The sequence below is a fragment of the Enhydra lutris genome, unplaced genomic scaffold, assembly GCF_002288905.1.
Source record: "Enhydra lutris kenyoni isolate GAN:26980312 unplaced genomic scaffold, ASM228890v2 scaffoldscaffold9, whole genome shotgun sequence".
Taxonomy (NCBI): domain Eukaryota; kingdom Metazoa; phylum Chordata; class Mammalia; order Carnivora; family Mustelidae; genus Enhydra; species Enhydra lutris.
This window is the reverse complement of record NW_019154093.1, coordinates 77,662,784-77,732,880: the sequence shown is the minus strand read 5'-3', so window position 1 is coordinate 77,732,880 and position 70,097 is coordinate 77,662,784. Positions and strand designations below refer to the sequence as shown.

The following is a 70,097-nucleotide window of genomic DNA, read 5'->3' as shown; positions in this document are numbered from 1 at the left end:
CCTGAGACAAGGGTAGCACAAAGTCTCTGGCAAACAAAGCCCCAGGCCCAGTTTTGGAGTCTTCATGGGAGGCCCATCCCAGAGAATGGCAATAACACTTCACCCAAGGCATATCTCTGTCCCCAAGGCTCCATTCCCCCAAGAGCCCAAGCTTGAAATGACTTTCTTGTGTTTAGGCCTTGTCTTTAGAAAATGTAGGCTTTTCCCATGTCCCCCTCCCCACCTTATATTTATACTGCCTATGCCTGGCTGCTTGCTAGGCCACTGCATTGGGTCACTAACTTCGGATAGAGAAAGCCAGATGCTTCTCTTAAAAACCAGCCAATGTGGATCCTAACTGAGATAGGCCAAATGTAAAGACATGCTTTTCAGACAACTGAGTCATTTGAACATGGACTGAATAGTGATAGAGGATTTTGTGAGTTTTACTGGGTGATAAATATTTGTATAGGTATTTGAAGTTTTTATCAGAAGGGAGTGTGGAAGAACTAACAAATAAAATAGAATTTGCCTCAGAATACTTTAGGAAAGTAAAAGGGAGAGATGAAACAGGGTTGGGAGAATGTTAATAATTTTTGAAGCCAGGTGATGGGTACATGGCATTTCATTTTACTGTCTCTAATTTTGTATATGTTTGAAAATTTCAATTAAAAAAGAAAGCCGGGGCGCCTGGGTGGCTCAGTGGGTTGAGCCCCTGCCTTCCTCTCTGCCTACTTGTGATTTTTCTGTCAAATAAATAAGTAAAATCTTAAAAAAAAAAAAAAAAAAAAAGCCAACCTTTTGATTTCTCCTCTTTCAAAGCTGCAAGCTAACAGATTCCCCTTGGGGACCTTGACCGTCACCCCTTCATGGCATGCCCTATGCACTTTTTGTCTGAACATATTTCTTTCTACTTCCCAGTTTAAGAACCCGCAGATCTGTTATGACGGCTTTGTTAATAATCCTTAGGTTTAAAACTTTTTAAATGAATTGGCAAGGATATCAAGTGGAAGAGAAGGATAAGGTGATTCTGCAAAGGTCAAAGGGATTAGGAGAGCCCAAAGGGGTCCAGCCCCTGGTCTAGGGCAAGACCTTCATCACACTGAGCGAACTTTCTTGCCTCAGAAATAACCACACGAACCAGGGTGGATAAAAGCAGAAGCTCCAGGCCCCGGGCTTTGCTGACTGTGAGCAGAATTTGCCCCCCCGGGGCCTAGCTCCAGAGCCAGACCACCCAGCAGTGGGAGTAATTAAGCCAGGAAAGGTCACCGATTCATAATTTATGTGTAAACGTCTCAGTTTAACCAGCGGCCCCCTCCTCCACTAGTGCCCACCTCAGTGGAGAGGGAAAAGGGGCCATCGGAAGTGTTCCAGGCCAGCAAAGACACCTGCCTGCCTTATCGGAGGGCAGATTCCTCCTGCTAGAGTTGAGGACACTTAAGGCTGTGGGGACGTGACCGCTGTCCCGTAGGGAAGGTGTTCACTTGGAGCCTGTGACAGGGGTCCTTAGCAGGGCCATCCCCTTGTATTTGAGGCCACTCAATAATCACTTACTAAGTCTAAATAATAATCATAGAGCCACCATTTTTTTATTACTGTAAGCTAGGTCTTTTTCAGGTATTACCACATTTAAACTTCCTGGCTCCTCTAACAGTTGGTCGAATGAGCCTCCTTGGTAGATGAAAAAAAAATGGAAGCTGGGGAGGAGGGCGGGTGTTATATTCATTGAATTAGTCAAACTCCCAGGATTAAGATCGATCTCTGCCATAACTCCCAGGCCCAAACCTTTAACTTCCCCTGGGTCTTGCCCATTGCCGGTTGTCTTGGCCTGAAACAGAGAGCTGTTCAACTCTGGGTGACAGTTTACTAGGGTCTGACTTCATGTTTTTATCACAGAGGTTGGTGTGGTTAGACCAGCTTATTTGAGAATGGGCAGAAACAAGGGAAAAAAAGGGGGAAGTTTTCTGTTCTACCCTGAGTTCTCTAATCTCACCCAAGCTGCCCAACCACATAGCACACCAACAACACTTCCGAATGTGTTTGACACATTCGGAAGTGTAGGTGGCACTTGCCCCCGGGGTCTGGCCTGCTTTGGGTTGACCCTATCCCTCCTGGCCTCTGAAATTCTGGGTCTGCAGCTGGGACCTCAGTGCCTGGTGGCCTTTGGCTTTGGCTACTTGGCGGCCAATGCTGAGGTTAAGGTGAAGGTCAGGACCCCCTCGTTCCTGCCATTTAGTTGGTGACCTCTGGGAATCCAGCTCCAGGCCTGCCCCACTGGCACCGCCTTCCCCGGCACCTGCCCCTTCTGGCTAGAGGCTGGCGTACGGTGTCTCTACAACCAGAAGGTGACCTTGGGGATCTGACCCCCACCCAAACTCATTCACATGATCTAGAATTTCTTCCTCAGTAGTTCCTGAACTTTTTTCTTTTTATTTCTTTATTATTTTATTTTAAAGATTTTATTTCTTTATTTGAGAGAGAAAGAGAGAGAACACAAGCAGGGGCAAGAAGGAGAAGCAGGCTCCCTGCTGAGCAAGGAGCCCGATTTGGGACTCAATCCCAGGACCCTGGGATCATGACCTGAGTTGAAGGCAGACGCTTAACCGACTGTGCCGAGGTGCCCCCTGAGGTTGTTTTTAAAAATTGCTGGTCTGTCATTGCACACTGAGGAGAACCAAAGAAGAAGGTTTTGTTTTCACTTGGGCAGGAGCAGTGAGGGGTGGACCAACTCGCCTGAAAGCAGAACATGGAGGTAGCAGCAGCAGCTCCTGGGGAAACTGAGGCAAAGAAGTGAGGCCCCTGGTTCCAGGAAGAGGATTCCCAGGGGTATGGAGCCAATCAGGCAGCGCCTGCCCTGAGCTTCTCTAGAGGCACCTAGTATCAGTGCCAGGGAGATCAGAGAAGGAACACTGTGGCTTCCATGGAAGGTTGTCCTGTGGCCCCTGTCCAGGTGACCCAGGCCTCTGGCAAGATGTCAGGGCTTTCCCTGGAAGACCTTCAAAGCAGATGTTCTGACCACATGGCCATTCTTAGGAATTTCAGTCTGCAGACAGGCCCATCTCCCTTTCTGTGGCCCTCCAACTTTCCGTTTGCCTTTAGACACTTCGTGGTTAGTCATTCCCTCCCTAGCAAGGGGGAATTGATCAAGTTAAAAACTGCCTTCTTCCCCACCCCAACACCAAATTTTGAAACTCTCATCTCAGTTAATTCATCTGATTAGAATTGATTGAGCACCTATTATGTAACGGGCACGAGAGCAGGGGCTGAGAATACCAGAGTGAACAGAACAGATATGGTTCCTGCCCTCACACTGCTGACGGCCTAGCCCCTATCTGGTCTGGGAGACAGACTGTCTGATAAGTAATTACCACGAGCCAGAGGGCAGTGAAGACAGCAGAATTAGAGGGCTCTAGGAGGGTCTGAGGGAAGGGTCCATGTCTGCATCCTGATCCTTGTGGGGGGAATGAGAGGGTAGACTTTGAGGCAGACATATGCAGGTGCTTTCTTGGACAGCAAATGGCCTTAGCAGGGTTGAGGGTAGCCAGAGGGGGCCGAGGAAAACATTGCCTAAGTTCCACTTACAACCCTGAAGGCAGCACAAAGCCACGGAAGCCACCAGAATGACCTCTTACTAGCTCAGATGACAATCAGAATGGCTTTCAGAGGAAGCACAATTTCCCTTTGTTGTTGTGTGGTTTGGCTCTACCAAGTTAATCCAATGAATAATGAAAGCCCCCTCCCCATCTGCCACCCTCCCCACCAGCCCCCACCCCAGGTGAGCACAGCTGTGTGGAAAGTGATTGGTTTTCAGCAATTTTCATGCACAAGAATCATAAAGAATTGGCTATGAGGCAAGCCAGGCTACCCAATCTACCCAATGCACCTCCTGCTAGGGTTAGAGGCACTCATTCCTCTGTGAGACTTCTTGCAAGCTGTGGAGCTGTGGCCTCGTTGCATCCCCAACGCCCCCCATGTCTGCTCTATCTAGAAGTTTCGTCTGCATCCAGGCCCCTTCACTTCAGCAACCACCTGCCCCTGATTCCTCTTCCTTAAGTCACAGGCTTTACCACCTTCCTCCTTCTTCCCTGTTCTCTTTTCCTCTTCTGCCCACCCTCTTTCCCTGGGTAGTGGGTGAAGCTGGGCTCCCCCCGCAGTGGGCTCTGGGCATCTCCCCGCCAGGATTTCCTCAGTAGTTTGAAAACTTGCTCTCTGTCCTACAGAGATTGCTGAGAGTTCCTAACATCTCAATGGCCCCCAGAGGGAGAGCATGGCAGAGAATCTGCCAGGTGCTTTTAGGAGTATGCCTGAAAAATCCCCCTGGGGGTTTGTGTCTGAATGTGGTCTATGCATGTGTCTAACTGCTTGAGTGTGTGCATGTGCACACAGTGTGTGCGTGTATGTCTGTGCATAGGGGAAATAATTACCCAGGATGAAACAAAGTATGTTTCCATTGAGTTTAGCTGCAGTTCCTACCAGCGGTCTCAACAAACACAATATCACCCGCCCACAGCCCCATTATCTGGTTTGGCACTGGGAGAGCGCCCCACAGCTGGGGCAAATCAAATCCCCCTATTCCCAGGGTATTAGACAGAGTCCCTGGGGGGCAGACAACTTTTACCTACCCCAGAGGACAAGCTGCTCCAAGGGCTACCGGGTGCCTACATTTTTAACCTTAGTGATGTTCTCCTCTGAGGCCAAGCTCTCCTTCTCGTTCATCCTCGAGCTTTTGTTCTCTGCCCCCTCCCCAGCCCCATGGGCACCTAGCTAATTTGGGAGGCCTGGGGGTCCAAATCCAATCTCTGACAGAGCCACGCTAGGCCCTCTTCTCCCACAGCCAGCTGGGAGGCTGGGAGGGAGAGGTCAGGGAAGAATGTGCGTGCAGGGGCGAGACAGAGCAGAGAGAGGCAAAAAGGGAGGGAGGGAGTGGGAAGGAAACTCTGCATTCCCCATTAGCGGTGCTAATTGCACAGTAATGACTTTGTGTTATTATCAGAAATTTATCCTGGAAAACAGTCAGCTGCCCCAGCAGACACACACTTCCTCCACAGCGATGACTCGACACTTGAGAAAAATGAACAGTTTCTTCGCGTAAAGATACTTTTCACGACCCCAACTCTGGTGTGTTCACAGAGGCAAAGGAGCTGGTTCCTCCCAGCTTCCTGTAGTGACACCACGATCTCCTTGAGGGCAGAGACAGTATCTTCTTCTGCTTCCCTTCCAACTGACTGGAACTACAGGGCTCGCCTGTAGGAATCCAGCCCAGACCCAACAATGCAGTGGTGAATATTGGGGACATATGTGGGCTAAGGCTCCTCTCTCTCTCCTTGGTCCTCATCTGTGTTCCAGCCAAGAAAAATCTGCTCACTCTCTTTTTATATAAATTGCAGATTTTTGCCCCAAAGCCTTGTCACAGGCTGTTCCTGTGTTCTCCAATTCCTTCCAGTCTCACCTGACTAAAATCTCAAAACTCTCCTCCCCCAGGAAGCCTTCCCTGATTTGACCCATTTAACTCAGCTCCAATTCTTCCAGCACTCACATACTGACTTTGCACTGTTACATTCAAGCATTCACCCTTCTTTGAAGCCATGGATACTCGCTGAATGTGCATGAGATGGCAAGCGCTGAGGATATAAAGGTGGATAAGACACAGATCCCAGCTAGAAGAGCTCACAGTCCAGTTACAGTCAACAATGTGGTGTTGCAAAACTCTACAACAAAGGTAGGCATTGTGCACAATGAGCTAATAAGAAAGGGGACATCTGAGACAGCTTTGAAGTCCGGGAAGGAACTGTCCTGAGTGCTTGTATACTCAACTCGTTTAAACCTCTCGGGAACCTGGTGAGAGCGGTATTTCTATTCTCATCTCTGTGGACAAGAAGACTGAGGCACAGAGAGGTCTAGTAGCTTGCCCACCATCACACAGCTGCTACATGGCAGATTTAAGACTTGAACCCAGGCAACCTGGCTCCAAAGTCCACACTCTGAATCTCTGTGCTTGATTGCATCCTGTAGAAACCAGCTGGGTGAGGAGAAAAAGAGGAAAGGTGCTCAGGGTGCAGAGACAAGCAGTTGCAAATTTCCATAATCTAGAGAGGGCCCTTGTGGAGAAGAAGAGGAATTGCAGGAACAAAGAGCAAAAGCATGGAAGTTTGGGTGGGATGTGAGGATGAGAGACAGGAATTATCACTCTGAGAGCACAGCACAGGCAACCTAAGGGATTCCAGGAGTGTGTGGAGAGAGGAGGCTAGATAGATGGACAGAGGCCAGGTCTGGAAGGGCCTTGAATGCCATGTGTGAGACCTCAATCTGAAAGCCTCAACCTCAGTCTGAAAGCCCCTACAAGGGATTTTAAATGAGAGGGTGACATAATCACGTTACCCCGTTAGGAAACTGTCATGATCCAGAAAAGGAATGCTGAGTGCCTGAGCTAGGTCAGTGACAGGAATGGGAAGGACAGGGGTTCAAACATTCTATTTTAGTTTTTAAAAGATTTTATTTATTTAATTGACAGACAGAGAGAGAGAGAGTAAAAGCAGGGGGAGCAGCAGGCAAAGAGATGGAGAAGCAGGCTCCCTGCTGAGCAAGGATCCTGATGTCGGGCTTGATCCCAGGACTCTGGGATCATAACCCAAGCTGAAGGCAGCCACTGAACTGGCTGAGCCACCCAGGAGTCCACAAACATTTTAGAGATAAAAATCAGGAGGATTCAGTGCCAGGCTGAATGAGGTGGATAATGGAGAGGGAAGAATCAAGGAGGGCTCTGAGATTTTTAGTTTCGTTTGGTTTAGTTTTGTCCTCCTTTAAGGAAGTGGAGCAGATTCATGAGGGAAAATATAAATTCTGTGTTGGCTATAGGGGATTCGGGAGGTCTGGGGTAAATGTGTTCGTATGGGAATTTGGAAATGCACGCGTAGAACCACAGACAGAATCGGGAGTGCTGAGGGTCTGGGCTCTGGACTGTTTGGGTTCACATTCTGTATCTGGCACAGGTCCCTGTAACCTGCAGATAATTACAGGCTCACTGTGAGGATTTAATGCTATTGTCCCCATGAAGCAAGCAGAGGAAGTCCTGGAAGAGAGTGTGTGCTTGGTAAAGGTGCAGCGGTACTGCTAGTAACATTAGTATTATTCAGGCTTTGAAGCCTCCGGGGTGGATGAGGTCACTCAGAGAGAATATGCAGAGACAGAAGAAAGAAGGGACAAGAGCTGAGCCTGGGAGAAGATGGAAAGGCGGGGAGGAGACGGGGGAAGAGGGAAAGCATCAGGAAGGGAGGGAAATCCAGAGAGAATCATGTCACAGGAGAGAATTTCACAGTCAGATGTGGGCGATAGCAGCAAAGAGGTCAAAGAACTCCTTGGAAACCAATTTCAAGTGTGGCCTCTCTCCGTTATGCGCCCTCCCTCAGGACAGGGTCTGTGTCCTCAGGGTTCCGCTCCCACATGTGACTGAAGGCGGGGGCGGAAGGGCCATCACACAGGGCCGCCTCTCCTGGGACTGGTGCGGCACTGGGTCTGTCCAGGACCTCTGTAAATGCTCAGAGAGTGAATGAATGATGTGGAAGGACAGGCTTGGATTCTGGCTCTGCTGCTTGCCAGCTGTAACCCCAAGTCCGTACTGCGACTTCACCACCAAAGTTTGGATAATATAAGAAGTGTCTGTCCACTGTCCAGGGGTATCGTCTGAAGCGAGGTAACAAACGGGAGAGTGTTGTGTCAACTGTATCACACTTCACAAATGTGCGGGAGTCTTAAAACCACTTCCTGTACCTCTAACAAACAGCAGAGATGTGGATAAATCTTGGGGGCTGGGATGGAGAAGGGTTTTTGTTCTGTAGACGGGATAGGGGTTAACACTGGAGAAACCGATTTATTCTTTCTAGGGCCTTCAGTCCCTGAATTCCACAGAGGGCAGCAGGCCACCGACCCAAACATCTTCTGCTGATTCTTCTTGCTTGCACTCCAGTGAAATCACGGATTAAGACTTCCTCGTTTAGACAGAGGCCTTTTGGATTTGTCATTTTAATTAGTTTTGGCATTTTATCTGGTTTCTTTTCATTAGTGCAGCACTCAGAGCTTTGAGATGGCAAACTATCTCCAGGCTCCTTGGGGAGAATTCTGGTCTTTGGGGTCCTGGTCTTATTGGAATCTTGGCTTGGCCCTTTCCTGGAAGCTGGGCTCTGGACCATGGAATGCAACCCAGATGCTGCAGAGACTCCCTGAGCTGCCCGCTGAGGAGTCCTGTCTCTGTCAAGAGACAAGCATGTCCCAAACCATGAAGCTGCCTGGCCCCAGCCCTGGGTTTTATCAATGACACTATCTATTCCCTAGAGCAGTGACTGGGCCCAAGATGCAACTGGTCAGAGGACCAAGAGCTTTGCAAAGAGACACAGGAGTAAATCTTTCACTGATCTGTAATTTATTTCCAAATATTTTTTATTATAAAGTCAATTTAAAAGGATTATAAATGTTTTTGTAAAAGAAGAAAAATTATTCATACCCTCATCATCCTTCCCAGTATAAGGAAGGGGTACTAACCAGGTACTAGAAGGTCTAGATCCTATCCCTCTGCTGCCTCCTAGATTGGGTGGCCGGGACCACTCACTTCATTTCCCCATTTGCCAAATGGACTTTTACCATCCACCCATTCTCTCTCTCAGGGCTGTAATAAGATTAAATGAGATAAATTCCTGGGATGCCTGGGTGGCTCAGTTGGTTAGGCACCTGACTCTTGATTTTGGCTCAGATCATGATCTCAGGGTTGTGAGATGGAGCCTGCATTAGGCTTTGCACTGGGAGTGGTCTGCTTGAGATTATCTCTTTCCCTCTCCCTCCCCCCTCCCACCACCCTAAAAGGAAAAAAGAGAGATAAATTCCCTCTTGGCAATGTTCAGGGACTTGCCTAATGGAAGAATATGGATTGAGCTCTGGACAGTGTTCCTCATGGATGTCCCTCTAGGATCTGAGAGACAGAGAGAGAGGACAAGAACCATCATTTGTTGTAACACCTACTATGAATAAGTCACAATATATTAGATGCTTAACCTTACTCATATAACCTTGTACACTATAAAATAGGCCTTATATGTCCCATTTTACAGATGAGGAAGTTGAGGTTCAGATTGCTAAAGTATGCCACCTAAAGTGATAGAGCTGGTAAGTGATAGAGCCAGGATTTGAACACAGGTCTGTCTGACTCCAAAACGTGTGCTTTTTATTCTTCATGAGGTCAGTGTGAAGAGGAACACACTTGGCTTCCTTCCTAGCTCTTCTCCTCCAATCATTCTCTTTCTCAAGTAGTACAGAGAAAGCCCTCACACACCACAGGTACTCAGGTACAGCTCTAAAACTTTCACGGATGATGTTGCCTTCTGACCTTGAACTCGTCTCTGTTTCCCCAGTCCCCGACCTGCTGGATGCAAAAAAGCCGGTCCAGTCTTCCCAAGTCTGATCTGGAACACTGTGCCTGAGCAGCAAACACAGCTCAGAGATACGACCTCTGAAATGAGGAAGGAATAAGACAGAGGCAAATGTTCCCTGGCTCAGGAAGTTTGAACTGTTAAAGACCTTTCTTAGAATAAAAGCAAGACTGGACTCTCAGAAATACCTGGGCATTGATGCAGGGCTTTGCAATGTCCTTTGCATCTTTTCAAGCAAAAAGGAATTCCTGGAAACTCTTCTGATGGCTTGAATGGCATGGTTTGCAGAAGTCACCCAGCTTTGGCCAGAGTTGCTATGTTGGCAAGGGGATGGGAGTCAGGGGGTGACTGCTGGAAATGCTGATAAAGCTGTTCTGGCAGAAACCTCATAGGGATTCCATAGCAGTGTTTGTTTTAAATAATGATGTAAAATATTCCCAATCCCCAATATAGAACATCAACTTAATTCTCCACCAGCAGTGGAATAGGATCAACTGATATCTGCTTTCCTAGAGTAAATTTAAAACCCAGCCCAAAGCGTCCACATGCCTCACTAAGCAGGAGATGGGGGAGGTGGGGACAGGAGATTGGGGCCCTCAAGGTTGGGTCAGAGTCCTCTTGGCTCCAATCCACCTGACAAAGCCATGAGCACGCTTGTATCTTTTTCTCTCTGTCTCTCCATGTACGTCAGACAATCTGGCTGTGAACGTCAGACTGCTCCCTTTACATCTCTGCTGGGGGCTTGGAGGGGAGGAGGGAATGGGGAAAGGGCTCCCTATTTAGAAATTGCATTGAGATGGAAAGACAATATGACACATCGACTCATGTCAAAGGAGCTCATTCTTCTCGCCTACAGCATTAGCAATTTCCTACCGAGGTTTAATTTTTTTTTTTTTTTAGAAATTATTATTTTGTTTTAATTTATTTTATTTGTAGCATAACTCAACAGGCCATTGCTTCTCAGAGCAGAGTAGAGGACCTGTCCAAGGGCAGTCGAGCCACTGGCTAGAAGACTTGGGGTGGGGGCCCGGGATGTGCTCTTTGGCTGTTTCCGAGGAAAGGAGGGCAGAGAAGTGGGGTGCTCTGGTTTCTGCTTCAAATCTCCTCTTCTTCTGCATCCCACCCCACCTCCAGTTCCCTTCCCTGCTTCTGAGCAGTCTGGCCTGGGGACTAGGGGCCCAGACTCAGGAAGCTCTAGCCACCATTGAAGATGAGAGGAGAGCAATGGGGGAGGGGAAGCCTAAAGTGAGTCTGGACACCCTCTTCTCTGGAGCTAGGAAAACTGTTCTTCTGCCCCTCTCTCCTTTCCCCACTCAGCCCCCTCCGTTTTTTTCATGTAAAATCCTAAAATGTTATTGCTGGAAGGAGCCTTGAACAACCCCCCCTCTGGCTTCATCATCTTACAAATAAGGACACTGACACCCTGATAAGGGACGAGGCTGCCCCATGGCTGGTTTGATGCACCAGTCCTGGAACCCAGCCTCCTGGGGCCCAGCCTAGCACCCTTGTTTGCCACTCTGCAGTGCTGTTTCTGCTCCTCCTTCTCTCCACTCCATCCCTCAATCGAACTCAGATGGTCTTTCTCTGGAAGATAGCCTTCAGGGACAGTAATTCTACTTCTTTCTACCTCCTTCCCTCTTCAGGTCTGGGTGGGACCTTGGGAGTCTGAATTTGGTCTCTTCATATGGGAGTGGGCTTGTCAGGGAAAGGGGTTTTAGAGAGGAATAGTTCCCACCTTCATATGTTTGCTTTGTTTGGTTGGTTGTTTGGTTTGTGGCTAGTTACATGAGCACAAGTATCAGCAGGTATCAGCATTAACCTGGGGGACAGGGAGAGAAGACAAAGAAGACAACTAAGGTGGGGTTTTTTTCCCTCTATAAGGAAAAAAATATTTCTCTTTAATCTCTCTGAATGAGTGCCCCTTTATACTTGTATGGGTCCCTCTGCCCCTCTTTCCCTGTCCTCTGTATCTCTTGTCTATCTCCTATATTTGTCTCTATATGTCTCAATCCTCTGCCTCTTTCTCTTGTCTCTGTTTAGCTCTGTCTCTTTCATTTCTGTCTCTTTCATACACACTCATTCACACACTCAAAATTCAACAGTTATTGACTGACCTGGGAGCCCCAGCCCCTTCCGCAGCCCTGTCAGAGCAGAAACTCCTCCCTGTTCTGTTGAGAAATGCCAGGTCCAGAGCTGCTGGGGCGCCAGAGAAGCCGCAGAACCATTCACCTACTGTGGAGGCTGAACCCGGGAACAATGAGAAATTATCTGTTAATTCTCAGCTCCTGCCACCTGCTCTGCTCAAAACAGGCTCCTTTGCCTTCAGTTTAGATGCAAATGCCCCCACTCGTTGTAAAGCAAAATATTGATTTCCCTGCATCACAGGCCTGGGCCCTTGGAAGGTCCTGTGCTTTTTCATTCTCTGCAAAGGCAAAACAAGGCTCTTTGTTCTGCGAATTTCCCCAGGAACTTGGGAGGGGGAGGGAGAAATCGCCGCGGAGTGACAGAGTTGCCATAAACATAGGCAGAGAGCAGTTCTTCTCCATTTGTATTTTACATAAACACAAACCTGCTCCCTCGGAAACTGCTAATGAGCATGTAACAAGGGGGCCTCCCCGGTGCTGAGTTCTGTATTGGGTGGGGGAGCAGGAGGTGACAGGGCTTCTGGGCTCCTCAGGTGGGCTCTTGAAGCACTGGGGGGGGGCGAATGGGGACTCCACAGCCTCCCCCGTTCTTAGAACAGCAACTGAGCACCTCTCTCAGGAAGGCGTCCTGGATTGCATAGTGTCCCCGGGACCACGCTTGCTCGGTCCCTCCCGCCTGAGTTTCTAGCCTTCTCCCATCGCAGGCTCCGGAGGTCAGGGTGGAAGGTGTGAGCCCGCCACAACTCCCCATCCCCCCACCTTCCCTACCCTCCGCCCACGCTACGATTGTACTAACTGGGCTTTCAGCACCGTGGACAGAGCCATGGAGCCCTTCCCCAGAGCAAAAACCTGGTTAAGCCTGGGTCCTCTGAGGCCTCAGCTTGACCCTCTGTACTCCGGGCACTAGCTGCCGGGGGCTTTCCAGTCCAAGGGCCAGCTAGCGCGGCTGGCGCAGATGGCGCATGTGGAGACCGCCAGGAGCTGGGGCTCCGAATCTCCTCCCTCTGGAACGTGAGTCACCGCCCGAGCCACTTCCAATTAGCGTGATAATTAGGAGGAAAGACCCTCCTCCCCCACCCGCCACCCGGGTACACACCAGCCCCGCGGCTTCCGGAGGCTCCTGCTAAAGTTTCCTTCCCAGCTCGGGGGAGGCAAAGGGACCTGAGCCTGGACCTTCGGGTGAGCCGCACACGGGAAGGGGCCCCCACCGGCCGACAAGCCGAGGACGCGCGACTTCCGTGACAGGGCCCCCTGCAGGGCCGCGCCGGTGGCGGCCCATAGACCACCAGGGCTGAGTGAGGTGCCTTCGAGCCCCTCCGCCAACCTGTTCCTAGACCGCACGCCCCAGTTCCTGAAGGGGAAGTCTGCCTTAAGTCTAGCGTCAACCCTCCCGTTTAGTTTTCAGGCTTTCTGGCCCTGGCTATGCTTAATAGAAAGACGCATTATCTCCGGTGGCGTTGCACCGCTGTGGGGAGATGGGTCTGGCGGGAACAGAGCTCCCTCTTGAAATGCCCCCCATTCCTATTTGCGAGAAACTTTCCCCTCCCGTTGCCATGGAGAGAGACGGCCGCTGCCTCCCGTTGCCATGGCAACGTGCGGGTACCGTGGACCGCAGGATTGCGGGGCTCAGAAAGTCTTTCTGCAGTTCAAATAGCCCCGCAGTTTTAGGGTCTTCTGCCTCCGAAGCTGGAACTTGGGGCTAGTCTGACTAACTTCTCCCGTTAGGAACCTTGGCCAAGGTTCTCCTACTCCCAGCCGGGTCATTCTTCTTTCTATTTCGTTGCCACTTGTGTGGAATGTGGCAATTTACCCAGTGTTTTCACGAACACTATCTTTATATTCCCAGGCAGTCCGTGAAGCCCTCCTTATCATTATACCTCTTTTACAGAGTGGGGAATTGAGGCTCAGAGAGGCGAAGGTCACACCAGGCAGTGGATGTGAAGTCAGATGCCAGGCCCTTTCCTGGGCCTTGCACCCGCCGGGGTGCTGGACAACCGGGCTCTCCTGCCTCGAACCCCGCCGGGACTCAGACCTGTCCCTGGGTGTAGAGGGGGCGGCGGTGAGGCGCCAGACTTGCCAGCTGCCGCGGGATGCCACGTGAGGGGCGGAGACCCTGCGGGGAAGCGATTAAAAGCTGAACGGAGCCGCAGGGGGCCGCTGCGGGGAGGGTCTTCTTGGGGCTGCCTCGCCCCGCCCCAGCCCGGCGGCGGCACCGGTTCGGGCGGCTGCTTGAAGCGCCGGGGCGTCCCGGGCATGAGTGGGGTTTGGGGGACCGGGGGGCCTCGGTGCCAGGCGGCGCTCGCGCTCCTGGCCTCGCTGTGCCGGGCCCGGCCGCCCCCTCTCGGGCTGGACGTGGAGACTTGTCGGAGCTTCGAGCTACAGCCCCCAGAGAGGAGTCCGAGCGCGGCCGACTCAGGTAACGGGAAATCCGAGGACCCCTCTCTTCCTGGATTCTCACCCTGGCGGTCCTGCCTCCCAGAGCCCCGGCCCCGGGAGCCCCGGAACCTAGGCAGAGAACTCCAGCTCAGGATCCTGGATTCGAAACCAGCCCTAGCCAGTGCCCTGTTCCATCGCCCGCAGGGCAAGCGGAGAGATTTGAAAGGGGACCTGGGAGGCAGAGACTCCCCGAGCCCCCTCCCGTGTGACTCTTTGGGGGTGTCGCGCAAAGCAGCGCTCCCGGGTTGCGGCGCCCCACGGGGGCCTCAGTTTCCCTAGCGTCTCTCCGTTCACCCAGCGGGCAATCTGCCAGGGAAGAGGTCTTTGGAGCGACTAGGAGACCAGGGACACCCCGGCGGACGAAGTAACTCGTTTCTTGGGGGTGTCGAGGTCCCAAGGTCCGTCTGTCGGTCTGCGCGTCCCTTTGTTCTCTCAGCAAAGGCGCTCTGAGCCCCCTGGTGTCAGGGAGAAACTTGGGTCTGCGGACGGCACGAGGTCTTGGTGTCCGTACCTCTCTCCGGCTGCGAGTGGCTGTCTGCGTCTCCGCCGGGGGGCGGGGGGCGGCGCGGGGGAGGGTGTCTCGGCATCCTCCCCCCGCGCCCGCCCCTATAACTCGCTCCCTCGGTCCCTCTCTGACTCACTCGGACTCGGGGCCGGTGCGCGACTGAGCCGGTGCCTCTCGCCGACTTTGCCAAGCCGGCGCCTTCTGCCCGAACCGCGCGGACTGCGCGCTGGCAGCTCCGGCGGCCGCCGAGCCCAGGCGGGAGCCCGAGCCGAGGCGAGCTCGCCGGAGCCGGTGAGTCCGGAGCCCGAGCCCCACAGGGCCCGGGCCGGCGCGCAGCGTCGGCGTCTCTCGGGAGTCGCGACAGCGGCAATGGCGTGTCGCGCCCTGGCGGCAGGAGCCGCGGGAGGGTAGGCGGCCCGCCGGCCCGCGTATTTACTTGCCGCACCAGCGCCGTTCGGCCACGCTCGCCCGCTGCGGCCGGGCTTCTTTGTCGGAATGCCGACGTCTGGAGGGTCCTGGGCGAGAGGGAGCGTCGGGTCGCCTTCCCTCCAGGGGGAGGGGCGGGAGGGCAGTGTGAAGCCTCGAGAGGGTGAGGAGTGGGGGTGGGGAGATCCTGCAGGGACCATGGCGCCGGGCTTCCTTTGGCTCCGCAGACACCGCCCCTCCTCGTCCCCCGACCCTGACCCCGGTGGCGCTGGGCCTCGGGGTAGGCGAGGGTCGCCCCTGTGGTTCCGCACCAACCGCGCGGGAAAGGGAGGAAGGGGCAGCGAGAGGCGGGAATTTCGTCTCCACGCGCGTCTCCTGGGACCAGAAGCCAGAGACTGGAGCTGCGATTCCTGGAGCAGGTACAGGTGGGGTAAGCTCTCCAGAGACCGCAGGTTCCAGGGCTCTGTTTTCACTTGAGGTTAAAGGTCGGAACTGTTGGCAAGCTCCTGGGTTAGAAACCCCGCCGCTGGTCGCGGGAGGCGGGGGTTGGGGGGTAGAGGAATAGAAGGGAGGTAGTGAGTGGGCCGAGGGGAGCATTGTGTGTGTGAGGGGATTGTGTGCAGCCTTGGAGGAGTGGAGCGCACCTCAGCCCTGCGAGGCTTGTAGGGGGCGCTGCTCTCTCGCGTGCACTCTCCCTGGCCCTGGCAATGTTGGATCAATGGGTTGATTACTGCAGCAAAAGGGACCGAGGTTAGACCTAAAGAAGAACTTTCAGAGGATGGTACAGTGATGGGTGTTGGAGACGTTGATTCTCCCTCTCGAAAAATCTCGGAATAGAGGAGGCGCATCAAGTGTTATTAGATTTTGGTTCTCAGGTGCTGATCATCTGCTATCCCATCCCTCTTCCCGTATCTCCCAGACACACAATTTCCCCTAAGTTAGAGAGTCTCTTCCTGTCTGCCTACCCAGCTCCCTTCCATCCTTTCCTCCAACAATTCATCGCCAGTGGGGGGCCTTAATGCCGGTCCTGACTCTCAAACCCTAAAGGGGGTAATTCAGGGTGAGAACACACCTGTCCAGTTCTTCCTGGGATGGAGGCTGCTGCCCTCCTCCCCTGTCTGTCCAGAGCAGAAATGCTGCATACTGGGAAGGGTGTATGTGTGTGTCTGTGTGTGTAACTTTCAGATATAGGGAGGCCCTGGTGTTCTGACTCCAGAGAGACATCCTGCAGTCTGGAACGACAGGAACCTGGTGACCAGGCTGAGAGTAAGAGAAGGTTGAGGAGTGAGAGCAAGCAGCCTCTGATGAATCAGCTTGCCTTCCCTGTAGGCTGCTTGAGCTTGACTTGTCAGCCCTGGGGGACTTGAACTTTGACTGCCGAGTCACAAGCCTCAAGAAGCACCCCCGCCCCCTGGGGTCAAGCGAGGGGGCTGAAAGGGAGGAGTAGGAGGCAGAAAGAGACCCTTGATCATAGCAAAAGAAAGTGGTTGAGAGTGGCTTTGCGATCTTGGGGTTTAAGTGAGCCCAAGTCTGGGGAGATATATAGTTCGGGACCTGCATCCCAGAGCCACTGCCAGATTCTCCAGTCAGAGAAATGTTGGATCTCTTCATTTGTATTTTTATGAAAAATGCAAGTGACTAGAGCATGCCCAGTTCTTTTTAGCTCTCTGTATGTTTCCCCCTACCTTCCTCCTACTGAAAGTCTCTAGCTTATGGGATTTGTAGTAACACCCTGAGATTCAACAACTGAGATTCAGACTCCACTATCATTTCCTGGGACCCTCCTCTATGTCATGGTCTGTGCTAGGAATTGCACAGGAAATCTTAACCTTAATCAGATCTCCTTTGCTTTCCTGACTTGAAACACCTCAAACAAACTGTCCCAGATAGAAGCAAGTTCTATTTTACTTTAAACATTCTGAAGGTGAAGGGTCTACTATCCTCTTTAATATACAAACCCCCTCACCCCCCGCCCACCCCTGCAAGTGGACACTGGTAAGCAGTTCTCTTTCTTCTTCATGCTGTTTGCCTTGTGGAGATTAATGAATTTGCTCCTAGGCCAAAGTGAAGACTGTTGGGTGTGGGTAGGAAGGTTCTGGATTTGAGGTAGCAAGCAAAGGTTCAGAGGTGTTTCAAAAAAATTCCAGAACTGTTGGGAGACCCTGAGCTGCCCTGTCCCCACCAAGCTGAAGGCCAGGAATGGTTATTCTTGGCCTTACCTGTGGCCATGAGACGTACGTACTGTTGGTTCACTTCTCTACTGACTCTGGAGATGTTCTGTGATTCATTCAGCTGGTTTGAAGTTGGCCTTCCACAGCACAGATGAGATTTTTCCTGCCTGTGATGGCAAGTTAAACGCATAGCATTTCATCAAAAGACAAATGTCCTATTTCTTTTTTTTTTTTAATGTTTATTTACTTATTTGACAGACAGAGATCACAAGGAGGCAGAGAGGCAGGCAGAGAGAGAGGAGGAAGCAGGCTCCCCGCCGAGCAGAGAGCCTGATGCGGGGCTCGATCCCAGGACCCTGGGATCATGACCCGAGCTGAAGGCAGAGGCTCTAACCCACTGAGCCACCCAGGTGCCCCCAAATGTCCTATTTCTATAACTAATCGTTACTCCCTCATTCCTTGCTGGCAGGAAGACATTCCACAGATGTTGCCATCTTTGAGGAAAGGTGCAGTGTAGGATCCTTTAGAACGTACATCCCTTAGACGATGTTCTGACTTTATGGTGTGTCTTCAGCTTTAAGATTCTAGAACTAGGGTAAAGTATCTAGGAGCTATAGAGCACTTAGATTTACAGTTCTAGAAGTTTTCTTCTACTTCTGTCTGTGGGAACCTTAAGAGTGGAATGGTAAATCCATCCCCTCCATGTTCCAATATGGAAGATGTGTTCTAACCATTCTGTTCCTCTGTCCACAGAGTTGAGGGTATAACACAGGGCTGCAGAAAACTAGGACTAAGACTGGGGCATCTGCACCTGGCAAGGTTTCTTTAGGGTCTGGGTAAGGCTGTCTGGCATGGGAAAAAAGTAGGGTAAGGGAAAGTCTTGCCCAAGCTCCATGGCACCCCTGCTGGTCCTGCTTAGGAAAAGAGGTCTCTGAGCACCAGAGGACTGAGTCACATTTAGGAATTTTCATGCAAGGGGATGTTGAAAGTGGAGGTGAATAGGATATCCAGCTGTGGATGCTCTAGGTACACAACACTGTCTCATCTCCCTTCTTACTCTTGCTGATCTGTTTTTCTTGCTCCATGTGAGGGCCGGAACAGACCAAACAGACCGCTCCTCTCAGTGCTTGCATGTGTAAACAGGAAGGGGGGTGTAGAGGGAAAGAACATTTCTGGGTCTCTGTCTGCCCCTCCCTCATCACCCCAGCCTTGATGTCCACAACTCAGAGAGGCCCCAAGCCCTGACTAATCAGGCAGAAAGTTACAGTTACCATCTGCCAAAATAGTAATACTAATAAATGCTAAATTAATTCCAATGCTCTTTAGCTACAGCACTCCACATTAGTCTCCAGTTTATCTCTGAATCCCCTAATGATGGTGGAAGCCGGTGCCCAGTCATAAAGCCCAGTCATAAAGCTGGTGCGGCCATAATTAGCCCGGCATTGTCTCTCCTCATCACAGCTTTTCAGGGGCATTAATTCCTTCTCTGTTTGGACTCTGCTAATTATCCCCATCGGTAGTTCAGTTCAGTCTGGATCTCTGAAAGAAGAAATGGAAGCAAAGGCTCCCTGAAACCCCCCGCCCAACCCTGAATTTTAATCACACCAGCTTCTAATAAATTTACAAGCCATGGCAGAGTTTATTATTAATGGACCACGTCTGTAAGGCTGGGAACAGAATAGCCTCTGTTCCCCCAACACACGCACATGCACGCGCATGCACACACGCACACGCACGCACGCACATGCACGCACGCACACATGCGTGCACTCTTGGGTATTTCTCAGGGACATCTATCTCTGGACAAGGCCTTTCCAGGGGCCGCTGGTTATGGGCCCAGCACCTGGTGGGTAACCTGCAGTATCTATACTTTTTAGGGAAGAAGAAAGAGGTGGGGGATGAGGTTGGTCAGAATCCTAGTCTCCAGATTTCTACCCGCAGGCACAGAGGATCAGGCCAAATAGTAGATGACATGTCCCACACTCTCCTGATTATAACCAAAAATGCCTCCCCAGCTTCCTCCAGCTTTCACCTCAGCCCCCAGTCCCCTCAGGGGCCCGGCTCAGAAGCTCCCACTTTGGCATCAGAAGTCCCAGGTTTAAATCCCAGCTCCTCCGTGTAATGCAATGTATCCTTGAAGAAGTTACTTAGTTAATAAAGCCTTTAAGCTGAGTTAATTTATCTTTGAGAGGTGCATACTAATTTCTTAGAGAGGTGGTAGGTAAAGATTAAAGGAGATAATATAAGGGGCACAGTGCTGACCATGTAGAAAGAAATAACAAATAATATTACTGGTATTAATATGAATGATTCTGCCCAGAATCTTTTCCCTTCCTAGACTTGGTGCTGTTCTCTCCAGGCTCTCAGTCCTCTGCATTTCTTGCCATGTGATCTCTGGGTTGTGCTTGTCTGTGTCTTATTCTGTGTCTGAATGCGGGCTCCTGGGTCAGGTTGGCCCCTGCCCCACAAAGGGCGGCCGGTAACCCATTTCTCAGGGTCTACCAGAAGCCCCGAAGCCAGCTTTCTCCAGCTTTGGGGGAAGCAGAGAAAATGGTCCTTTTCTTTTCACTTCCTCTCCCCAGTTTATCTTTTCAGGTACAATCTGTTAGCAAAAATGCCTGTTACTGCTATAAAATGGATTTTCCTGACATGGAAACCTATTGGAAAAATGGGAACAATAGCAGGTGATAAGAGCTGCTGATGAATCCTAACATTCTGGGTGGGGAGAAGGGGAGGGGGCACCAGGCCTCCATCTTTGGAGAAAGGAGAGATAAGAAAGCCCCGGGTTACTAATTAATAACCCAGCATTTTCCAGGGAAGAAAGGAGGCCATGAGCCATTACCCCTGGCAAACAGTCTCACTGAAGGTGACAAACAAATTCCTGCCCTCATGGGCTTCAGGGAGCTCTTCACTTCCCTGAGAAGAAGGGCCTGAGGTCTCTTGGATGCCTTGCCCTGTGGTCTGGTGTCCCCGTTCTCCGTCTTAGAGGGCCCAGCTTTGGGTCCGTTCTGTATTATTTGCCACCAGAAAAACAAACACATGAAGAAAAATAGCAGCTGGCCTTTGGGGAGCCCTTCTCATGGACCAGCAACAAAGCCCAAAGTCTTAGTTCATTTAATATTCATAATGACTCTATAAAGTAGAAATCTTTAGAATCCCCATTAAATTGAAGAGGAAAACCAAAGTTGGAAGAATGTTAAGTAACTTGCTCAGGTTCACACAATTAGAAATGTGGACAGATGCGCTCTGTGGTCATTCTGGGGCTGGTGCTCACCTAAGCTACCTGCCCAGGGTCTGAGCACTCAGCCAAGTCTACATCCTCTGCCAGGGCTAGAAGCCACCTGCCCCTTCACAATGCCAGGTCACTGGGGGTGTTTCCAAAGCCTAGCTGTGCAGCTCTTTGCTCTCTCGGAGGCTGCTGGGTAATTGGCTAATATGATTTCCCAAATTGGGTGCCCATGGAATACTGGATTCTTCTGACACCTGAATAAAGATGTTTCACACCTAATATTGAGTAATGGACTGGACTTGCTTTTTCCAAATTTCCAAGAGAACTTTGCAAAACCATAGTATGTCCTCTCAATTGTTGATTTTTCTTCCATGATTTTCTTTTTACTCCTTTGGCGCTCCCTCCTGCTCACCAGATGGCTGGTGATGGTCCCAACGAAACTAGACAAGTAGCAAGAAAATGAGTACTGACAGTAAAACTTGGAGATGTGAGATCTTTAGTGTAGTACATATTATGTCTTGGCATGTAGCTATATATGAAATACTTGTATACTTTCTGCTACTAAGGTAGTTCCTTGTTTGCAATGACAAAAATTAAAGCTCTGTCTGTTAGTGTTCATGGCTTGCAGGTGTTCTGCCAATGAAACTTTTCCAGATGAGGGGATATTCAAGACTAGACTGGGCAGAGCTAAGTGATTCTAATAGGAACAGCTAGTATTTATTTTATTTTTTACTACATTCCAGGCACTGTCCTGGAACTTTTGATCTCACGGAAACCTCACAATGACCCTAGAAGGTAGATGCTCTTATTATACCCATATCACAGATGAGGAAACTGAGGCTTGAGAGATTAAGTACTTACTAAAGTCACACAGTTTAAAGCCAGTGGAGATGTACATTGAAGGGCCCCAGTATGACCCTAGGGCAGTGATTCTTACTCTCCAGGCTGAAGAGGAAATAAAGAAGGAAGAAGAAAGGGAGGAAAGGGAGGAAGAATATAGAGATTTGGCAGGGGGTGGTGGGGGGGCTTTCTCCCTTACTGGAGGGTTGCCTCTCTCTCTCTTGTCATGAAGCTAGTGCACGATAGCTGTATGGAATATGAAGAGAACTGGATCAGGACTCAAAAGGCAGCTGAGTTGCCCATCAAAATTCTGTCTGCCACGCAGTGTTGAGGTTCAAACAAGATGAATGGGAAAAGGCTTTGAAGGTGACTTGTGCACCTGTGATTTGCTAGAGGGCAACATGTCCTGGTGGGTTGGTCCCAGCAGGCCTGGGGTAGGAAGGCACACATAGGAGCTGATCTGGCCCTTGGCAGAGCCCTTAGCCCATACAGGAACCTGTCCTTCCCAACCTCAGGCTATGTGGGTTGGCTGAGTTCAAGTCCGCAGGTAGTGATTTTACAAGGGCAAATCCTGTACAGTCACCTTTGCCCTGGCCTAATTCTGCTCTTTACCAGCCTTGCTCACTGCCTTCCATCTCTGGCAGGGGAGAATCCAGGCAGGAACAGGACCCCAATCTCCATTGTAATGCCTGTGGGCGAGGTGTCCTGGAAAGAGATTGTCCAGGCAGAGGAAGGGCCTCTTAGTCTTATATAACCAGTATTGAATGCTGGGTGCTGATTCCCAATAATCCATACCTCTGCCTGCTTAATCACAGCTCCCAGGGAACAACAGCAGGGGAGGCGGTGGGGGGGGCACATGCACAAGCATTCACAATAGCAGCCACACCGAGGAAAACTGATTCCCTCCGCCCGTCCCCTTCCCCCACCTCTCTCTTCATTTATGAATTCAGTTTTTTGTCAGGCTGAACATTCAAATGCACTCAATGCTCTGGATTCCCCCCATTTCTCCCCCTTTCTCATTAAAATTCTAATTATTACCAGAGCAAGTAAGATGTATGATCAAAGGAAAGCAAAGTCTAGAAATACCTTTTTGTTTTAAGGTGACTCACACTGTAGATAATGCCTGTAGAAGAACTGTAAGTGAGAGCAGATGTGAGGGGCCTCAAGATGCCCGGATACTTAGAATAAGGACCCGTATATCTGTGGAAGCTTTCCTCGTGAGCCCCAGGGGCATAACGGCCTACAGAAACAGTCTCCAAACCATTTAGATAATGAACTCGTAACAGCACAAATTATTCGATTTAATGCCTCTGATATATATCTGTTGCCGTGTTACATACCCAGGTGGGTCGTATTGCCATTCCACGGCTTACCAGCCATAGGACCCCGGGACAATCTCATCCTCTGTGCCTCACCTTCCTCATCTGCGAAATGCAAATAACAATCACGCCTCTTTCACTGGAGAGTATTAAACGAGCGAATGCATAAAAAGCACTTTACCTCGGACCTCATAATGTTCAAAACTTAACTAAGTCCAAAAATAAAATGTTCTCATTTCTATTGCTACCAACTGGTATATTACAATTCTCATTTATTGTTTTTAAGATAATAGATAAATACGAAAGCAATCTGATATTTTTCCTCTTGTGCCCCCAGGATGCATGGACACCATACCAGAGACCTTTAGTTTAGAAGTGAGCTTAGGGTCAGCTTTCCAGATCCCTGGCAGTCTCTGGGTCAGGTGCTAATCCCACCCAGCTCCTTTGGCCAGGGAGAGGCTCTGATGTCTCTGTGCAGGGGCCTGGAGTTGCGGTGGGTGGCTGTGATAGTTCATCCAGGCCACATCCTACAGTCAGGGAGTCAGAAGGCGGTGCTAGCTCCCCAGAGAGGGTAACTGACATTCTCACTGCCTTCCCAGGTTCCTCTGGATGGGGGACCGCTTTCCCTGGTGACTGGATGCTATGAGAGTACTTTGGATTCCCCCCGGGGGAGCTTGGCATCTCTGTACTGCAAGCCTAGCTTAGCACCTGGTACCCGCAGGTTCTCAGTAAATGCGATTAAGAGATAATTATAGCTCTTTTATGTGCCATTCATTCATTCATTCAGTCACTCATTCGTTCTCATGGGCCAGTTTCTGTGCTAGGCCCTAAGTCAGACAAATATAAAAACACAGGGTTACAATAGCCTACAGTTGAATCAGGAACAAACAGGGTTGAATAGTGGAAGGACCCCCAGCCTGGGCGGTGGACATCGGACCCTGGTCCAGGCTCTTAGTCTGACCTGTGACCCCAAACAAGTCCCTTCTCTGGACCACTTCTCCCATCTGCAAAAGCACAGCCTGACCTCAGTACTTGTAGGGTCATTTCTCACCTTAAATCCTAAGATTCCTGGGGGCTCTGGGCCAGGATAATCCAGACCCTGCAAACCCACAGGCCTGCAGGGGCCACGCAGGTCACAGGGAGACTGGTGAGGACACACCCCTCCAAAGGGAGCCCAGGAGCCCAGGTCCAGTGACCAAGGCATCTAGCCTCTTCCAGAGTTTCCAGAAATTTTGTGTGATGGTGATGATGGTGGTGGAATTTCTCAAATTTTCCATTGTCACCCTAGCCATGCAAGACTCCTCCTTGGGCTTGACCTTGTGCAAACCCTGGCATGTGTGCCATTGGTTTGGAGCCTTCTGACCTCTCAGAGGGAGAAGCAGCTTTGGGCTCTAAGGATCATTCCAGAAGAGGGATGGGGGGGTTCTTTGCTTAATGACTTAATCATTAAGCAGACCTCTGCTTAATCATTTCTTCCAGAGGGAGGCATCCCCCAGGGCTCTCCTGGGATCCCGGGAATCCTGCTGGGGGGCAGGGGTGGGCTGGGGGCAAGGCAGTGAGCACCCACCTCTGCACCAACCACAACATTCAAAAATATCAGCTTTATAGCAAAGCTCTCAACTGGCCATGGGAATGGGAAAAGCCGGCTACAGGAATCACTTGTATGTAGCTTGGAAATAAGCTGTGTGGCTCCAGTTCCAACTTCATCCAAGTATTTACTGAGCCTACTATGTGCAGAGTTGAGAATCCCAAAGAAGCCTGAGACCTAACACCTGCCTCTCATCGACTTCAAGTCAGCCCGTGTTCCTTGAGCTCTGCCTCTGGGCCCCACGGTGGGGTGGGGGTGGGGGTACTGTTAGAGATGGAGTTGGCAGAGCCTCTGATCCCCAAGGCCACACAGCCTGTTGAGGAAGAGAGCTGTATACAAAAAATGACTCTGCTCTCACTCCGGCCTTAGTAACAGCTCTAATAGAAATTCAAACAGCATCCGCGTGTGAACGCTTCACGAATTTGGACATTTGCTTAGGCTGCTATTTAAATTACTTTCCCTTCCCAGTGCACATGCCACATGCCACGACAGGCAGTAGGGGCGGCAAGGGAGGCGGCCCAGGTGCTCCCGGGGCTGGCAGCGGGGGAGGGGGGAAGGGGGGAAGGAAGAGGGTCAGGGGAAGGGGGAAGAAGAGGGAGGGTGCGGGTGGCGGGGATCAGCGGAGGCCCGTGCCAGGCTGCAGACATCTCACAAAGCGGATGGCAGAGCACCACCCCGAAAACCACCTCTCCTCTGGCGGGCAGCCTTCTCATGAGCGTTCTTTTCTCTTCTCCCGTCTTTGTCCCTTCTGTGTGCCCCCCTCTGCCGACACCCTCTCTTGCTTCTGCCCACCTCTGTCTGTCTCCGTCCCTCCCTGCCTGGCTCACGCCGAGGGCAGGCACCTCTGTCAGCCTCCTCGCAGTGGTAGTGATTGTGTGTGGCGTGGCCCTGGTGGCAGTTTTTCTCTTTCTCTTTTGGAAGCTGTGCTGGACGCGCTGGAGGGGCAAGGAGGCCTCCAGTCCCACTTCTGCTAACCCTCCCCCGGAGGCCCTCCAGGGCCCCAGCTCCAGAGGCAACATGGCAGACAAGCTGAAGGACAGCAGCACCCTGGGCTTCCTGGAGGCGGCTGTGAAGATCAGCCACACGTCCCCGGATATCCCAGCCGAGGTGCAGATGTCAGTCAAGGAGCACATCATGCGTCATGCACGGCTGCAGCGACAGACCACGGAGCCAGCGTCATCTACCAGGTGAGTGCGGACCTCTCCCCTCCCTCACCCCACGCCTCCACATTCTCTGACTCGAGACGTTAATGAGATTCCAGCCCATGAGGAGCAGAGGCCAGAAATAGTAACACATGTACTCTGATTGGAGACTCTAACAGGTGATGGACAATGTGGTGGGTAACCACCTGGGAGGTGGGTACCAGGAAAGACTGCAGGAGAGGGGAACCTTGAGGTGGGGCACTGTGCTCCGGGGCATGCGCGGGGATGTGCATGGGTGGGAGGTGGGGTGGGGGGGTTGGAGGTAAGGAGAGATTGCAGGCAGAGGACAGAGAATATGCAAAGGCCCAGGGGCATAAAAGTTCATGGTGTGTCTAGGGATATTCCAGTAAAGCCTTGTCGATGGATTATAAGACAAGAGGTTCCTAACATTTTGAGAATGAGGATTCCTTTATAACCTTTGACACAGTCCCCTGCCGGACCGCAGCTGTATCCATGGCATTCTTTAACCTAGAAAACCAAAAACAACTCCCACCGCATAGTAACAAACAACCTACTCTAAATTCAGAAACAGAAGTGGTGGCGTATTTTTTCAAACCTAGGGCTCTGGCTGGCTCCTGGGTCCCTGTAATGTCTCCCCAGGCTCCGGGGGGACCAGCCAAAGGGAAGGAGACCAGGTCTTCAGCTGTGAGTTCAGGAACGAATGTGCTGGGGGTCACATTTTCAGAATTTATCATATGACCTCGGGCAAGTTGCTCACTTTTCCTAGGCCTCACTTTTCCCAAGTATAAAATAGGGCTAATGACTTGTAAGGTTGCCATGAGGAGCCAAGGAAGGAATCCATCAGAGCTGGATTCTTTGACAATCTGGAGCCAACGTGGTTTCACTTACTATACACCTGTTCTAAGTGCTTTTTATGTGTATGAATCTGGTTCCTCTTCACAGCAATCCTGTGCGATTGTTACTTTTACTAACCTCATTTTGTCGTGCAGGGAAGTTAAATAACTTGACCAATTTCCCGTAGCCAGACAGTGGCAGAGCCAATATTAACCTACACAGTCTGACTCCCAAGCCCAATCACTGTTAACTACGGTGTCCGTGGTAGAGCTGGTGAGGATGACGAAGGGACAGACACAGCCAGGGTAAGAAAGGATGGTCCTTCCCCTAAGGAATCTCATGGTTTCATGGGGGGAACCAGAGTCACATCTACTAGGAAGAAACCCAGAAAGTAAGAACAAAAAATGGCAGCAAAGGCTACCATTGAATTGAACTTAATATGTACCAGGCCTCATTCCAACTCCCTTCCGTGGACTTGAAATGCTCACAACCACCTGCGCACAAAGTGTGTGCAGACAGACAGAGGGTCGGCGAGCAGGAGGAAAGGGGCCCACAAAGGGTAGGATGAGCCAGGGTGGCCGGCAGGTGTCGGCCTGCACACCCCTCCCCCAGAGCCCTGACCACCCTCTCCCTGCCCTCTCCTCCCAACCCCCTGCCAGGCACACGTCCTTCAAGCGCCACCTGCCACGGCAGATGCACGTCTCCAGCGTGGACTACGGCAACGAGCTGCCGCTGGCGGCAGAGCAGCCCACCAGCATTGGCCGAATCAAGCCTGAACTCTACAAGCAGAAGTCGGTGGACGGGGACGATGCCAAGTCCGAGGCCACCAAGAGCTGCGGGAAAATCAACTTCAGCCTGCGCTACGACTACGAGAGCGAGACCTTGATCGTGCGCATCCTGAAGGCCTTCGACCTCCCTGCCAAGGACTTCTGTGGCAGCTCTGACCCCTACGTCAAGATCTACCTCCTGCCTGATCGCAAGTGCAAGCTGCAGACCCGGGTGCACCGCAAGACCCTGAACCCCACCTTTGATGAGAACTTCCACTTCCCCGTGCCCTACGAGGAGCTGGCCGACCGCAAGCTACATCTCAGTGTCTTCGACTTCGATCGCTTCTCCCGCCATGACATGATCGGAGAGGTCATCTTAGACAACCTCTTTGAGGTCTCCGACCTGTCCCGGGAAACCTCCATCTGGAAGGACATCCAGTACGCCACAAGTGTGAGTACAGCCTTGCCTCCTGGGCTTCTGGAGGGTTTCTAGGGTTGGGTTGAGTGGGCTGTGTCCCTATCCTCCTCCATCCTAGAGACAACTGGGTCTTTGCCCTTCAGAACGTGAAGGGGGACTCTGGGAACGGACCAGTGGCTCCGCCCGCCCTGGGAAGGTCCTTGCACACTGCCCCAGATTGGGGAGTGGGTTGGCAACGAAGAGAATTTTTGTCCATTGCTTCTGATTACACGTTCTGGGGTGGTTCCCTCCACCTGCTCGGCCTCAGGTCTACCGCCTATAAAATAAAGCTATCTAGGTCTTTGATCATGGGAGAGGATTGGGCAGGTCTCTAGACTGAATCAGACAGCAGCATCTGCCAACTGCACTGATGTGTACTAGAAGCCTGGAAAAGGCAATTAAGAATAGGGCATGTTAATCAGGACGAATGAGGTTATGTTGCAGCAACAAATAATCCTAGGATTTGGTAGCTTAGAGCAACGAAGATCTAGTTCTTGTTCACGCTGTCCATGCTTCGCAGCACGGCTGGGGGTTCCACGTTACCTTGTGACCCAGGGTTCTGAGCAGATAGGGGTTCCGTTTGGACATGTGCTCCCATAGTTACCACATCAGGAGAAAGGGGATGTGGGGAATCACGTACTATTTCTCAAAGCTTCCACAACGAAAAGATATATATGTTACTTCTACCCGCGTTTCGTTAGCCACAGCAAGACACATGGCACCTCAGGAGGGCAGGGCAAAGAAATCCTACCATGTGCCCGTAAGGGGAACTGGAAGCACTCAATGACCGACACTAGTGACTACCACACAGCCATTCCCTGCCCAGGCCAGCCCAGAGGACACCTGGCTGATGCACATGTGGGACGGAGGCACTGGGCTGCTTATGATCCACTGCAGTTCACCAGGGAAGGTCTCCAGGAGCTGAGGCTCAGGCTGGCTTTTTGGAGGGAGGACAGGTTTGGCACAGAGAATGAAGAGGGCATATCTGGAGCCCTTTAGTCCAGTGTAGCTACCACAGGTGTGGGGGAGCCTCTCTCTAAGCCCATCCAGGCAGCTGAGAGCACAGCATGGGTGTTCCCATCAGACACCAATGGCCTGTGTCTGGGGTCTTGAATGCTAACTGGTTGAGCCCCCCCGGATACTTCTTGCACTGTTTCTCTGGGGTGGGGCTCACCCCACTCAGTCTGCAGGCCCTCCTTCTGAACAGTCCATTCTCAAGGTCTCCATGTTGAATCCGTGAGGATAGAGACCGGGAAAATCATCCCCCCTGCTCTGATGGGAAAGCTGTAAGAAACTTGATTTGTTCAAAGCTTGGTGGGCTCTGTTTCTGCCCCAGGGTGGGTCTTGGGGATACCCCATTCTCCAAGCTGGGGTTGACTTTGACCAATTCAGTCCCAGTGCCTCCCCTGCCTTTGCTTCCGGGAAACCCCTAAGAACAGGACCAGCCTCAGGGCCAGCCGGACGGGGTGGGTGGACGGGGCAGGCTGGCGCAGCAGCTGTGCGCCGGCCCAGGCCCAAGAGCTCTGCTCTATAAATCACTGTGAAGTTTACTTCTGGTGCAGCTCTTCCCTTGTGATCTCCTGGGGCAGCAGCATCGTTATGGTGGCTGCACAGGTAGAGAAAAGCAGCTCGGTCCTCCCCACGTGAAGGTCGAGGCCCAAGGCCTCCAAGAGTGGGAAGGGGTGAAGCCGGGGGCTAGGGAAGCAGAGCTTGCCTCAGACTCTGAGGCTTCCCCTCCCTCTCCTGCGACCTTAGCTGTGGGCGTGATGGAAGACCCAGGCCTGCACTGGACAGTCTGTGCCTAAGCGCGCTTAGGAGGCCAGCTTCCTAGGCCCTAGAAGGATGTGGCTGTCCCTGTCCTCGTCCCATCCCCTTTCCCCAGCCCAGCAGGTCATCCAAAAGGTGTTGGACACTTTGTCACCACCCTCATCATCCTCAGTTAGTTCTGTTCTAGTCCTCCTCCCCGTCCTCTGAGCAGAACACTGTGCCCCGCAACGAGGAGTGAGCAGGACTGGGATAAAAGACAGCCTCTTTGATCCACAGAAAATTAGAATCGAATTCCAGAGACAAGAGACATCCATGCAGGAGCTGGTAATGCTAAGTAGTGAACAGTGTGTACTGTGTGAGGTTGCTTTCGGAGTTAGGACAGCGCTGGAATTTTCCCCGGATGGGGAGGGGCGGTATATATGGCGTGACAGAGGGAGGGCTAGCATCCTAGCCCGGAGCACAGGGAGGCTGGGCCCAGGAGTTTCCAGGGGAAGAGCAGGTGACTGTGCTCACACACTCTGTCTTGCTTGTAATCTGTCTGAGCTGATGTTCTGCCAACAGAGGCCCCTAGAGCCCTCCGGTCCGCAGCTCTTCCGGTGGGCTGGCTTATCCTCCTGGTGGACGAGGAATCAGGCAGAGGAGAGGAAAGGGAAGTAAGAAGGTGGGGGCTCTTACCTGTTTTTTGGTGCTGACTCTGAAATTATAGTTATTTGGGGGTCAGAGAGGCCCAAGTCATAGTCCCTGAGAATGATAAGCAGAGAGTGCGTGTGAAATCCTGTGGCCACCGTGGTGGAGGTGGTACGGATGAGCACGGGCTCCCATCTATCCTCGTGCTAGATTCCACTTCTAGGGCTGCATTTGGGCCTCACTGAGCTCGGAACTTGGGCAGCTCCTCTGTCCTGCAGCCTGGTCCCCCGAGCGTCCCCGACATTCCTGCCCCCTGCCTGTGCTCACAGGCTTCCCTCTGTCACTCAGGCCTTTCCCCACTGCCCTGCCTGACTCAAACTGGTCCCCCTTTCAAAGTTCCCTGAGCCCTCCTGCTCTTAGGGGAATCTCTCCTCTGGATTTATTCCTGGGTCCCTCAGTTATACCCCGAATCATCTTCAGACTTGCAAAGTCCTCCCAATGGCTCAGGAATACCTTTGGTCCCACATTTGACTTTCTCTTGTATTTTTCCTCTGGGCTGAGTGTGTCATTTTAAGCAAATGTAAGAACTCAGCACATTTTTGTAGGATGGCCCACAGCTTCGTTAATTCAAGTAAAAAACTATATATTGGTACACGAAGGATGATTAAAGAAGCGGGGGGAATGGGGTGTGGTTATAACCTGGGAAGGCTTCCCAGAGGAGAAGGTCAAACCATATTTTGAAAATGGGTAGAGTCAGGCTTGGTGGGGAGAGACGCAGCCTGTGCGTTCCTTCCGAGATATGGTTCAGGTGGACGGTTTTTGTCTGGAGCGGTAAGTTGATTCACCAGTTGGATCAGACAGTCTGGACGGAAGCGGAGGGTCAGTGATGCACAGGCTAAGGAGAAGGAGAGGAATTGTGAGAAACGGGGGCTTAGCAGGCTGCCTGGAGGTCACACGAGTCCATGAATGCTGTTCCCTTGTTGGTCCTTCTGCTTATCTTGGAGCATTACCCTCAGCCCCGGTAGGGGGGGACTGGGTTTGTGCCTTATTTTGGCCCCAGCACCATGGCTCAAGTTGGTTCCAAGCAAAGCCTGGAACATCCTGTTGAATGAATTAGGGGCTTCCAGGCTAGTGAAGGAGAGGTGGGCATCCAGGGAGTCTAGCTCTTGGTTAATTGCAAATTTTAAGCCACAAGGGACATTGGCCTCATTCCCCACCCCCACGCCCCGGTTGTTCTGGAAGAAAGCCTGGAGGGAGCAGTGGAGGTAGTATACACCACCCCCAAAACCAGGCTGAGGGTGAGGAGCAGGCAACTTGGATGTGTTAGAGACATTGGAGGCCTCTTCTGATCCGCAGGGTCCAGGAGCTCCGAGTGGGAAGGGAGTCACAGCAGTTCATTACATCCACTCCGGCCCCGGCCCGGGCTGCCCCTCATGCTCTTGCTGCCCCTAAGCCGCCTGGCTTGACTGAGAACCGCTGATGGTCTCCTGGGCATTCCCAGCGGCCTGCCATTTTCCCTCCCCCTAGAACTTTGATTGGCTGAAAGCCCCCTGCTCTTCCCTCCCCCGTCTTCTGCCCCCAGTCTCATTATTTTTATATAAAGCTGTAGATTTATCATTATAATAGAGCCGCTGTCCCCGGGGTTTGCGAACGTCTCTGTAACCTTGTGGTTATTGCTACAGGGGCCTCAGACCCCACTGCACACAACTATTCCTGTTGCTGTTCCTGCTTCTTGGCGGCGGGGGGTGGGGGGGTGACGGCTGTAATTGGGGCCATAAATATATGTTGTGCTTGGGGTGTTAATGGACTTGGCCATCTTCCTGCCTTAGCAGGTCCCCGCCAGGTCGGAGTGAGCAAGAACGGGTGTGTGTGTGTGTGCGCATGTGTGTGTGTGCGCGTGTGTGTGTGTGCGCGTGCGTTGTTTTGGGGTGCTGGTGGGCTTCGTGCACTTCCAGGGGGCCCGGATCCAGAGTCCGCAGGAAGGAAGAGAGGCCTAATAGAGTGGGAATTCCAGCCTGGGAATGAGCAGGGCTGGACAGAAAGGCTCTGGCTTTGGTGCCCCCAGACCTGTGTTGTATTCTAGCTTCTCCTCTTTCTAGCTCTTAGACCTTGGTGACGTTATCTACACAGTGCCTCAGTTTCCCTATCAGCACAACAGGGATCATAATGGGTAGCATAGCTCGTGGGAATAGTAAATGCAGAAAACTAAAGTAACACACATGAGATGCCTAAGTGGGCAGTGTCACAGAGCAGTCTCCCAGGCCCCATTCTCACAGTGACTCTCCTTCTGGCCCAGCCTGTGGGCCGCTGTGTGTGCCACTCTCAGACCTGACCCCTCTTTGGTCCCAACCACCCGTTCTGGCACACTGTTGGGTATTCTTATTAGTTTAGTTCTTGTCCTAGCCATGCCCTGTGTTCTCTGTGTGACCTTGTCCTCTCTGAGCTGTAGTTTACTGAGTGTTAAACCAGCTTCAAAATTCTGAGATTCTAAGACTCCTGGCTTCTCTTGGAGAGAAGTGCTTGGTTCCCTTGCTTCCAGGGCAGAGCTACCCAGGCCCTGGGAGTGTGGTCCATAAGTTAGTAGGCCACTTGGCAGAATTTCCAGACATGTCCTCCTCCCGTAAATGTCAGTAACAATCAGTCCTCTCTTTCAGCCCCTGGGAAATGTCCTCTAGGGGGATCCTGCCATGAGGAAGCCCCTGCTCCCCACCAATAAGCTGTCTTCCTCCTTTTCCCACGGGGCCCAGTCCCATGGGAGGGAAAGGGGTGCTTAGCTCCCTCCTCAGCTGCCTCCTTTCGAATCCCTGTTTACTGGGGAAATGGGGCTTATTACTTGAGCTCCCACCAGGAGCCTAGAGCACAACAAACTTCATCACATTTTATCCTCACCACAAGCCCCATTATCATTCCCTTTATGTAAACAAAGAAATGAAGGATCTGGTTAAGTGATTCACCCAGTGTCACCCAGAGAGAAGGTGTTGGAGAGCCAAGACTCAAACCCAGGTCCTCAACCAAGCCCACGGTCCTTGCATGGCGGGAGCACGGCGGGATAACATTGCTCCCTGGGGCAGAAGGCAGCTCAAAAATTGTGCCGCTAGTTCAAGGTATCCAGAAGAGTGTTCTTGTTTTCTCTTGTGGCCCGGTTGGGTTCTCTCTTTCCTCTTGTTCCAGACGGCAGCTTTTGCCCTGATACTGGGATTCCTTTCCGATCTCCCCAGGCTTCTTCCTGTGGGCAGTAGGCTGACGTTCACTGCTCTTTCATTCAACGAACATTCGAGTGTCGAGGATGGGTGGTCAGTTGTATCACTGAGGTAGAAGCTTGTTGAATACAGGAGCTTGAGCTGGCTCTGGGGAGGATGGCAGAGAAAGAGCCCTCCACCTCAGAGCACCCAGGCTGACGGGCGCCTTAGAGTAGACCCGGAGGCCCCGCCCCGCCTTGCACACACGGCACATGCTTGGGGGGTGGGCCGCTCGTGCAGCAAAACCATGCCTACAGCAAGCCAGGTGCAGAAGTGCTGGGGAGAAATGGAGAAAAGAAATCAGGGTCAGAAAAGGAAAGTTACAGCCTAGACTTTCATGGCAGCGGATGTAGAGAGTGCTAAAAGGTCGGGATGGCAGGCGTAGTGGAGTGTTTTTCTTTATTTTCTCCGGATTGGGAGGAGTGTCTAGAAAGAACTTCTGTCATGTCAGATTGGGTTTTTTCCTTTATTTAAGACTGGCTGTGGTGTAATGAACTCTGGACCAGGCGGCTAGCATGGAGAATACAAGGGCTTAAACTCTAGTCCTGTCCTTAGAGGCTCACAGTCTGACTGGGGAGGCATCCCCAAGGATGCTGTCCTGAGGGCTGTGCAAGTCCTCACTAGCCCAGCACGTTGAGGAAGGCTGGGCTCCTGGAGTGAAACTGCCTGTCCTTGCCAGAAAAGAGTTCGGTTGAATCCTCTTCTCACGCCCACGTACTCAAGTCAAATGAGATCCAAGGGTAGCCACAAAAGGCCTCTTCAAATAGAGCCAAAGAATCAGCTAAATTGATCCGCTGTGACTCATTAAATCACTGTGGGATGAAGCCTCCCCAAGGCTCATTGACCAGCAGCTTGAGGCAACGCGCACCTTGGATCTCAGGCTCTCGTTTCCATCCTGGCTGGGAGGAACGGCAGCAAGAGGGAAGCGAGAGGACTCTTTATCCCCTCAACATGTCTTCAGTGATTGGTCAGAGAACTTATTTAGGTCCCAAAAAAGCTGAGGGGACTAATAGAGTCCTGGCTTCCAAGGAGCTTCTCGTTGAGTGAAGGTTTCAGAGCAAGGGAATGCAATCAGAAGAATACAATGGTTTGAGGTGATTTTGGGAGCCAGGAGGGTGGGTGAGTGGGCTGAGGGTACAGATGGTGGAAGGAGACGTTGGGAGCAAGAATCGAGCTTTGCAGAGGACTCACAGTCACGGAAGAGGAGGTGAGGGGCCAGCAAAGGGCAGCAAGCAGGAGGAGACCCAAGAGAAAAAAGAACTGAGGAAGTGAGAGGAGGGGTTGTTTGAGAATGGCGCCTCCAGTGGTGATCTCTTTGACCAGCTGTGAGGCCCCGAGCACAGTCCTGAGCTTTGGGGTGTGATGCTAAACCAAATCCTTGCTCCCAAGGTGCTTATATTCGGGTTGAGGGACACAAATGAGTTGGTGAGGTAAATGGTACCGTCAGAGAGATACTGTGGAGAAAGCAAAGTAGGAGAGTGTGGTGGGGAGGGTGGTTTGACGAGAGGATGGCATAAAGAGAGGAGGTGCGGGAAACAGGCTGGTCAAGAGAGGCCTCCCTAAGAAGGGCCTTTTGAGTAGACCCAAAGGATGATAAGGAGAGAGCCATGTGGATATCTGGAAGAAGGGAGATCTGGGTGGGAGAAAGTCGAATGCAAGGAACGTGGCGTGGGTTGGTTAGAGAACATCCAAGGGCCAGTATGGTGGAAGCAGAAGTTGGTTGGGGAGGGGACAGAGCAAAAGCTGAGGTGAGAGGGGTGAAGGGGCAGGAAAGCTTAATGGGGTTCTACAGTCAGAAGCCCTTAAATATCGCTGTAGCTGGAAGGTTGGGAGCAGACTATACAACCAGGGCAGAGACAGAAATCAGTTGAGAGACCATTGCTGGAAGATACCACGGTGGTTTGGACAAGGGTGGTGGGGGTGTAAGACCTGGCTTGATTCTGCACATATTTTGAAAGCCGAACTAGAGGAATTTGCTGACCTGTTGAGGGTAGGGTTGGGGATATGGAGAAAGAGAAGAATCAGGGTTTTCAGCTTGAGCAGCTCGAGAGGAAATCGCCATTCACTGAATTGGGGAATCCTGGAGGAAGAATCCATTTGGGGAGGAAGACCAGGCACTCAGACTTGCTCACATTATATCGGAGATGACTTTGGGACATCCCATTGGAGTTGTTGGAGAGGGACTTGGATATAGAGTCCAGGGTCCCGGAGAGAGGCCTTGGCTAAAGAAAAAAGGAGTCAGCATAGAAATGGTGTGAAAAGCCATGAGACTAGTTGAGAACCCCTGCTTGGAGACCCATGTTCAGCCTGAGCCTCAGGACTGGGACTGTCTTGCTCAGTGGTGGGTACCAGGAGGAAAAATCAGCCAAGAGGACTGACAGCTGAGAGCCAGTGAGGGAGGAGGAAAGCTGGGGAAGCGCAGGGCCCTGGGAAGCAAAGTGAGCATTTCCAGGGTGAGAGGCAAAGACCAACCGCACCAGGTGGACCCCGGAAGAGACAGACTGAGGGCTCCCCATTTTGCTCAGCGTCATGTGACAAGAGCCCACCTGGGGAAGAGATCACGTGTGGAAGACTGGGACATGGGTTGTATCGTTTGGGGGAAATTTTACTGGGTGGCCGACCCTTGCAATGTGATTTAAAGGACTAAGAAGGCAGGTTTTGCAGCGAGCTAATAGGCTGAGTCCAGGGATGGGTCCTAACTCTGGCAAGGCTGGGTTGGGCTGGGCAGGGGGCAGGTGAGTGGCTGCAGCCCAGTCAGAGCCACCCAAGCCAAGATAACATATTCCATCAGGAGTTTGCAACAAGGGCTCAGTAGCTCTAGAATTCTGCCTTAAATTCCCAGGTGTCTGGACTCCGGCAGGCAGGCTCACGCCAGGATAGAAGCAGAGAGGGAGAGGTTCCCAAAAGAGGCCCACAGGGCAGAGCAGGGTCCCACAGAAGCCACGGGAGAAGTGAGGGAGCAAGGCCAGGCCTGGGCTGCTTGCCCAAACCACGAAGACGGCTCCCCAAGCCTTTCTACCAGCGAGGCTCTGAATAATGTATGAAGCCGGCCAGCCTTGCCCGCTGTTCCGGTGGCCTGTCTCCAAGTGAGCGCTCCAGGCTGCTTGACCCTGCACTGGAGTCAGAAGCTGCCTGGGTTCAGAGGGGCAGCAAGTTTCCCTTGTTTGCACGCTGCTCAGTGGGACTGCCTCGTGGCCTGCTCCCGTTCATTTACCCCCACACTCCCTCAGGTCTGGCCTCATGGTGCTCTTTCTTCTCTGGAATGCCAAGCCCCGAGCTCTTCTCCTGCACCCTCAGGTGGTGGGCAGAAATGTCCAGACCACACTCCTGCGAGGGCACAGGACAGCTGAGGGACACCCTTCCTTTGGTCTCCTCCCTGCAGAAGGGAGTAGAGGGAGGGCCTCATTGCCACCCTGTGAGGAAGTCTTGGTCAGATGGGAACGTCAAAGCCTGGAGCTGCTTTTCCCGCCCAGAACAAGAACCGCAGCCCTACCCTCAGAGCTCATGTCTTATAATGACCGGGAGCCAACTGGAAGGATGGGCACGCAGGGGTCCCTCTAGGCTCAAAGCTCAGGTCCGTAGAATGCAGCTTACCCTGCCAGGCTCCAGGTTCTGAAGCCAATGGGGCCAAGGCTTGTCTAGAAAAACATTGCTGAAAACCCACCAAGAACCCAGCAAGAGGAGGTGGCAGGGGGTGGGGCCCGAGCTCCACCCCAGAGGCAGCATGTTGGGGAGATGGGGCACACACTCCCAGAGTGACAGCAGGGCCCCTGTGAAGCCTCCATCCAGGTCCGTGCGTTCTTTCGGCGGAGGCGATGGTTGTGCACCTGCCCTTTCAGGGTCCCACTGGGACCAGGAGCTGTTCTCGGCTCCAGAGGGTTCAAGGTTTCCCATGCGGTGCTGGAAAACAAAGCTGACTGGTCCAGACAGGGCCCTGACCTGGCTGTGGGCAGAGTTGCTCAGTAACCGCTCGGCTGGCCTTGGGTGCTCCCCGCTTCATGAGAGGTCTTTCCCCGCGGCTGCAGAGGAAACAGCCCTAAGAGGCCGCCAGCCAGAGGCTCACCCCAGGAGAGACAGTTCTAGTCTCACCCTTGATAAATTCCTAGCATCAAGACAGCGCCCCTGCCCGCTCTGGCCAGCTTCTGGCAGAGCCTAGCTCCCACTGGCAATTGGACGGGAGCCTGTCCTGCTTCCCTCCCCTGATGGCTGCTCGCTGCAGCCCCGAGCAGGCTGGGCCACCCCCACCCCCCACCCCTGGCCCACGTGCCCTTCATTGGTGTGCTGTGCCTCGTGATCGTATAAATATCTGATCTTTGCCTTACACGAGAATGAATGGGAAATCGTTAGGCAGGGAGCTCATGCATCAACAAAAATCTGTTCCTCAAACACTGGGGCGCTGTCTGGGCTTCCCCCACCTTGCTGCGTGGAGCATATGCACTTGTCTTGTCGCTTCTATCACCTGATAACCCACAGTGACATTTTCTCCCGGAGAGAGATTAGTTGGTCACAAGGTAAGCAACCGCCAAACCTTCCCTCTGGACACTGTCAAGGGCATTCAGACTCCAGGATTCATTCAGGAGGAAGGGCTTGTAACTGGGTCTCCTAGATCAGCATAAATTCAGAGACTGGGGTCGCTGGGTGTTACTCTGACCAGAATAGCAACCGCTTTGGGAGAACTGGCATGGTCCCTGAGGGGTTTCTAATGTCTTGTGGCCCACACAGTGTTAGGTCTCCATGTTCTCATGGACGTGGGGAAGGTCAGAGCTAGAAAGTTTCTCAAAGATGATCTGGCCCAGTGTCCTTCTGCTACAGGTGAGCAAGTCAGGACCAGAGAGGTCACACTTGACTGGGGTGGCTCGAGGAGTCCATGCAAATCTGGACCCCAAACTCCGGTGTCATGAGACCTAGTCCTGGGCTCTGCCCACTGCCTTGGATGTCTCTAGGTTTTTTGGGGGGAATTCTCTTGCCCTGGTTTTTGTTACTCACTCCCCATCCTTCTCCTTCCCTTCCAAAGCCACTGCCCACTTGCCGTCTTCACTCCATGCCTGTGAGTCTCTCTATCCTGCAAGGAAGAGGCCCAAGGGAAGACCAGAAGCCCAAGGCAAGGAGTGTCAAGGGCCATAGAGCAAAGACCACATTCTCGCTGCCAACAGATAGCCTCTCTCTTGGAAGAGACTTCCGATCTCCACTGAGACTGGAAATAGGGCAAACCAACAAGCAAGGTCAGCGTGAAAACCAAGGAGGGAAGAGAGGCCATTTCCCAAAGCGCCTCAGACCCTAAGCCAAGTAACCCTGACTTCAGAACCTCCTCACTGCTCATAAATATTTATACTTTGGAACAAGACGGAGACAAGGCTAGCAGTAGGGTCTAGGTCAACCTTGTCCTGTTGCTAGCATATTTTTAGGGTGTTTTCATGTCAGCAACTATGTGGAAATAGTGGCCTCTCGAGCAGAGAGCCTCCCCTACGCCACTCTCACATCAAGCCCATGCCCCCCATTCACCCTCATCTGTTGTCCCTAACCACATTTTCTTCTCAGGTCTGAGTTGCCACGTACTCATTCTCCATGAATATCAATGTCTTCCTCTCTGGATGAAGTCTCTAGGACTGTAGCAAAACTCAGGACAGAGCATTTTCTGTGGAGTCCACTTGGCATAGGGATGAGGAATTAGAGCAGGGAGAGCACCCCGGGATAGGAGGAGGCTGAAGGTTGAAGGTTCACCCTTCTCTGGCCACCACTGCTCTCAGACTTGATGGCCCAGTGATGGCTTCAGTAGACTCCCGTGTTCTATCCCACTGATGGGCTGGCCTTGGCACAGCCTGGTGTTCAGGGAGGCTCCAGTGTCCTCAACTATGACACTGGTTTCTCCCGGAACTAATTTATATTGTTATCGGAAAGCATGTGTTGGAGTCTGCGCAGGGTGGGCAGGGTCGAGGTGCAAGGGGAAGCGGCTGGACACTGGGGCTCGGATGACTGTCGGGGCCCAATCCTATGGCAGATGGAAGCCGACATCAGCTGGGGCTTCTCTGCCTTCTCTAAGGGACGCAGCTTACTCTTCATCCTCACCACTCCCCTGCAGGGTGGACACTGTTGTCATCCCCAGTGATCCCCAGTTTCTAGATGAGGAGACTGGGACAGCATGCTCAACGGTGCAAAGCCAAGGAGATGAGGAGCCAGGAGTCAAACTGAGAGACTTGGCTCCACTGTACGTGCTGTGGGTCCTCCTCTCGGCTGCCTCTTAAAAGCTGGCTAGGGAGGGCTCTCCCCAAGGTCCTGCCTTTCCTGGGGATGGGCCAGCAGATGTTCTTCCTCTGACTCTTAATTGTTTTCCTCTTCTGAAATGTCCTCTCTGCCTCTGGTGGCTCTTTCTTCACATGGACCAGTCATGGGACACGAGCCCAGCTCCACCCCACCCCTGGGGACACAAAGTGGGTTGCTGTGCCTCAGTTGGAGGTTTGTTGTCATTGGGGACTGGGTATTTCTCCTCTCACTGCCCAGTAGACCCCAGTGGGTGCCTGCCCTGAGGGGCTCTCCCGCCAAACCTCCCCGAGGGCACTGGCTCCTATCCTCCTCTGGGCTCTTCTCCACCTTGCCTGCTTCTAAGCCTCAAAGCACAAACAAACGAACGAAGGCCTTCTTTAAATTGCCCTGGGCAAGTCGTTCTCTCCAGCTCCATCTCTGAACACTGAAAACCCTACAAGGTGTTTGGTTGGGGTTGGCATGACCAGCCATCACCAGGAGCAGTGGGATCCTGAGATCGGTTTCTGGCCTGTACCAGGCTCCACCCTCCAGAGAAGGCAACCGTGGCTTTAAGTAACATTTGTTTTCTCTCCTTACCTAAGAATTTCTCTGGCCATTGGTGTTCTGTGAGCCCACAAAAGAGCATGTGGGGCCATCCCTACAGACCCAGGAAGAAGCCCCTCCTTGGGGGGCTAGGTGGAACTACCACCGAGATGGGAGAGGGGAAGCCACCATCCATCTCCACCCTCCCAGTTCTGCCTGTGGGTTGAGAAGGAAACAGCTCTTCCCACAAGGATAAGGCCTGAAAGGGAGGCCCCAGACTGACAGACTCATTGGACAGGGCCTCAGCTGGGAAGGGTATGGGCTCTTAGGAGACCACAGATGAATGCTGAGAAAAGCAAGGATGCCTCTCTCCAGAAACAGGCAGAAGCTGCCAGGGACAAAACCAGGGAGGGGCCTATGAGGCTGTCCCAGCCCTTTGGGGCTAGAGCTCGACGTTCCACCTGTGTTGCCCATGATTATTTCCTTTTGTTAGCTCTCAGTATTTAGAGAAGTTGCTTTGTGTATGGCCAAGCCACTTCAGGGATGCTGGGAGCCGGGATTAGAGCAGACTTGGGTCTGTACTTGGGTTGGAGCTTTAAAGAGAGTGTGTGGGCAGAACCTGATGGGAGCGGCTAGGACCAGAGAGAAACCCAGAAGGAAAGAAGGGGACACTCGGGGGCAAGAAGGGAGCTACCGTTTCAGCCCCTACTCCCCTGGCAAGTCCTCTCTGGAGCCCCTCCCTCTGAATAAGGTAGCCCCGTCTTTGGGGGGCAGGATGGGGAGAGTTGTTCCTCCCACCCCCCAGAAGAGCACTGGTGGAGGGCTCCTTGTCTAGGGACCTCTTGGTGGAGTCCACGCCTTCCCGGAGTCTTTGACTGACTCACATCTTTAATGACACAATTGGGACCATGTGCTAAGAACAGTCCAACTTCCAGAGACGAAAACAGCTCTGGTGGCATGTCATGATGCAAACGTGAGAGGCACTGCCCTTCTCCACGAGCTGGGGACAGGCTGGCTTTGTGACTTGAGACACCTGCTGAAAAATACTTCGCCCACATCCCAGAAACCGTCTCCATCCAAGTCAACCCCCCAAGGCCCCTGCTGGAGTGACACTCTGAGGAACCCTCCCCACCACTTCAGCTGCAAGTTGGAGCCCGCCAGCTGCCCTCCCCAGGCATTTTGAAAGTGGCGGTTAGGGCTCCGAGGTGGATTTTCAGCGGAGAAACCAGGAGACTGAACTTCCTTCTTGCTTCTGGGCCTTTCTGGTAGTTCTAGGGTAAAAAAGAGGCCAGGGGGAAAGGCAGGCTGCAAGCGCCTTTATAATTTCCAATTCCTGCTGACAGAGCTTTTTTTTTATTATTATTATTATTATATTAGTAAATCCTATCCAAGACTGGGCAGCCACCCAGCTCTCTTTAGGGAGTGAGCCTTCCCTAAGAGAAAATAATCCCCCAACCCTTTTTGGGCACTGTTTACAGAGGAACTCTGGCTAAGCAGTTGTCCCTTCTTGCAGGAGATAAGAAGGGCGATGTGCAGCAGAGTCCTGCCACCTCCCATGTGGCCAGCTGGAGTCAGCCTGGGCCTCCCTGTGCCAGACCCCAGCAGCCTGTCCTGTAGGAGCTTGCGCGCACGCGCACACACACTCACACACACACACACACACACACACACTCACTCTGGGTCCCTGACACAAGCTTGCTTGATTAGCTTTGCATCCCTTCCCCTCCTCCCAGGGCTCCGGCTGTCCCAGGTGGAACACTCTTGGTGGCCGTAAGAAATCACATTTGGAAAAGGATAATCTGGGGGACACCTTGTGTCCTAAAGATTATGTAGCTTATTATATACCCGGACAGGTGGTTATCAAAGCCCATGGCAGCTTCTGCTCTAGGTTGTGTCTCCCATGGGTTGATAAAAGAGGATAAAGATTACCTCTTGGTTTCACTGGTGAGGAAGCCTAGGATCAGGGAGGGCATCTGTTCAAGGCCAAGCAGTCCGAGAAGGCCCGTCAGTCAGGACCCACAGATGGGCCCACTGGGCAGACATGGTGCCCGCCCTGAAGGACTCGCAGATCAGCGGGACTGGGAGGCCAGAGACCAGGGCATGAATCCTGCCTCTGCTGAGTGGCCTCAGATGGATCACATCACCTCTCTGTTTCCTCACTGGTAAAACTGAGAAATTACCTGTATTTCACAAGGTTGTGAGGAGGAGGTATTAAATATCAACGAGAAAGGGCCTTCCTGGGTTCTTGCCATAGATTATAGCCCCTGATGCTAACAGCGGTAATACCTAACATGTTTCCAAAGCATCGTCTGAGTTTATTACCTCATTTAACCTCCTGAAACAATGAGAAATCCCTATTTCGATTTTATGGATGAGGCAAACTGAGGAAATTTTTGGAATCATGTGGCTTTGAGATGCTAGAACAGAGAACCCAAACAGATCATTGTCTTTAAAGGCTGGAGGCTGTAAGATATTTCCTCCTTCCTTGCCTCAAGGCAAATTATTACAATGTTTCAGATATTTTGGAAAATACAGAAAGCCACACAAAAAAGAAACGCTCCTCACCGTAAGCCCATTGTCCCAAGGTAACCACCATTACTGTTTTCACAGACTGCAGAGTCTTATTTCTTAGAAAGATCACATGGGTGCAGGGAGAGGCAGGAATGTGCTGGAGAGTCAGGAAGTGCAGCTGTACTGGCTCAGTGAGGGATTTCTGGAAGTTTCTGGGATTAAGTGATTCTGGAAGAATGTTGGGGAAAGGGCAGGATGTGTGTGGGAAACAGAAGGAAGGAGATGGTTAGGCCTGCAGGTCTGAGGCTCAGGGTAGTCATGACGGGCACACGGGTCTGGTGGGCCCCAGGCTTACTTCTCACCATAGACTGTGCCCCCTCCTTATCTATTAATGAACCCCTTCATTTCCTGAGGTATGAGCAGTAGGAGTGGCTGTGCTGGTCTCCTCTTCCCTTTGACGAGGCTGACACAAGCCTAGAGGATTCTGGGGAGACTTACAACATCACGGTGAACTGCTGGCCTTCCTCTGGGGGACCCCAGTCAGCTCCTCAGTGGGCAGAGCAGCAGGGACAGCTCTAACCGAGGCCTGCCTCCAGGTACGGGAGGTGTGAGGTCTGGTATAGCTCTGTTCCCCCATCAGAGCAGCATCGGGCCCCTCGGTGACACCCATCACAGCTGTGGGAGCCTTCCCACTACGTGGGACTGGGTCCCAGCCAGCAAGCCCCTCTTCACCAGTCCCTGGGTCCAGACCGTAAATGGTGCAGGTGCCCAGGGGCAGGGACCCATCACGTTATTAATAACAATGTTACTGACAGGTCTATCTTACTACCTATATATGGCACTATGGAATTGACCAAGCTTTTCACACATTGTCTCATTTAATCCTCAACAAGTCTTTAATTCTCCAGAGAGAGAAAATAAGCTAAGAGAGACAAAGAGAACCATCTGAAGTCTTGCACAGCAAGTACTAGAAACTGTCACTTATTTTTGTCCGTGACTTTGTGCTGCTCCAAAAAGGATTTAGCTAGCCCACGAGACCTATAATGCGATTAAAGCTAAGTTTAAAACGGCATGCAAATGTTAGGGAAGGGATCCACACAAGACAGTCCCCTGAAGTTCAGAGAGGCCACTATACGCGTGCCCTGCCGTCATGCACACAGCTCCCTTTAAGCACTCTAGCAGCGAATGCAAAGAGGGAAACCTAGTCCCGGAATTCTGTGTCCATGACAAATACAGACCGGGTGCTTGGGGAAAACAAAGCTAGTCCTGTTCTTAGCATGGGAGAGAATAATGAACATCACGGGGGCTGTCCAGAACATGGTCATTGAATTCCAAAACCTTGTTAGCACCCCCCACCCCGAGGCCTTAGTTTCTTCATCTGCAATGTGGCGGTAATCGTAAGATCTAGTTCCTAAATTTGTTGTGACAAATGAGAGTCTCTTGAAAAGGTTTATGAAAATGAGGAGCTGAGGTAGTGTACGAAAGCACTGTCATGCCTTCCTCAATCAGGACTCCAGAAGTATTAGGGGAAACCCAAACACTGGGTAATGAATGTAATGAATTTGATCCCTGTGACAGCCTTGCACAAAATCAAGCTGGCTTGGCCTGGTGATTAACAGGGGGTGTGTGGGTTCGAGCCACATGACCCTCCTTTCCAGTTAAAATCTCTGGTTGCTATCTCTGCGCTTGCTTCCCTATCTGTACAATGTGGGTAAGAATATCTCCTACTCATAAACACGCAGCGTTCTCACGCAGGTGCCCAGTGAGTGTCAGCTGTGAATAGTTTCTTGAACGTTTTTCCCTTGATCCTCCTTAACTGTGGTAGAGGTGGGCAGTCTCTGGAATCTGGGGGGATTCTCGTCCCTCTGCCACCCTTCAGTGTCATTTGTTTGTATGTCCCCTGCAGCCCTTAACCCTTAACCCTTGACCTTCATCTAGTAGGTGCTCAATTTATACATGTGGGGTGAAATTGGAAAGCGAGAGGAAGGGGTTCCAAAGTGGTCTAATAGCAGGAAACCCTATCTAGCATCACCTGGGCCACACGGCCCTTCAAAGCCTTGTTTCCCTGGTCTGTAAAATGAGAAGGGATCTCTATTATCTGAGGCCACTTGAGCTCTTACCCTGATTATCACAGAGAGGGATTTACTCAGAAACTGCTAACTGCAGAAGGTGCAGGAATCCTTTAGAGACCCAGGTCCCACCCTCGTCTTTAGGAAGGCACTGGGTTAGAAAAGGGTTATCGGGCGCTCTGCAGGTTCGTGAGCCATAAGGATGGCAGTGAATACAGGCTCTGTCATTTCCCACTGCCTGGCCTGGCCTGGCGGGATGGGGCCTGGGTCTGCCTGTGAACCCGGTGTTTCCACTCCCATGTGGGTCCTCCCCACCCGAGGAAGAGTGGCCTCAGCTGACAGGACAGGAGATGCTCTTTCTGGTGTAGGAGGAGAGGCAGGTGGAGGCGGGAAGGGAGGCAGGGGTAAGAAGGAAGCACTGGCTGCTGTTTGGGAGGGCAGGAAGCTCTGGGCAGCGAGGGCCTGGGGCCTGGGGAAGGAGCCCGAGACATGGGGTCATCCATGGGGCAGCTGCCCTCCTTAGCGGCAGCCTCAGCAGCCATAGGAACCCGGGGATGCCCAGCCCAGAGGCTGAGGCCAGCCCTGCCAGGGGGTACGGCCTTGCCTCCGTGCCAGGCTGTGCTCTTCCAGACTCATTCAGTGCCAAGAGGAAGTTCTTCTCAGTGAGGGAAGGCAAGACCTGGAAGAGCTTCTGCTGGGGGCTCAGAGACCCACTAGCTGTGGCTGTGGGCTGGGGCAGGCAGGAGCCTGGGCTCCCCGGATTCCCACACCCTCAAAGCTGCCTCCTTGTCTGACCCTCATGTTGCTTTTGCCCCTCTCCACTTGGTGCCTGGAAGGGAGGGGGACCATTAGTGTCACCTGCTCACCAGTGGGAGACATTAGCTGGCTCCGGCAGATCACGCGACCTACAGTTTTTGGAGGAGTTACAGTAATGGAGCTAATTTGGTGTTTCATCATTGCACTCTTGGGTGAGCGGAGGGGGAAGAGAGAGAGGCCTGGGGTCTGGTTTCAAACAAGCAGCCAGTGCAGAGCGCTGCGGGCATCTTCTGGGGCCGGGGAGCAGGCCTCCCCTTCCCTTGGCCTCCTCCCCCACTACTGGCTTCTCCCTCCTGTGATGTGTTGTCAGAATGCTGCTCGAAGAGGGTAGAAGTCAGCTGCCAGAAGCAGCTCTGCGGCAGGACAAAGCACGAGGGGGGTTGGAAGTTTGCAGAAATGCTCCAAGAGTCTGCCCTGCAGGGGAAAGTGCACACATCATTCAGCCGTTAACCCCCTTTTATGACGAGAAGGTGAGGCCGCCTCTACAATGCTTTCATTTCACAGCCAAGGAAACCGCAGCTCTGGGAGGCCCAGTGACTTGCCGGAGATCATTCTGCAGGTTAGTGGCGGGGTTGGGATTAGAACCCAAGCCTCCTGGCTCTAAGTTTATCCTAGTGCGGAGGAACCTGGAGGCTGACAGGACGCACAAGATGTCTTCCCTCACCCTGCTTATTGAAGGTGATGATGGGTGGGGAAGCCCAGGCTGGGAGAGAGGGACGAGGCCTCCTACAAACTGGCATGGCTTCATGTGGGCCCCAAAGCCAGAAGCTGGCTTCTGAGAGCAAGGCTAGAAGGTGTCCTCACGGCCGCCCTCCAACCAGGGACACGCCCAAGGTGGCTTCCCCGCCTTCTTCTCTTGCTGACCCAGATGTCCAGGGGGCACACATGGCCCTTCAGTCTCCCAGGGGGGCTTTGCTTAGCCTGTCCCTAGGCTGCGGGGCCACCACCTGCCCCAGTGGGGCTGGAGAGCAAGAGATTTATACCCTGCCCGCTTGCTGCGTGTGTGCCTCGGTAGTTCCCCTGGCCACTGGCAAAGTTTACCTTGTGGTCTCTTCTGTCTCCACATCAGGGTTTACAGCAGCTTCCCCGGGGGGAGGCCCCTGAGAATGGCTGATACTCGGGATCAGACGAAGTCAAAGAAGTCCAATGACTTTCACAGTCATGCAGTCAGGAAACAGAAGAGCCAGGACTTGAACCCCAGTCTGTGCCCCAAACCCTGCGCATTCCCCACTCGGGTTGTTTATACTAATTCCCTTGAAGCAGACTAGTGATTCCCTCCCCCTCTGGTTGGATGACAAACCAAGACCCCAGTTTCCCACCAGACCCCCAGTCAAGAATTCTTTGTTGAATATTCTGGGTCTACATGAGGGCCACTAAAATGCCTGGAAACTATAGAAGGCCAAAGACACTGAGTTTCTGGGCTTTGGAGAAGAGAAGACCGTGAAAACTGACACAGTCTTCCAGACCCTGAGGGCGTAATGTCTGCATCATAATGAAATCGTAGGCGGGAACTGGAAGGGAAGGGCGTACCTGCCTTGGGACGCCAGGGGGTACGGCCTTGCCTTCGTGCCAGGCTGTGCTCTTCCAGGCTCATTCAGTGCCAAGAGGAAGTCCCTCTCAGGGAGGGAAGGAAAGACCTGGACATCAAGGAGAATTTCCTGAGTTCAAAGATAGTGGAATGGCTGAGAAAAGTGTGAGATGTTTTTAAAAGGGGGCTTCGTTGTTGAGTTTACAAGTTCTGCTTAGAAGCTGGGACTGGATGAGTTGACCGATCACTCGTGATTTCTCGCTGTCTAGAATGTGATTGGAGTGGCCTTGCTCGGATCAGCAAAGATCCGACATCAAGGGCATGAATCTCCAGATATGGCACCTGCACTCCTCTTGGGAAACCCACAGGCACCACAAACCAGCCCCTTACCCAAAACCTAGGGGAGCAAGAAGATGAAAGTGAGGGAAAATAGCTCCCGTTCTGCAGGAGACAAACTTCTCCACCTGAGGGTTTCCCCCTCCCAGTCCTGGTGTCTGCACCTTAGCTCAGGGGTAGAGACTTGTAGAGAAAGCCTCGGGTCCTTGCATGGAGACAAGAACTTCTGCCTACCGCCAGTCCAGCTTTCTCCAGGCAGGGTGGAGGGGAGTGAGTGGCGCGTGCACAGTTCCAGAGGATTCTGAGTGACATGGTGGAGAAGAGCAAAGTCTTCAGTGTCAGCAGACAAGAGTCCAAATCCAGACTTGGCCAGTTACTCCGAGAGCTTAGCAAGTTACTTAACCTCTCTGAACCTCAAGACAGCAATGATCATGGGCTCTTCCAAGGAATATGATATGAATGCGATGAAGAACATATCTGTCAAGTATCCAAATGCTCCATATCTGTTAGTCTCCTTCTCTCTTGACTTTGGCTTTGGTCACCAAGATAAGTAGGTTAAAAGAAGGAAAAGAAAGTTCAAAATCCTGGCCAGAGCATGCATGCTTGATTGGTTCTGCTAACTGGAAAAGGCAGTGGTTCTCATGCGGGGGGCGGGGAGGGGCGATACTTTGCTTTTCTGGCAAGTTCCAAGTGCTGCCAATGCTGCTGGTCAGGGAAACACCCTTGGAAAACTACTGCAATAGAACTATTTACAGACTCATGTCAGACATCTTTAAAGCCCTACCCAGGTTTCTTAAACTCTCTAAATTTGGGGCAGGCGCCTTCTTGCTAAAACTTAGCTATCGGGGGATGCATGGTGCATTGAGGAAAGGTGAAGAGCGAGAGTGAGCACGCTGCTCCAGGAAGATCTCGCATGGCTTTGACCCATCAGAACCCTTGTCTGCACCCAACAGAAGGGAAGGGGCCCTTCCATCCTCCTAACTTTTGCTTGGTGCCATTGATACCGAATGACTTTGGTCATGTTCCGTCTCGCAGGGATTCTGCTAGGGTCTGATCTACGGCGGCTTCAGAATCCCCTCATTCCCCTTGTGCTGCAAACCGAGGATGTCCAAGAATGACCTGGGGAGCTTCTCAGTCATTCACAGCCCACTTTCACAGGTTCTGACTCAGTCTGTCTTGGGCATAGCTCAAGAACCAAGCCTCCTCTTCCCCGGAGGGAGGTCTGGTGTACCTTATGAGGCTCAACCCTGAAGCCATCTCGTTACCCAGGGGGCATGCCCCCTGGACAGACCAGAGACTGAGGTTAACCAAGGTCCACTCCTGTCACCCACCCCCCTTCACCACCTTCTTAACCAGGTGCATCCCACAAAGCTAAGATGTTCATTCATTCAGCGGTTATTTGCTGAGCATGTGTTATGTACCAGGCACTGTGCTAAGTCCTGGGAATACAGTGGGGAGTGAAATATGGAGCCAGGACTAGGGTCAGGGAAACAAGGTGCCTAGGGGGGACAAGACTGAAGGAGGCCCTCACTCTTGGAGGCATGCAAGAACCTGAGAGGGAGGGCCTCCTTCCCTTTTTGCTTCACCCTAGTCCTGCTCCTGATGAAGCAAAACCCAGTCCCTGTCCTTCAGGAACACACCATCCAGAGCAGGGGTGAGGCTTGGGAGGAAGCAGCCTGAAGGATGAGTGGACACCTGCCATGTGAAGAGCTGGGGAAAGAATGGTCAGATGGAGAGAGCAGAATGTGAGGAGTCCCAGGAGTGGGAAGACCCCGGAACGCTTCAGTTGCTGCGGGAGGGTGAGGGCGGGGACTTGGACACTAATCAGGTAGGGTCCTCCCTGTGGGTCTTGATAAGTGTTTTGGATTCTATTCCAAGTGCAAGGGAAATACACTGGAGGGTTTTAAACAGAGGAGTGACGTGTTCCATCTTATAATTTTGCAAGAACACTCTGGCTGCTGTATGGAAAGTGGGACGCGCAAACACGGGAAGCAGAGAGGTCCATTAGGAGGCGGCTGTAAGTGGGCAGGTGAGAGATGGGTTTGCCCTCTGTGTGGTACTGGAGATGGAGAGAAGTGGGCAGGCTTGAGACTGAATTTGGAGGTGGAATTGACAGGGCTTGGTGATGGACTACGTGCAAAGGAGAGAAGAAGGCAGGCATCGATGAGACTGTCTCATTTCTGGCCCAAGCAACTGGGAGGATGCAGGGGTTTTTCCCCAGTTGGGCAAAACAAGGGGAGGATGTACATGGCAGATCGAAGTTCACCTTTGAACATCTGAGAGATCTGAGATTTCTGTGAGACGTCCACATTGAGACGTCGGGTTGGATATATGAGTCTGGAGTCTAGAGGAGAGGTCCGAGAAGGGCCATAAATTTGGGAGTCCTGAGAATGCAAATGGGCATTAACATTATGGATGAGCAGAGAGAGAGAGTGGGGGTTTAGAATTCCACTGTTTAGAGGCAGGGATGGGAGGAGGATGGAGCAGGAGCTGGGATGGAGAAGCCAGAAAGGTGGGAGGAGACCCCAGGGCAGGAGAATCAAGGGCAGGAGAGGCTATAGAGAGCCTCTTCACACAGCAGCCGCACCACGGTAGACCGAGAGATCCTCGAGTGTCGGAGCAGGAGGGGCTGAAGACCTGAACCCTCAGGTCAGCAAAGAAACAAGGAAGATAAAGTCCCTGTCACCGGCCGTGCGAGCATGTGGCTGTGACTGAGACCAAAGCCCTGCCCACAGGCATCCCCAGGCCACCTGTTTGCAGAAATGCCCCTCAGCTACCCCAGGAGACCACGGCCCTGGAACCAGAGCATCTTCCCTCCTGCTGAGAGCCCTTGCTGCCCCCACCACCCTGCTTGGGGCAGAGATTAGATGCCGAGATGCCCACCCTCTCCGGGCAGGGGGTGGGGGTGGGGGTTGGAGGACTGACAGCGGTTTGATAACCATGCAGCAGGACAACTGGAGGCTAGAAAGGAAGACCCATTCTCATTGTTAACTTCATTAATGTGCCATTTATTCCTGTCATGAATGTGATGCCAGTGGAAGACCAGAGCAGAGTCCCTGGCCCCCCATGGACAAGCCCCCATGCGGCAGACTTTCCAGCTTGTCCAGACATTGCCTCCATCTCTTCTAGAACTTTCTCAAACTCTACTCTCCTCAAGTTCCTTCCACCCCCTCACAGCCCCTCTCCCTTTCCACCCACCTTTTAAAAAGTCATTAGGAAGAGATCTGTACCTCCCAGTGTGATTCTGACTCACGGATATTTGCCCAAAAGTAATGTTGCATGTGAAACACTAAACCTCTTTTTGAGGGCAGGTTCATGGAAGAGAGGCTGAGAAAAAGTTTCCTAAATAAAACCATCTGTTTCCCTGAAGATGCTCAGATACGGCAACATTTGCCTCCCCCTCCCCCGCCATGTGCTTTAATCTCTCAGGTCCCAGGGACACAGCCCAGTCCGAGCATCTCACCGACTTCCTCCTGCATGCCCTGCCCCCCAAAGCTGGAGGGTCTCCCTCTTTCCCAGTGGCCATCCCGGGCTTTCAGGGTCCACACCACAGGCTGCAGCTGGAGTCCATTGAGTTCATATAAGGCATCTCTCTCCTGCCAGATCATTTATTCACATTGCTGCAAAGCCCTTGGGGCAGAAAGCACCTGAGAGAACAAGTAGGCAGAGATGGAACGCAGAACAAATGGAACCTGCCCTAGCCCCCCCGCAGAGAACCCGAGCATCACAGCAGCCCTGTCCATGTTCCATCTTGGCCACCCCCAGCATTCTCCCCAAAGCCTTAGAAGCTTGGGCCTGAGGAAGGGCAGGGAGGGAGCCAACCCAGCCTCAGTCCCTCCCCGAGCACACACACACACACACACACACACACACACACACACACACACACACCCCGCTCACAGCGGGAGTCCTGGAAGCTGCGGAGGAAGGAGAACGCCCACCCCCTGGGATCCAGGGGCTCTGGGCCGGCGGGGTGTCAGTCTCTGCTCTCCGCCCCTGCAGCCCCATCATCCAGCGGGTCACTAGAACCTGCTGATCGTTGTCTCAGAAACGTGCTGCCTTTGCTTCAAGGCATTTGTAACACTTGATCTTTCAACCCAGAGGCATTGGGAACCCCAAGTGAGACCAGGGGGGTGAGAGTAGGCAACCCAAGAGGAGCGAACAGAGCAGCTGGCCTGGAAAGACAACTGTCGTGCAAGGACATCAGAGGTAGGGACAGATGATTTCAGGCAGTGGCAAGAGCAGGACAGAAGCATGGATGTGCAGAAGTCCCCACCCTGCATCTCACCTTCTAATACAGAATCTCTCACGTCCCGCCTCAGCCTAGAATGGCCTCACTCATTTTCCTCTGCTCGTTTTCCTTTGGCTCACCTTGCCAAAGACCCTGTTGGAAGCCTACCCTGTAACCCCAGGGCACTTTATTACTCCCTCTGCCGCCCCTTCCCCCTACATCTCGCCCAAGCCTGTCTTAAAGCACGGATCACACCAACAGATTACTTCTATGCTTTCTCTTCCCTGTCCCTGCCCCAGGACTGTGAGATCTTTATAATATTTGCAAAGATGGAAGTAATAATTATAATAGCAGCTAACAGTCACTGAAAGCCTGCTCTGAGCCTGGCACTACGCCAAGCACTCTACACAGATGACGTCATTGAATCCTAACAGCAACCTTAAGAGGTGGATGCTGTGTTATTAGCCCCATTTTACAGATTAAGAAACCAGCACTGCTCATTAACATCACAGCTGGAGCTTGGATCGCACCCCACCCCCGTCCCCCACCCCCCTGCCCTGAGCTAACTGAGCCCCAGTCCATACTCTCAGCCTTTCTCTCATCAGCCTGGACTAGGTGCGACAGAGACCCCGTCTCTGCCCTCAAAGAGCCCACGATCTAAGGCAAACCGAGCATTTGTCACAGAATCCACATGAGTGATAGGAAAGTTAGGGTGGTGGCCTGGGCTACGGAAGAAGAGGTCTGGGGTACTTTGGGGGCAGAGGAAAGGGCCCAGCCCCAAGAGCCAGCCAGCCTCCGCCTCTGACTCAGCTCTACCCCGATTCCAAACCGCAGGCCTTCACAGAGGGATTGCTCCCTGGATGTTTTTCTACCCGTTGGAGGCAAGTGGCTTCCACCCGTCTCTCTTGCAGGCCGCCTGCCCTGGGGTAGCTTAGCCGCACTTCTACCCTGTGCTTCAGAGATCCTTTTCAGTCTCCTGTGGCCTTCTTAAAAGTGTAGCAGATGCTTCTCTGCCGATGATGAGAGATTCCGACAAGCCACTTAATGATTAAGAGACAAGCGTTCTCTAAAAGATGGGGAAGGATGGTTCTTACTTTGCTTAGCCTGGATTCCCAAGACAGACCCGGAGTGTGGATGCCACTCATTGCCTATTTGGGAGGAAGAGAAAGCGCCGGAGAAGACTAAAACACTTGGGGGTAGTGGGGACCGAAGGAATGAGAGCGTTTGGATTTCAAGGCCAAGTTGCTAGATTCCTTGAGGCGGGCTATAGACAACAGTCAGGCATCCTTGGGTCGTCTCCATTGGTGATGTTGATGGTAGGATTTCCAGTGTGAATCCTTGGTTTTTATGGCTGGCAGGGAGGGACTAGAATGTTTAGGACGATCCTCTCATGTTACGATGTGAAAGGATGAGCCCAAGTTCTCATGGCTGATTGGTGGCTGAAGGATTCGTGGCTGATTGGTGGCTCCTGACTTGTGGTTCACTGTTTTTTCCTGGGCAGCCCCCAGACAGGAATTCTCTTCTGTGCTTACGGCTCTGTGAGTGCATCAAAGAGGAGGAGACTGTGTTGCAGACAGCCTACCGGGCAACCCACAAGAGCAGCGGTGTGCCATGGAGGGGCCTTTGAGAATCTTGCGGCTCTCTGCCCTCTCCAAACTCTAGCCAGGACTGAGAGCCAGTGCTCCTGGACCCCCATCCGCCCCCATCAACCTGCAGGTTAGCAGCTGAGAGGGCCAAGTTGGTTTCTGCCAAGTTCTGGACAGCAGTGACCTCTCCATCACTGGGGAGCTCATTACCAATCAGGGGCCCTAAGGCGGCCTCCCCTGACAGCCAGTGAAGATGAAAGCAATAATGTGCGGGCTGTTCTGCAGCCCCTGGTCACCCTGGTTTTATTAAAGCCAAAGTCTCAGGCATCACTAATGAGCATAAAGGACTGGCAAGGAGTATAGGATCTGGGGCTGAAACCTCCTAAGAGAGGGGGTGTGGCAGAGCAAGGATCTGGCAAGGCCACCCAAGGGGCCGAGCTGGGGCCCAGCTTCCCAGAGAGGGAGGTGACTGCCAGGAGATGCTGACTCTGTGTTTGCTTAGCCCCCATCCCTCTATTTACTCAAAAGTAACCTCTTTATTTTCCTTTATCAAACAGGCCAGTCCTCTGCTGCCTGTGTGGGCAGGGGAACAACACCCGCTCCGTCCATTGAGCCAAGGGCATCCAACTTGCGGTCGGGCCCCGTGAGGCCCAGTCACCCACGGCAGAAGGTCCTGGGTCCAGCTGTAGGCCCCTTGGCTCCTGTTGTCTCTCTGCCTGCAAGTCATGGGGGCGGATCTTGGCTTGTTTTCTTTACTGTGCATGAAGAAAGGAGTTCACGGTCAGAAGCAGGGACCACAGTGGGGGTAGGGAGCCCCACACCACGCCGTAGACTCAGCACGTGTGCTGCCCAGCTGCCACAGTCCTGTCAAGAAAGGGCACCCCTGCAGAAAAGGGGGGGTCCTGTTGGGTTGGTGTTCCCCTGGAGGGAGCCATCCTTGAGAGCAGTGCAGAGAGCTGCATGTGATTCCCCCACGCCCCAAGCCAGTCTCCCGAGTCCACAACAAATCAGCTCGGACTCCCCCAAATAAGACAGCCCTTGAAAGAGCCACTGTGCATTTTAGGATGACAGTGGCAGGGAAACCAGCCCCTTCAGAAAGGGCCACTGACATTGAGAAGCACTCCTTCCAGGGCTCTCCTGGCTAAGACAGGGCCTTGTGTTTCAGTCTGCGTTCATGGAGCTCCTCTCACACGTGGCCGCTTCTGAAGCAGGGGTAGGTGTAAAGCAAAGCTAGACCCAAAGGGACCTCCAGTCACCAGAGGCTAGTGGGAGGGCACGGGGGCAGCAGGGGGGGACTTGGTAACACCGTGGCTCAGGGGCAGAAGGTGCAGCCAGGGTAGGGGGAGAGGTGCCGTCCGTGGGCTGGACCCTGGGTGAAGACCCCTGCAAGAAGCATAGGATTGTCCATGCCAGGACCGGAGGAGAAACATTCTGGCAAAAGGGACCGAAGCTCCACCAGCCCTGTGGAGCGGAGGGTTGGTGTAGAGGAGTAGAGAGGAAGTGAGGTGAGGAACTAAGAGGGGACCCTCAATGCAAGCTAAGACGCAAGCTTCTTGATTCCAGAAGCCGAACAGGGGGAGCCTCTGGGGGTGTTTGAGCAGCAGCCTGGATCCGTAAAAACTGGCACCAGAGCACTCACTAGTCACGCAAGTGGCTTAACTTGGGCAAGCTACTTAACTTCACCAAACAGTCCTTTTCTCCTGTTTGTGGTGGGGATAAGAGCACCTACCTTGGGGGGCTGTAGTAAGACTCACTGAGATGATTTGGCAAAAGACTTGGCATATGGCAGACACATGACTGAGTCTGAAAGGTTTCTCTAGCTTCAGGTAGGAATGAACCTACGAGGCTTATGAGGGAAATAAAGGGAGCTGGGGGCCCCCTCATGCCTCAGTGCCTTGGTCAGAGGTAGAACTTCCAGCCAGGTGCACCAGGGACCTGCTACATGAGGGGAAGGTTGCACTCCCTCAACACCATGTCACAGGGCCATTTCCTTTGACTCCCTCCTTGGACTAGGGGACTAGGGGGACAGGAGACACACCCGAGGGAGATGGGGACCCTGGCACCTTCTTCAAACTGTACACCCCCCCAAGACCGTGTGTGTGCTGAGGGGGGACCCTATCTCCACAGAGCATGGAGCCAAGTTCTAGAGGAGCCAAGGTCACCTTGAGGTGCTCCCTGGGTGAGCCTGATGGTGCTCCAAGATAAAGTGAGTGGGAGGAATGCTCTCCTAAGAGTCGGGAGTCCAGCTGCATCTCCCACCAGCGGTGTAAGCCTGGGCAGAGCTTTGAGACCTGCGTTTTTGAACACTGAGCTCTTCAGCCTGTGAAGCGGAAGGAATAAGGACACTTCCTGCCTCACAGTTTGCTGTGCACATGAGAGTTCGTGGCTGTGGGTGTCGGCTCACTGGCTCTGCACCGCTGTGGGGTTCTGTGTGCTGGAGGGAGTCCCACCTCTAAGGAGTGTACAGCTCTGCCCCCCTAGCCCCCCTCCTGGGGAGCTGGGGGCGTTCCCCTTCTGCTGCTCTGGGATTCAACGGTGGGGGCAAATAAAAAGACCAAGGCTGAATCTTGCGCTAGAGCGAGGGTGGGCACCTATCCCATCTAGAGGAGAGCCCTGGGACCACATGCTCTGGAAGACGGTGAGAGAGGCTTGGATTCATCTGCAGCTGGGGCCAGGTATCAGGTGTTTCTAGGAGTCCTGAACAAGGGGGGGGGGGCTCTTTATGAGAAGAAGGGACAGAAATCTTGGTATCACCCTTGACTGCTCTCTTTGTCACGTGTCGTCTCCTCAGGGAGGCCTGCCCAGCCAACCTGTCTAAAATTCAAACAACTATGGCCTCCCCTGTGAGCATGATGCATCCCCCTTCCCTGCCTTACATTTTTCTCCTCGATACTTTTCACCGTCTAACTTTTTACCTTTTTTCTTGTCCTTTGCCTGAATAAAATGTAAGCTCCGCAGGGCAGTTGGGGCGGGGGTGGGGGGAGGGTTGTGTATTTTGTTTTTTTCCCCCGTATCTCTAGCACACAGAACAACACTTGCACACAGCAGGCGCTCAGTGAACATTTGTCGATTGACTGAATGAATGAATGAGCAAGCGGATGGCCCCATCCGAAATCAGAGCCCCTCCAAACCCTGCCCTCCTCCTTCACCCAGGGTTGGGGGCCAGGGAGGGGTGCACCAGACCAGCCTCAGAGCCTGGGGGTAGTTTTGGCAACAACAGCATCCTCCTCCATCAAGTGGGGAGCAGGGAGAAGAAGCAGTCCAGCCAAGTGCTGTTTGACTGGACAGAGAGACATTCTTGCCCTCTTTGAAGTTTACTGAGAAACTTCCCAGGATTGGACGCCCCCGGGGGCAGGAGGTGCTATACTCCCTGCTGGGTCATATTCCAGGGAAAAGGACAAGGTGGATCCGAGGCCTGGCACAGACCCGGGATGGGGAGTGTACATCTCCTTGCTAGGCAGCATGGCCTGAGCAAGGTCACAATCCTTTGTGCTTTCGTGCCGAGGCCTGGAGGTTAGAGTGCTGGGTGGGTCTCCGGAGAGGCGGGGAAGCTGTCGGGCAGAGGGACTGGTGAGGGACAACTGAGCCTGGGGGCTGGCGGCAGACCTGCAAGGAGAGAGCCCCGGCTGGCCGGAGCGTGTCTTGTGTGGGACACTGTCATGCCCACGGCCAGGCAGGGCCTGGGGTGTGGAGTCAAAGGGGACCAGTGGTTGAGAAGGGCAAACTGGAGGGGAACGGGGCTGGGCCAGTCTGGGGCTGCTGGTCTGGAGGCTGCAGCTGAGGGCCAATGGAGGGCAGGGCAGGACCCAAGAGGATGGCGAGGACTGGGACCAGCATCTGAGCAGAGCTGAGAAGAACAATGCACAGGGCAGATTCTACTGAAGAGGCAACATCATTCTCATTGTCTTTTATTCCCAGTTACTCCCAGCATGGAGGCCAGACCCTCCAGTCCAAAAGACAAGGCACTCTGCCTCAAAGAGCCTTCTCCTAGGTCCCAGAGTGGCCCTCAGCAGCGGCCCTGGGAGCCGTGTGCCCCTCATGTGCCCTCTTGTCTGCTTTTTTGCAGGAAAGCGTGGATCTGGGAGAGATCATGTTCTCCCTGTGCTACCTACCCACAGCAGGCCGGCTCACCCTCACAGTGATCAAATGTCGGAACCTCAAGGCGATGGACATCACAGGCTACTCAGGTACCTCTTCTCCCCAAGTGGCCTGCCAATGGACATTAGCACCTCCTGTCATTTTCCCTTAAAGGAGAGAGAATAAGAAATAAACACATGGGGAAAACAAACAAAAAAAACAAAACAAAAACAAAAACAAATACAAATACAAAAAATATCAAGGAAAATCTTTCTAGTTACATGAGGCCCCAGAACTTTCAAGGGTTTTGTCAAGTTTAAGCGTGCAAATGTTTGTAGGTCCGCATGGCCCTGCGGCAGCCCCACAGATCTAGTCAAGGGGGCAAAGCCCCTGCAAAGCCAAGTGTATTTGTATCTGAGTTTTTTCTGCAGGGCTCACGGCCCCAGCCCCTGCTCCAGGATTGCTGTTAGGTACAGAATAAGTCCCGTTCTAGCAACTGAGGACATGCTTGGTTGGGGGCCACTGCAGAGACCGATCCTTTCTGTGATTCTGTAAGTCGTGATCCTTTCCATGATTCTATAAGTCGTTGTCAGAGAAGGTATCGGAGTTTTGATATAACAGAGACATTGTTTGAGTCCCAGGAGCCTCCTTCCCCCTGTCGGCTCACATTAGCCCGGGAAGTGTCCCAAAGAGCAGACGTGCAGAACAGCCTGGGCTGTGCTCAGAGTTGCAAATGTAGGGAAAGGCTTGTTTCCCTAGACCCATCCATCACCCAAGGGTCTCTTCTGATGAAACAGATTTCCAGTGTCAAGCCACTCCAGAGGTGCCGATGTTTCCTTTTATTCATTCATTATTTATTTTCCTCGAAAACCCCTTAGTATCAGCACAGTGACCATAAAGAGGGGATGGTCCAGCTGCAAACCTCCGGGCCCAGGTGTGACCTGGTGTAGCTGGAAGAAGATGAGGTATTAGACCTTGAAAAATTAGGTTTTGGGGGAAGGTAGTTGGAAAAAGCTGAGGTAATGTGTGTCTGCTGCCGCTTTGACTCCTTCGGAGCTTCTGCTCCCAGCCCCCCATCTCTGTGCAGCGCTCGTGTCTTCCAGGCCAAAAACTCCCCAAGGTAGCGTCCACCCTAATGCCACCTTCCACTGGAGCTCCCACTGTACTTCGGGGAGGACGCCGGGAAGAGCTTAAACAGCGTCTTCCGACGTGTGCAAAGCTCTCAGGCCCCACCAAGTCGGCGTCCTCCAAAAATATAGCCAATGTAGATTTCATTTCAATATCAAAATAAGTGCATGCTGGGGACAGAAATTTCGCTGAGGACTGTCAAGCCTGCTGAGGGAAATAGGATTTTGCTGCCTAAGTCCCCACACTATCTTCTCTGGTGTAATTAAATTGATGTGCTAGAGAGAGAGCTTACGGCAAAGCCACTGAGGTAATCATAACGGCCGTTCCACATCAGAGGGTTGGGGGGAGAGATTTTTCTCATGCTAAATTCTAATCTTCCTCTTGCAATTGACCCTCTTTTCTACCTGGGTTTGGAATCTGCTGTTAAATCTCAGTTTGATTCTGAAAATTCAGGGGTCCTCTTTTTGTCAGGGATTTCTGCCTGTTTGGTTCACAGATATAAGCAAGTGTCTGGAACAGAGCATGCAACACACTAGGCTTTGGATAAATATATTTTGAATGAATGAATGAATGAATGAATGATTAGTGCAAGGAGCCTTGTCAGAGGGTGAAACAGTGAGGCATGTGTGCCAGGGGGCTTTCAAACAAGATCTCTTGTTTTTGAGGATGAGTTTGAGGTTGCTGTCGGTCCAGACTTGCTTGGATCTTGGGCTAAAGCAGGGAGTGAGTGGAGCTCACTGCCTGTTCTTGATTTCTATGACATTGACCACCAAACCTGAGGGTCTACCTAGTCTCCTTGATTTTACTAGTCCTGAGTTAATTCTCTAAGCCCATCCACTGGAATGATCACAAAATAATAATAAGGATCAGGACACCGCAAAAGGGTGGTGAGCAACAGCACCCATCTTTTCCACAACTGGTCTTTACTGATTTGAGTCTAGTGGTTTAAAATGTAAACTTTGGAGTCAGACAGACCTAGTTTCAAATCCGAGGCAAGTTCCTGAATCTCTCCAGCCTCCATCTCCCTATCTGTAAAAGGGGATGATGATGATAGATATTCTATAGCATTGGTGGGAAACTTAAAAGACACAAGGTACATAAATCTCAGCACAGTACCTGGCACATACTGAATGCTGGACTGTGATGGTTCCCATGACAATGGGGTGAAAGGTACTGCCAGGCTTTGTGCCTCCTCCCTCAGCTGCATGGAACATCATAGGCTCTTAGAGAGCAAGCAACCTCCAAGGTCTTACAGAGCCAGCATTCTGCTGGAAGCCACACACTAAGGAACAGTCATCTCTCTGCTTGGCCTCTTGGACAATCACGAGATTGATGGTCTCTCCAAGGGAGCTACACCCACTGAGTTTTATAAATGGATATGCCTCGTAGGAGTGAACAGAGTGGGGGAAGGAAGCTGAGACTCTCCCAGTTGGTGATAAGCCAGTTGTCTGCCTAGTGGCCTCTGGGACAGTTGGCTCTGTCATATTTTTTCCAAGCTAGGTGGCATGGGACACCGCTGGGCTGTGGAAATGCATGGAAATGGGCATGGCAAGGGCTGGGAAAGCACTCGGGCAGCCTCAAGCCTGAAGACGCTTTCCAAGGCAGTGTCCACCTTACGGAGTGTAGACGTTGCTGTGTTAGTGATGGGTCTTGTAACAAGCTTTCTCCACCTGACTGCTCGGACCTCGACCCTGCCCTGGGCATATCCATAGAGAATAGAGCCCTCCGACATCAGAAAGCTGTCTCACAGAGGTTCTAGGAACCCCACCTTCCTTTTTACTGACAACACCCCCGAGAGCAGGGCCTTCCAAATGGGTCATTGGAAACAGCAGGTCGATTAAACACCTCTGCTTAATCACAGTCTTGCCAGCTCCCTCGTAAACCCGAGTGCCCCCGTGGTTAAGGCATGGCTGCCCTGTCACGTTAGTTCATCCGCAGCTCCTTTGGGTATCTGCGGCAATGCCTTCGAGGCTCGAAGTCTCCTCTCACATGTCATAGTTCTCTCTAGCTTCCCCAGAGCTGGGTGCCTCAGCTGCCCTGTGATTGATGTCCAGGGAGCATGAGGGCCTGGTGGGTGCTCAGCGGCCAGGAGATAGAACCACGTGCCTGGGCCTCAAGGCTCCAGGCAGCGGCCGCTCAGCCCACACCCCACCCCCCGCCCTGATGGCTTCCCGGGAACCCTGGCTCCTAGGCAAGAAGGTGTCTCAGTATATCAGCATCTCAGAAGCTGTTATTACCTGTGAGTCACTCTCCATTTCTTGAGCTGTGACGCATAAATAACAATTATGATGGTTCCTGAGACACCTGTGCTATGAGCTACAATAGGTGTCCCTTCACTCGGATGAGTGGGAAATTTCAGGGTAGAATGGTGACCATGAAACATGTATTCAGAAAGCCAAAGAAGGGACAGGGAGGGGGGCATGTGGAGGCTCAGTAAAAAGCTATCTCCTCTGGCGATGGAGAGGATCCAAGGTCCCACTGGGCAGTGAAATGTCACCGGACTGCCCCGAATCTCAGAAACCCGCCTTACTCCGGGCCCCAGCACAGCTCCATCCTCCTCCTCTGCCCCAAAGTGGGCAGGAAACGGCTTCCAGGGAAGCAGAGAGCAGGGTCCTTCCTGATGCCAGCTGGAAATGAGCTTGCTGGGACAATGAGACCCATAATTCTCTTGTCAGGTGGGAGGACACGAACAGCATTGCGACTGTCGCCATTCCTTTACTCTGACAGCTGCGACTCCTTGCGTGTCATCGACTTCTGTTTTTACTCCCTCCCCTTATCCTTTGGTTAATAATGCTGACAAACCCCAGAGGAAAGGACTCCAAGCAGGTGAAAGGAAGGGTGCCTTTGTTCAGCTTCACCACCCTTCGGAGACAGCTGGCCATCACGGAGCTGGGAGGTGGGGCCGTGAACCGCATCCCCACGGGCAGGTGTCCTGTCTGATTTGAGGCCAGTTTCACCATTGGTGAAAGTCCATTAGGCATTCTCCCAATAATCCTGAGGTCGCTAAAGACTCTGTGTTTTATGAAGCACGAAGTGTCCTCAGAGACAGGTGTGCTGCATAAATACAAGGTGGTTTAATTATCCTAACAACCCACTGGTACCATCCGATGAGCAACAGTAGGTCCATGGCTTCCATCCCTCTGCTGCAAATGATGTTCCAGGATATCTGGTTAACATGCTCCCTTCCCTTCCCATCACTCCCACTGGTGCAGATCCATATGTCAAAGTTTCCCTGCTTTGTGACGGGCGGAGACTGAAGAAGAAGAAAACGACCATAAAGAAAAACACTCTAAATCCTGTCTACAATGAAGCCATCATCTTTGATATCCCCCCAGAGAACATGGATCAAGTCAGTCTGCTCATCTCGGTTATGGATTATGATCGGTAGGTGAGGGTCCCGGAGGGCCATGGTTTCCTGCCTCTCACCCCCACACCAGGGCAGTGCAGGGTTTCAGGAGCCCATTGGCCTCGAGCCTGGCTCCACCCAAGAAGGGTGCAGAAGTTTGAGGAAGAGCCTGGATTCCCCTGAGCAGAAGCTCGTGCTTTGCTTCCCAGCAGGCCCATTTCCACCCATCAGTTTCCCTGAATGCGCTCCTGCTGATTCCTTTTCCTCCATCTGGCACCAAGTCTGAGCACCTCTCCTCTCCGTTTCTGATGCTGCTACCATTCTCACTGACAGACAGCTGTGCAACCTCCCAGCAGACAGCCTCCATCACTCCCTGACTCAAGTCAGCCAATGCACGGAGGCTCACCTTCCTTAAAGACCACTTTCTTCGGAACCTGCCCTTTCTTTGGAACCATCTGTGGTTCCTGTTAATCCAGGCCCTTCCCCTGGTTTCTCAAGACCTTCCAGAATCTGGACCCAGCATCATCATCCAACTTCATTTCCTCTTCCTTGCATGGATTTCTTCTCTTCCACTTAGTCAAATCCTCTCTTCATCAAGGCTGGCTCAAAAATGTTTCCCAACCTCGCCCCAACCCCCACCCCGAGCCACCATGACACCTCTCCAGTTCACTCCAGCTGAAGGAGGGGAAAAAAAAACCCACAAAACAAACATGCAGTAAAGCCTTCATGTAGGATTTTTAGCACAAGTTCTCGGGCATACTAGGTACTCGCTGAACATATTTGCGTGAAGACTGATATTCTTGCTGAGTGAGTAAATCACATTCTAACCACTGGGGGTATGGAGAAATGGTGCTTAGAGCAGGGTGATTTATTTCCAAATGCCGATGTCTCGAGCGAGGGTGTGATGTGCTAGCTGAGTCAAAGAAGAGAAAAGACTGAAATTCTCCTGTTCCCTAAAGTCAGGCCATCTGCCCACCATTTCCTGAGATCCCAAAGGCGTTTATAACCTTTTTCTCATCTGTCTGAGTCAATGTCCACCCAAGGAGGCTGGGCAAAGCTTCACGGCCGCTGGTAGTCTGAGAGGCCTTGCCAAGCATCTATTTTCAGAGCTCAGCACTCCGAGTTAGCCCTGCCAGGCAGAATCCCAGACCCCGGGACCTCCCTTTCTGGCAGCATGTCCGGTCACCAGCTCCAGGCCCTTTGTTTCTCCCCCAGAGTGGGCCACAATGAGATCATAGGAGTCTGCCGTGTGGGGATCAATGCTGAGGGCCTGGGCCGGGACCACTGGAACGAGATGCTGGCGTACCCGCGGAAGCCCATCGCACACTGGCACTCCTTGGTGGAGGTAAAGAAATCCTTCAAAGAGGTGGGTGAGGTCGTGCTCGGCCCTTGGCATGTTTGCTGCATGGCCACGCGGGCTGGAGAATGGCAGTCAGCAGCTGTGTGACCTCGCCTGCGTTGCTCCTTCCCGGGGTGCACGTCAGCGGCAGGAAGGAGGTGGAGAAGGATGGGGGGGAGCTGCCTGACAGAAAGCCTCTGATGTTGAGTATATTGAAAGTGACACTGAGTCCTAAATGGAAAATTAAAACCGGGAGGAAGCCCTCCCAGTGGCTCCCCGGTGCCAGGCCCGGGGCCAACTCGGTCCTCTGGGAGAAAGCCCCACGAGGGTGAGCTCAGAACTTGGCAAGAAATTCTACCCTTGTTGAATCACTATGTTCCCTGAAGCTCTAGCCAGGCCGTCCTCAGGCAGTCTTCATGGCCTTCATGTGGATGGCCAGAGACGAGATCCTGCTGCCATGAAAGCTGGTTCTCCCATGGCTGGAGAGAGCATGGCTTCAAGGTGTCACGCTCTCTGACGGGATCCTAACAGGGATAGAACACGTGGAGCACTACCCAGGAGTCCTGAGCCCTGGGCTCCAAACTCAGCCCCTTCGGACTTGCTGTATAATCTCCAGCCAGTCATTTCTCTCAGTGGCAAAAGAAAATGTCCCTTCCCATGATATTTACAGTTGGCTCCCCCTCCACCAAACTCCACCAGTGTGAGATCCTGCAAATTATCATCCTGGTGGCTCCCAGGCCTGCTTTTTCTCAAAGCGTTGGGATGTGGGGGTAGCCAGGTGAGCCTGAAACCTCAATTTGAGGATCTCATACCCCAGTCCATACCCTAAAAAGATAGGTGGTTGTTTGTTCATCCCAGACTTCAAGCCTAGGAAGTCCAGAGGTTAAAATGGGAAAATTGACTAATAAACAAAATAAATAAAGCTTTAACCCTTACACCACATGGCCCCTCAGCTTAAAAGCAGTCACCTTAAAAACAGAGGACTGTGGACCTTTGAACAGCACAGTTCGAATGGTGCGGGTCCACGTGTGTGTGGATTTTTTTTTTTTTTAAATAAATACAGAACAACACTGTAAATGTATTTTCTCTCCCTTACAACTTTCTTAATGACATTTTCTTTTCTGTCACTTTATTGTAAGAATACAGTATAGACCTCCTATAACATAGAAAGTATGTGTTCATGGACTGCTAATGTTATCGGTGAGGCTTCTGGTCAACAGTAGGTGATGAGTAGTCAAGTTTTGGGGGAGTCAAAGTCATAGCAGATCTTTGACCGTGTGGAGGGTCAGTGCCCCCAATCCCAGTGTTGTTCAAGGGTTAACTGTAATCCCTTCTCCCGGCTCTGGGACACGAGAAAGGCGCGAGCAGCAAAGCCAAGGACCTGGCAGCTCTGCCTTCTCTTCTCGGTGTGGCCAGGCCTGTCTCTCCCCTGCTTGCAGCGGTGTGAGTGGTCTTAGGAGAGACTGAGGGCTGTGAGGGAGAGAGGGCTCTGGGAGCCAGGCTAACTGATTTACCTACTGCTGTAGGCACATCTTTGGGGTGAGCATGGAGAAGTAAGGCATCCACACAAAGCTCCTGTTCATCGGAGGGCTCCTGGTTCTGTCTTGTAGTTGCCTTGATTCACAGTGGTGAAGCTTGGATGATGGAGACCGGTCCCTCGGCTCTCCAGCTCCCTTCCCCCAAGGGAGCCTCTGCCCCTTCTTAGGCAGAAGGCTCCCTACAGGGTGTGGGTGAGGCACCCACGACCACCCTCCGACTCCACAGGAGGCAGCTCCTGGAAGGAACCGAGGATGACCTGGGGTCCACCCTCTGTGCCTCACTGAACGCAGGCCTGATTCAACCAATGAAGGGCGCTGTGCCCCCTCCCCCCTCTTAAATCCCTTTGAGATATTTAAGAGTAGAATAAGCATACTATAATGTTCAGGGTGGTTTAGGGGCAGGGACATGTAAGCTGATGGGCTGTAGGGCTTTAGGCAACTCATTGTCCCCCTCTCCAGGTTCTTGGTTGGTGAATGAGGGGGTCGGCTCCCGTCATCTCTGCTTTTCTAGGAAACTCTGACCCTAAGTGATGGGGGATAGAACCAGTGAGTACTCCCGTGGCACCAGCTCAGAAAGATAACCCTCCCTGTGTGACTGGGCCGCCCTGTCCACACAAACTGAAGCTACCGGCCCATGGCGGCTGGAGTTGGGGGTGTGTGCAGGGAGGCCAGAAGGTGCCGGCCCTCGGTTCCAGAATCACTCTACAGTGAATACAACCTAATTAAGCCAAATAATTGATTCCGAGTCCCATTCCTTTGAAAACTCTGACTCACCAGTCCAGACTACAAAAGAAAGAAAGATAAAGTAGAATCAAGCCCTTGAAAATGAATATTTGATGAGACGGTAAAGGGAAAGTAACAGTATATGGAAAACGAAAAGAGAATAAATTGATTTATATCCTTTGGGTTTACTTTTTTCTTGACCTCGCACACCAAGCTCCCGAGCCCGCCCCTCCCCCTCTCATTATCCTACCATTTTGTGCTCAGGGGATCATTTCTCCATATGAAGAAGCTGAAAATGACATTCATCTTGGCAACCTAGGATTTCACCTACACTTTTAGCACCCACAGTTTGAGTATCTTTATAAAACTACATTTAAAACCCTACCAGGCAGATAGGAAGTAAACCCTCTTTGGGCTCAAGTGATGCTTTGCACTCGAACACCTCCCCCCTCAATCACCCTTAAAGCTCCCATCTTGCCTCCTCGGTTAAGTTCTGGACATTGAACAAGAGCCTTGCTCCTGAAACTTGCTTCTCCCATTCATATCCTACATACAGAAATCTCACTCTCCCGCTCCCAGGAAGATCTATAAATTACACACATCTATAAAGTACTCTCTATTTAAATTGTACCTTCCTTCGAGAAGTTTTGAGTGCCGTGATCATTTCTTTTTTATTAATGAAAACAGTGGGCACTCTACTTGCCCACTTGTTTGGGGTTTTAAAATAAGGTTGAGTGGAACAAATGAACTGAAAAGGCATTTTCCCCTGCTGGGATGTTTTTAGTGAGTAGAAATGGATTAAGCCCCAGCGAGCGTCCTTCCCTGGTGGCAGCGGTGGCAGTGGCCCCCTTCCCTCCAGGCACTGCTGTGTGTTATTGCTATCACCGCACACAGAGCCAAGGCTGACCAGCAGCCTTCTCCGAGGTGTTCTATCATGAAGGGCCAAGTGGAGATCAGCTTCCAGAGATTTCAGATCTGTCTGAGCGTGACCCCATTGCAGAACAACAAAAGGTCTTAAGGAACACAGGCGTCCTGGCACAATCACCTTCCCAGGTGCCAGAGAAGGGAGGCCGATCTTTTTGACTTCAGAGCCACCATGATAAGCCTGCTGGAGTCATTCACTTTCCCATTGTCCACGAACCCCATCTCCTTCCTCTGTTTGTCTTCACAGAAACAATCAGGGGCTGGCAGGGAAGCCAGCGTGCCTTCCGCATGTGTCCTGAATGGACAGTTACGCTCCGCGTGACTTGGGCTATTATAAGAAAAAAAAAAGGTACCCTGTGTGGCCATTTCGCCTTTCCTCCTCCGCACTGGCCTATCAGTCAGATTGTTTAAGATTGTTTAAGTGGCATGCTTGATCAGGGGAGAAGCCAGGAATCACTGTGTAACTTTCAGCGGCCCTAAAGGCTGGCACAGAGAAAGTAGATCCCCTAAGACAGAGGTGTGTTAGATGAGAGCATTGGTGACCATCTTGTGTCGCCTTCTGGTTAAGAGGCACTGGAGTCAGAAGTCACCGTGGGCTCAACAACCAGGCACTTATTTATTTAAAATATTTCACCAGGGAAACCCTCGGTTGTGATTTCATTCACGTGGACGCTGCAAGCAGAGAGACTGTCACCTGGAGTTAGGAGTAAGTACCCGGTGCGGCCCCTGAGATGTTAGGTTTCCTCTTGCCCCGTGCATCTCCTTCTCCCCCGCTGTGGCCGGATGGAAGCTGGCAGCAGGAGGGAGTGGAGGGAGCGCGGAGCTGGGAGTTAGGAGACCTGGTTTCGCCTGCTGGCTCCGCCCCTAACTAGCGGTGTCTTGACTTCTCTGTGTCTTGGTTTTGTCATACGTGAGAACTGGACAGTTGAGTGGATGGCGCCCCAGGCCTGCCCCCAGGTCGGGCATGCTAAGATTGCTCAGGTCTAGGGCACGTAGTGGTGGTCCTCCTCTGTACCCGATGGCCCAATGTGGGGTTAGTTGTGAAGATCTGCCAGATGGCCTGTACAGGGAAACGAAGGGACGAAGCCTGGGGAAGGTGACAGAGGCTTTCTGTAGAAGTGGGAGCGTGGAGATGTCCCGCAGGTCGTGGTCTCTCCTCAGCGCCATGGATTTCCAGTAGGAAACACCGGCTGGCAAACATTCTATTCCTTAGGTGGCTCAGCTCTGTCTAGAGATGGCTGTGCTGTGGGGAGCACGGCATCCTTCCCCCTCCCGCCCCCATTCGTGCCCAGGTGCAGTAGAAGAGAAGCTTCTACTCAGCCCATCATTCCATCGTGGAGACCCCCCAGAGCTCAGGGGCAGCAGAGGAGGCCGTACTTTGTTTCAGAAAGACCACCTCGACCACCTCCCTAACTCCTTCTGGAGCCCTGTCCCACGGGCACCTGGGAGAGGTTTGGGTCTCCTCAGCTCCCAGGAAGGATGGAGTGAACAGTGGACACTGCCTCACTTTGAAGTTACATGGCCCCAAGATGGGTCAAGAATTTTCCTGGGGTCAGATCTTTGCCCAGAAAACAGTGCCCCAGCACAACTGGCTTTTCAGTTAAGGAAGGGTCGAAGGGCTCAGGTGCGGGTCCATCCACTCTCAGCCCTCTTCTTCGCTCTGTTACGCCTCCTTACATCACCCACCTTGAGAGGAGGATCAGGGTGGGGCTGACAGGGCAACCTGTGAGGCAGGAGAAGGCAGGGGATGGTCCTGAGGGGGGGGGAAGGGCTGCCCGCCTCCTACCCCCAGCTCCTCACAAAGTGGGTGTGAATGCCCACAGGAAGCATTAAACCTGAGAAAGAGAGCTGGATGCTAGAGCGATATCAGGTTTGTAGCTGCACTAACAGCTCCCAGACAAATTGCTAATAATTCATGGACGTGGGTTCTTGGCAGTAAGGGCACATTCTGTAGACGGCCTCTTTCGCTGCTAACATAATCTGATTTTCAGTGTGAAAAATGGCTGAAGCACTCAGAAATGGCCCAGTCATAGCATCTCATTAACACACACACACACACACACACACACACACACACACACACAGTGGAGAAAACGTTCATTACCTCTGCAGTAGGTCTTAAAAAAAAAAAAAAATCAGGTATTCCAAACTGGAAGCTCTACAGCTCTTTTCCTTCTGTTTTTGCATGGCTGACAGCAAAATCCAAGTAAGCTTATGAAAAGCCGGGAAGGGTGAATTCAGTGCATGGGCCACAGAAGTTTCAAAAGTTGAAATGCCAGTCCCCTTGGCCATCGGTAACCAGCCTTCTCCCCTCTCCACAGTGGCAGGGCCGGGCTGCCAGCTTTGACAGCGAGAGCTCGTGCCCATCTCCGAAACCACCTCCCACACCATGAGCTGTGCAACCGGGCGACACCAACGGGACTCAGCGACGCTCTTTTTGCACTCGTTCAGCTGTCCAAACACAGTGTCGCGCAGGGGCAGCAGCAGCCGTAGCACGAGTCGTAACTGCTCCTGCGTGGGTCAAGGTCACGACCCTTGTCGTGTGGCCAGACCTGTCTTAGTCTTTCTTGTCTCCCAAGGTGATGTTTTCTATGGTTTTTCACTTTTTATGGATCTGTTGCCAAGAAGAGAAGGGGGGAAGAGTAGGAGAAAAAGAAGAGTAGAGAGCCCAGAAGCTGGTTCATATAAAATACAATGTAAAATAGTCTTCTCTTCTGGGGAGGTGGTGTGATTTCCTTCAGTGTTGTGTCTCCACCAAGCTCCACAACCCTAGAGGAGAAGGACGTGGGATGGAGTCATGGCTGTGTCTGCAGTAGCCTGCAGAAGCCTGCAGAAAGGAGCAAATCAGGCCAAGAGCCTTGACAAAGCTCTAGTTGTGACCCTTGGAAGCTCTCTGCCCCTGTGACACAGACCGCAATGCAGACTCCTGGTCCTACGGTGAAATCACGAGCGCTCCGAGGTGTCCACGCAACTCCGCTGGTCGTGCAGGGCTCCTTGTGTCCCCATCTGCCCCCGCTTCCTTGTTGACTTTCCTCATCATTTGAAAATGTCTTGACTCCTCCTGAGAACTCAACCCCTCTCTTTAGGAACGATTCTGCTGAATCTAAACATGCCGAATGTTTTCTGGCACACCACAGTTAAAGACCATATTTGTTTGAACGCAGGGTCTTTGTTCTCAAAAGTAACCTTCGTTGTAAAGAAGAGAAGGCACACGTGTTTCAGAATGACTTCTGTGTCGTGTGTAGCTTTATGAATTCTGTGAAGTATCGAGCAACTGTGTAAAAATGCCTACACAGATCAAAGAAACACCTGCATAAAATGTTCTTTGGGGAATGGGGTGTTTTAATCCAAGTCACAGCTGGAATCCATCTTTCTGTGAAAAGACTCTTCTCGACTGAAACAAAGCCAGCTTAAGCCTATTTCAGCCCCCTTGACTCTGGGACAGTATTCATCTTAAACTTTAGTTCTGTAGATTACTAAGTACTTCAGTGTTTGTTTTAGTGGTAGTGAACGCTTCCCCCCCCACCCCCTTTAGATCTCTACCTTAGGCCAAATTCAGTTTAGGAAAAAAGAAAAAAGTTTCAACTATTCTGTATTGTAATAGTACGTTTCTGTTGAGTTCGTAGTGGTCTCCCCACCAACCACATATAACTCGGTTGATTTCCTCACAGTCTATAGAGCCCTGGTAAATTTGTGGAGGTGAGTTTCTACTTTATCTGTGACTACACAATGCCAGCTTCCAGAGTTGTGTGTGTGACTTGCAAGAGGCAAGTCTGCTGAAGAACCCCTTCTTCCACCAGGGGAAGGTCAAGAAGGGAAGAGCTATTCACGCACCTTGGGTCTTAGTCTTTATGTCACGTGCTTTAGAAGCAGAAACTCAATAAAGTAACCCTCCCCTTAAGCCAAGTTATCAGGTTTCTCTGCTGATAGAACTGTAGGCAGTGTCTTCTACCCAAAGTTCAGATTGGGCATGAGGATGACCAGGATATTGTGGCCAGAGAAGTTTTCAGCTTAGAGAAGCAAAGGCAGATACACCAAATTCCACTCTGTACTGAGCCTTAGGCTAGGAGTTAATGTGTCATTGGTATAGAGATAGTTTTCTCCCCAAATATCTTGTGATTGAGAAGCCATCCTTGTCAGGCTGTACTGAGCTGGGTGTTCTTTTGAGAGTGAGACAAAAACCCAAAGTCACGACAAGACTCAGAGCAGGCCATAAACTTCATTCTGTCTCTTGACTCTAGACTGACCTCATCAA

General features: G+C 52.2%; 1 protein-coding gene across 2 annotated transcripts; it reads left to right on the top strand.

Annotated features, from left to right (window-relative positions):
• The first annotated feature begins 13,792 nt into the window (after positions 1-13,792).
• On the top strand, positions 13,793-68,235 carry LOC111143512 (synaptotagmin 6). Of its 2 annotated transcripts, none has more exons than XM_022497321.1 (7): positions 13,793-13,955; positions 24,892-25,240; positions 26,710-27,268; positions 56,834-56,954; positions 61,185-61,356; positions 62,534-62,684; positions 68,164-68,235. In XM_022497321.1, exons 1-7 carry the CDS (start codon positions 13,793-13,795, stop codon positions 68,233-68,235), a joined length of 1,587 nt encoding a protein of 528 aa, XP_022353029.1. The 2 variants fall into 2 exon arrangements, with proteins under 2 accessions (XP_022353029.1, XP_022353030.1); XM_022497322.1 differs by lacking the exon at positions 68,164-68,235 and adding an exon at positions 66,480-66,497.
• The last annotated feature ends 1,862 nt before the right edge of the window (positions 68,236-70,097 follow it).

What these genes read in the sequence shown, in the direction of transcription:
- LOC111143512 (XM_022497321.1), top strand. Translation starts at nt 13,793, where the DNA reads ATGAGTGGGGTTTGGGGGACCGGGGGGCCTCGGTGCCAGGCGGCGCTC. An exon ending in ACATCCAGTACGCCACAAGT is followed by an intron (nt 27,269 to 56,833) that starts GTGAGTACAGCC and finishes GCTTTTTTGCAG; the next exon opens with GAAAGCGTGGATCTGGGAGA. An exon ending in TAAAGAAATCCTTCAAAGAG is followed by an intron (nt 62,685 to 68,163) that starts GTGGGTGAGGTC and finishes CCCTCTCCACAG; the next exon opens with TGGCAGGGCCGGGCTGCCAG.